The sequence below is a fragment of the Diprion similis genome, chromosome 5 (assembly GCF_021155765.1).
Source record: "Diprion similis isolate iyDipSimi1 chromosome 5, iyDipSimi1.1, whole genome shotgun sequence".
In the NCBI taxonomy this organism is placed as follows: Eukaryota; Metazoa; Arthropoda; class Insecta; order Hymenoptera; family Diprionidae; genus Diprion; species Diprion similis.
The window spans coordinates 6436789-6508877 of NC_060109.1; the positions used below are offsets into that span (position 1 = coordinate 6436789).

Here is a 72089-nt window from a genome sequence, read left to right on the forward strand (position 1 = left end):
GCTAGCCAGGGGAGAAGAGGGATGGCCTGAACTACCACTACCGAATGCTAATCAAGTAAATTTGCCAGAAATACGACAGGCTACCTGCCTCACAGTAAGGGCTCCCAACGACGATATCTTGCTACGATACTAGGTTCTAAAAACAATACTAGAACAATTTATCTTAAATTGAATACCCTCACTTCACTAAAGTGTCGTGGGGGACACAACAGCATCTTTGATCATAGTTGGTGAAAATAAAAATATTTTTTTAGCTACCAAGGAAGGATAAGATATGAGCAGGTAAATTGTACTTATTAAAGCTTGTGACACGTAATGTATTTGAGCTAATTGTTTCCATACAGCATTGAGACGCATCGAGTTTTTATTCCACGTGATTGAATGAATATTATCCCACGCTGTGAGAACATGTACAATTTATATTCTCACCTTACTATTTCGCGAACTTATGCGATCAATTGAATTCTATGATTACTCTGTCGCTATAGCATTCGTAATTGATTTTCAACAAAAATGTGCCCGCCAAGTACGTAACGCTTGGAATGATGTTTCGATATCACTACACAAAACAGCGAGGTCCGACTTCACGACGTATACCTACTTACTGAGAGATCGTAGGGTATAGGGTTTTTTCCTGATTTCACGACAGAGACTGGCCATATCCTTTGACGTCCGCAGATCCCACGATTAGACAGATAAGATGTGTATACCTTTATATCCGCGATGGACGGCGACGGTCGTCTTTCCCCTGGGAACTGCAACTCAGCAGTTCCCAGCTACGTGGAAGGCTGCTGTCGCATGTCGGTCTGCTGAAAGGCAGTCACCTCGAGACCGTGACCAAGGAATGTTATTCATATAAACTGATTAAATAAATAGTGTAAAAGTGCGACCCAAGTGTTTAATACCCCAGACGTCACAATCTAAGTTGTTCTTGAATTTTTATTGTGATTTGGTTTCGATAACTTGGCAGATTTTTTTACAATTCAGATGTTTCTGCCTAGATTTCATGACTTTTTGTCAGCATGCGGCAATAACGTTGCTGTACCCTAGTCACCAATGAATTAATAACAAGCGAATCACAATTCTTATACCTGTTGTGATGTGTAGCCTTTGCAGTTGATAACCGTATGACATATCCATCATGGGAAACCAAAAGGGTAAAGCGGCCAATCCAATTAGCGCACGATTACGTAAATAATGATAATAATCACTACCGATAGCCACATGACCCGGTAGGATATGTCCCCAAAAAGTCTTCCGGAGACTTATACGAGGCACGCGAGCGGATGGATTAGTGACTATCATTATGCGTCTGCAGTCCGTTTTAAGATGTTACATAAAAAACCCGTATTCACCGTAGAAAAAAGGGAAATCACAGGAATCCTTGCCTGACTGTCGGAGCCGGATTGAGTCCAAACCGCAACTCACCGACCCAGCACCCGAACGACATGATCCGTGACAATATACAATATTGATTTTTTTACAAATAATGAATACATTGCGAGGTTAAAACTATGAATGACAATTATTTCTTTGTCTACAATTTTATTTTTTCAACCACCCAACGCTACAAATATAGCTGAAATTTATTAGTCTTAGTATATGATTTCATTTTATACAGTTTTAAATTCTTAATACTAATTTACCAATTAACAATACATGTCACTGCAGCATAGGCTTTTTCATAAGTTTACATTCAGAAATTAATCTATTGCTATGATAAAACAACATCAAATCGCAGTAAAGATTATCATCTTTCTGTTGTAACACTACGGTGAATCGTCATGATAGTGTATGCGTAAAGTACTAACAACACCACAAGTGTTGAAAGAACTTCACAAGTAACACAGTACCTAATACATATTTCATCAGACACTACGGTTAACCGTGAATTTAATGTATATGTAACGTACTATGATAATGAGTACTGTCCATATTACACATATAATCTATTGGGTACGTTACTTCACAAGTAATGCAGGACCTAATTCAACCGATTAGAGAATTCTCATAGATTTTAGAAGATTTCACACCATGCTTGATGATTTCAGCATTTTCAAATTGATTCTAGCTTTCATTATACTTATCTTGAACGATTTCACTGGTTTACAAATATCAGCCAGTTCAAATGCTTTCAACAACTTTAAGTGATTTGATGCGAAATGATTACACAAATAGCTGAACAACTATCAAGATTTCTTATTTATTAAAGATTTTGGAACGATTTTTCAAGTTTGTCGGTGATATAGAACATTTGGAACAATTTTTTTCCATAGACAAAAGCCACCGGTAGATTCTCAATATGACAAGGTTTTATATGTTTAAAACAATTTGAACAATTGTGTAAGGATCCTAATGATTCAAATATCTTAACAGTTTATTTTATATGTGTTCAGCTATGAGAAGAATCCTACTACTTGTATCTTTGATTTGCCAATGTATCAAGTATGAATATGAAGTTAGTGACGTTACTGTAACAATGAATGTTCAAGAAAATTCTCAGTTTGCAACATTAGAAGTGTCTGAGACTCAGGGAACCGTTATGAACAGAATAAACTTCAATTTTGAAAAACTTACTCCACAAAAGTCGTTTTACAATTGCCTGATAATAATGATTTTTTAGTCTGAGATTTTGCTGCACTATCGTTACTATCTTCAGCCTCCCTATCAAATTGGGTGTTGTACTTTGTAATGCAACACTAGTACTTTAAATGAAGCTGAGGGTAGCAGCTGAAGTTAGCAGTCAAACGTGGTCAACTTTTTGAAAAAAGAATAATGAAGTTCAGTTTCATCCTCATAATTCTATACTAGTGTTGGGGATTCAAGTTATTTCACAAAATTTTGATTTTTGGACTTTACATGTGCAAAGTCGAGATTTTTCTCAAACATGCATCGTTACAGCAATGTTATGAACTTCATCCTCATCTTATTATTGTATTTGTAGATATCATATGAGATGAGGTGATTCGGTCAATATGAAAATGTATAGCATACCGTTGATCCAAGTATTGACAGATGTATATTTGTCTTCTTGATGAGTACTTAGTGGTGCTGAACAACAGATAAGCGAAGTAAATGCTTAATAGTCTGATAACAATCGGTTTGTTCCAATAAGATATGTAGAGTATTGAGTTTCGCACAACTGTCGGTTATATTCTCGTTGGAATGTCGGCTTGCCAAAGTGTAACATTCAAAGATTCCAATGGATGCGTAAAAGAATAGGAATGGTCTAAATTACTGTGAAATAAACGAAACATCAAACAAGCAAGGAAAAGGTTTCATTTTATCACTGATAAGTACCATATTGTGCGACACTGAATTCAAGTAATGTAGTAAACAAATACGTACAAAACATGAAAATTAATGAAGAACCAGGTCGTGCATTTGGTAGATATGAAGAGGTTGAAGATAAACAATTCACTTCTTAAATGTTCTGTGTATAAATATAATCTAATGAGAATTAACGAAGTAACATACCGTCCGATATGAATGAAACATCGTAAGTATTCTTCCAATAGCTATGATTAGTATTGTTTCATCGCATCTATGATGAGCAAACAACCGTCTTCTTGGCATTTGCTTAATAGCCATGTATGTGTGTCACAAATGTGGCCGATTATATTTTGTTTGATGATTCAGGCTGTTTGTTGAATTTGTATCCGATATCAGACTATCTCATCTTTTCTTTGGTTCGATTCTGTATTTACACCTACCTTGGACGATCCGTTTTGTAAAATTACAAGAGCCCGTAAGCAGATTCCACTAATAATTAACCTTCAGAGGACTCGACTGGCTCTTTCAAGAGTCACTGGACACTGGACGTGTCGACTGTTTATATACACAATCCATACCTCCAAAAAATATTGAATTTCAAGTGAAAAATGCCAGCCCTCTGAAGGTTCAGAATAACAATCTGCTGGAAACTAATTGAAACCACAGTCGTCATTCGGTTTCTATCTGACGACACGCGATCACTGATTCACTCACTCACTTATTTCATAACACCATTGGCATAACCGATTTGCACGAATTTTGCAAATTGATTTCAAGATTCAATAACGTAAATAAATGAATAATAAGTTAACATAAATATTTCACGATTGACAGCATAACCGCGCCTTGAGGCGGCCATTTTGGTCAAACGTGGGCAGCGCCATCGCGCGGTTGCATTATTAATTGATAACTGCTTTCCCAGCGGCCATGTTGTTTTATTTATCTTTTATCTCATTATACCATTCGAATATGGATTAAAATTTATTCCCAAATCAATAGGGAGCGAGATTTCAATGCCAAAATTCTGTGTTTAAGATTGATTTATACACGCGTTTGAGCGGAATCGTGTTCACAAGGCACTCCGGCGTGGAGAAAACGAAGAGAAATGTTTTTTTCATCATCTTTGACAGCTCATTCTGCGCAAACCTCTTGACCGATTCCGATCAGGCCTTGAAACTGAGGTCATATGAACTGGGAGTACCAGCTACGTGAGTCTCATTCGAAAATATTCTCGCGTTCCTGAGATATAACACAATGCTTATACACGGTAAGATAGGGAAGTAGTTCAGCTGGGTGAATATCCACGGCTAGCTCTTGCCGACTTTCGTCACACGTATCAGAACGTTTTTTAAAAATATATCTAAATAGCTATGTATGTTCATTCAAAAATGTTGCGACTGTTGAAAAAGATTAAGGTAATTTGGCGGCGATTCGCTGCCGCAAATCTTGATTACGTTCTTATGAATGAAACAACAAACTGAGCTTGACAACTCTGTTCTTGGAGGCAGTTTCACCCTCTTGAACAGATTTCTGTGCGATTTATAAGAGAAAACAAAAAATACTTGTCACTCAATCCTTTGTACTCTTTAACATGTATACACTAGATAGATATCAGAGAGATCCACCTGGAACACCTTTCTTGTAAGACCATAAGCAATTTTTCTCTAATCATCCTTGTTCATTTTTCCGCATACCCTAATTCCCAACCGTACTTATTATTGTACTTGTTGCTGAAAGCTGAACACCATACTTCTGACAATGCATTCCCACGGCCTGTTTAATTCCTCAAGGAATTAAAATTTTGTCATCCTTAAGAATTGCAATTATTGTGTCTTTTTTGCCATTTATTTGTCAGCTAATCACTCTAATTACCTATTCCATTCAACTAATTATAAGTCTCAGGGATTATCTTCAGCAATCTGGAAAGAATTCTCTCCAACCTTTCGTATTCCTGAATTCGGCATTTTTCTACCATTATTGATTGCGATTAATGAGCTACCATCTAGCAAAAAACATGAAGAAAGATATTATAGTTTGTACACTGTCGTTGGGATATTAGACAATGTACTCTCGAGCCCCTATTTCATTTCACCTACGGGAACTCACATTGGCTTTCAAGGAACGCTAGATCAGTCGACCACTCGGATTATGATTCAGTCCATATACGTCGTACAGCACCGAGAACTCAGAAACACAAACATTTTCATTAGCTCACAAACGGTTCAGAGGGTTTTCATTCAATAATGGCAATATTTCAGCGTTGGATTCATCTAAACACATGAGCACGTCTATCGGAAACTGAAAACCATCCCGTCGGGTGCTGATCTTTGGGAGTCGCTTTCATCTCTTTGAACCGGTTATTAGTGAATAAGAATCGTGTTTCTTTGTTTTTGGTGTTCTAAAATACACATAAACTAGATGAGAATCAGAGGAGTTAACTGATCTAGGATTCCTTGTGAGTCACTCATGTGCCACACCTTTGACAATGAACAATTATGACGGATTCATCTGTGCTCATTCATGGATGGTGATAAAATCAGATGAATTTGCGAGGATTCAGTGAATAGTAAACTTCAGCTTCATTCATACTAAATAAACGAATCCTGCAAACTATTTTTCAACTTACCGTTAGGTTATTCAAGACATCCTGATTAGTCGCCGATGAAAATGTAGTAATAAGTTGCGGGACCTCCGTCGATTCAATCGGCTGGACTATTCGATGCCGTGTAGATCCATTATGAATCCTGGCATCACCAATTCGAATACCCGTTCGTACCCTACTCGAACCAAAGCTGCCACCTCTCGCGGATCCCTTCTCACTGGTCCCAATCTTGATGCCACTTCCAACCCGCATTATACTGTTGTCTCGTGTTGAAGCGAAGGCAACAATCCCGATTAAGAACAAAAAAACACCGGGTATAACTCCCATTTCTATTGTGGTCAGAATGACGGAACTTGAATGACTCGTTCAGATTATCAATTCAAGCTGTACCTTTCTTTGAACTGTGATTAAATACCCTTATAATGAGTGGTACAACTGGCATAATAAGATGTCCTCTTGTTCGGCGTGTTCATAAAATTTCTGTACTTAGTCCAATTGGCCTGGAAACATCTGAAACAAAAAAAGATAACTCGCTTTCGAAGAGCTGGCAGTATCAAGAGCAGGTGCATATATTAGAAGAGTAGCAACTGCCCTCTGCTGGATGTATTATAGTTGGTCTTCTTGACTGTAGTACGCTGACAATCACTACGTCTGAATTATGAAAGAAACACACGTCAAACTACGTTCGTGCTGACAAATACGGTTAACAGTGTGATTATTCAAGTTCTCATTTTTATAAAAGTTGGTTGCAAATACCTGAGTATATTAAAAAATAGAAATAAAATTGAGGTAAAGGATTAAATATGGGTGGCCACCGGTACATAGCTCAGAATTGGACATCGCTCTATGATTTCAACGCAGAACCGTGTTACTTTCTTGCTGTTCTGAAAAATTCGGTTTGGTTGTAGCAGAAATTGATTGTAAGGCTCAATTTTTTTTGTGAACATAGGACAAGTCGTGTGTGACGAACAATTTACCGAAGAAGAGGTTCTATGGAAGCGTGAACTCTTTGATGCAACTGGCAATACTGTTGGAGTGGCAAGTATTCGAAATCACTAATTATCGAATTTTGAAGAAATGGATCGATTGTAAATGAGCAAAGCGGTTGAATGACTGCAATTCATATTCTCGCATTGAATACATTATTCTAAGTGTCCGCCGCTTTTATAACAATTCTGAAGAATCTAAACTTTCATCCTAGAATGACTGTTTCTAATTTATTTTGTTCCTTTTTTCCCTCATTGTATTACGGGTTCATCGTACTTCAACCTAATTATGTCACGTCGCTTTCGTTTGAATTACCCTATCCGAAAAAAACGTGAGGACTGTCAATGCTACAACAGCGTTGCTGTTGCGAGCAGACAGTAGGGGTTGCGATATTTCCGGCATCCGGCCGTCCTCTAATATACGTCCGTGAACAGGAGCTCGCACATGACTCTTGCACGTAAAATTTGCGTATTGTGTTATGAAAAGTCAAAGTGAGCAAAGTTTTACAAAAGGGATAGAAATATGCAACAAACTCACGCATTGCTCAAGAAATAGAAATTCCCGATAAAAATTTCCCAAATCCCAGCAGAATATCCCACGCAGCATTCATTAGCTACTAGTACCCCAAATAACCCAAACAAGAGTGACCCAGAACCAGATTTGCGAATTTTCTAATTAAAAAATTTTTGATTAAAAATTAATAAGATATTTTTCAATTCAAAAATTGGAGTAACAAATAAAAAAATTATTTTTCAAATCAAAAGCTGGGATGAAAAGGGATAAAAGAAAGGAAAGATTTACATATTTCTAACAGAAACAATATGATTAAAAGTAATTAAGTGTAAATAAGACAAAAGGTGTTCAACTATGATGAAGTTTTATTAAAAATAAGCTTTCCTTTCACAAAGATAACAGGCATTTTAAGACATTCCATTTCAAATTTATTTAATTATTTTTTTTAAATTTGCTTTCGCTAGTATTCTTTGCTCAAAATGCTGATCATTTAATTTATTATATTTTGGCAAATTGAGCATTGTCGCATTACTAGAGAGTCTTTCGACGGAGGCAGAAGATGGTAAAGGCGTGTTGTATCTTAAGAATGTTTTTTTATTTCTGGAAAGCGTTCTAAGATGCTCAGTTGACAGTCCGAGTTTTTCAAATATCTAGTCACTTCTGCGGTTACCTCTCCCTGTGACAATGAAGGCCGAAACTGGTCAATGGTATCATCCGGAGATCCAAAGTCAAAGTCTTGATTTTCTTGAATACTAGCGCTTGACGACTCAGTTAAGGCTTCTTTTGAAACAGCTTCAATAAATCGAGTATGTATAATCTTTTGATTTTCTCTTGAAAAAGATGAAAGCCAGCGGCCTTTAAAAGCTGGATGTGAAATTGCAGCAATTGTTGCATCGATATTTTGTTCATGAACATCAAATAATGTGGCGAATCGTTTCTCGATACTATTTATAATCTGATTTAAAATTGGTTTACAGTAGACTATATCTTGACTGATGAAAAGGGTATTAATTCGCTTCACGACTGAAACTAACTTCGGCAGAAGAATACCGTAGTAGCATTTTTCTGCTTGTAAGCTATCTATCGCTTCTGCAAGAGGTGTAGAACATTCAATGAACTCTTGTAAATAAGTGAAATCAGAAGAACGAAATGGTCGCATAAGTGTTATTAAATCATCACTCATCAGGTTTTCTTTAAGCTTAATCAATTGCTTGAAGCAGTCGTCAGTCAAATTCCATCGAGTTATGACGGGCTTTTGAATGGAAACACCTAGAATAGATTTCAGAGTTTCTCTCTTTTTCGCAAAACGTAGTAACTTCCACAAAGTCTTACATTTTTTCAAAACATTTTCATGTTTTTTTTTTAGGTTCGAATCGGTATTGATAGCTTTAATGATGTCCGTTGACGCTATTAAATTTAATGTATGGCTCGCACATCTGTAATGAGTCGGTAAAAATTTCTCACATGCTTCACTAAATTCCTCACTTGTCTCAGCAACTTTACTGTCAGTGTCACTCCAATCGTAAAAAGGTTGATCTATAAAATAAAAATAATGCCATATGTAATAAACGTACAATATCATTAAACATTTTATTATTTTCAAAACTTTAATTTTAGTTGAAGAATATATTTTGACATCATTTTAATATAATTTTTATACCTGCAGTATGTTCAGAATCTTGGGGAATGAATGAACCTTAAATTCCTAATTCTTTAAACGCTTTTAGAAAATTACTACCATTGTCTGTCACTGTTGCTTGAATTGTATCGGGCCTTAGTTCAAATGACGAGTGGATACTCGATAAAAGAGATGCAATCGCATCAAACGAGTGTGTACCCGAAAAGCGTCGACAAGCTAATGCAGCGGATTTTCTCTCCAGTGTGTCTGAATCAAGCTATTTCAAGATAATAAATTTATAAAATTAAATTTTTTTTTTTTTTGTTTTAAAGGAAATTCCGATGATAATTCTGTTACGTCCGATGTCCCGCCTCACGTCTCTGCCACCTTCCTCGACGCTTGTCCTTACCTACCATTCCCACACTCCATATCTTGTCATCCTATTTCCATCTTGGCTTACACCACTCGCTATCGCCCTTACCTTGCTATTTCGATCCCCCTCTACCCTGTATCCTCGCTCATTTTCTCATGCAAAAGACTCACTCTCATTCCAACGCTCTTACCTCTTACCTTCAATTTCAACTCCCGTTACCCAAAACCATTGTCTCAACTACTCCTCATCGACTTCACTCAATTTCCAAATCAAAATAAAAGTTATAATCATTCTGTAATTACTGTTCTTTCCCTTCCGTTCCCTGAACGAAAACGGCGACGACTACGAACCTACAAAAATATCACCCGAACCAACACCATCGGGTGGGTACATGGACTGCCGTCCCCCTGTACCGTAACAATTCTTTTGAGGTAAAATTATAAATAATAGGTAATAATGGTTAAATAAATTATTACCGAATGAGCCGTAACACCCAAGAAACGACGTGAGCCTGGTGTCCAAACATCTGCCTTGGTACAAACATGGCCATTTTTTTGAGTTACAGAGAGTAAGTCCTCGCGAATGTTGTTGATGGTGTGATTATAAATTTCATTAACACGTTTTTCTAATATATGTCAAGTCATGTGATGGATGGTGCTACTCTGCTTCTTTATTTGGAGATCTAAAATATAATGGTATGATAAATATTCAACACAAAAAATGTAGTTATGTTGATTGTAAATATAAATTTGGAATTCGTCAGTATCAATTAGCATTCGAGATATCAACATATTGAATGTTATTAAATAACAAACAGATAATAATCAGTAAATTAGCAATAACGTTTTAACCAACACTTATTTTTGACATTTTCTTGATGATATATTTGGGTTCAAAAGTCGTTTATGTCATGAAGAGATACTGTTGAATACAATTGTTTAAGAATGGTGGTTGAGACGTTATTACCGATTTCTATTCTAATTAGGTTTTGATTCGATAAAAATTCAGAATTGTGGAAAGACACAAAATTATACTGTAAACACAATTATTCGAGTTTTACGTACCATCAAAAATTTTACGGAAATGTGGATCTTCAACCGAACCGAATGGTAATAGTGACTTCAAAACATAAGTCGTAACATTTTTCTCAAATGTTTCTTGGTCAAACACACATTACCAGCGGCTTCTGTCAATTGAGACTTTCTTTTTTGATTTGTCAAATTGCTTTTTGTGCTCCAAATAATTTTTATACTCTTCAGAATGTTTTCTCTAAATAAATGAATATAATAAATAATTAAAAAAATAAATAAATTCAAAATGATAGAACACGAAGTGCGCAAGCGCGAAATAATTTGAAATTCAAAAACACCATTTTTTTACATTTTTAATTATAAACTTGGAATTAACATTTTATTTTTATTTTTTAATCCCGTATTTAGTGTTACGTCCGACGTCCCGCCTCACGTTTCTCCCACCTTCCTCGACGCTTGTCTTTACCTACCATTCCCACACTCCATATCTTGTCATCCTATTTCCATCTTGGCTTACACCACTCGCTATCGCCCTTACCTTGCTATTTCGATCCCCCTCTACCCTGTATCCTCGCTCATTTTCTCATGCAAGAGACCCACTCTGATTCCAACGCTCTTACCGCTTGCATTCAACTTCAACTCCCGTTCCCCAAAACCATTGTCTCAACTACTCCTCATCGACTTCACTCAATTTCCAAACCAAAATAAAAGTTATAATGATTCTGTAATTACTGTTCTTTCCTTTCCGTTCCCTGAACGAAAACGGCGACGACTACGAACCTACAAAAATATCACCCGAACCAACATCATCGGGTGGGTACATGGACTGCCGTCCCCCTGTACCGTAACATTCTGGTGGCAGCGGTTTTGCCGTCGACCTACCCTTTGTTCAGTGCTTCGGAAAATCTACGCAAGAAAAGTATTAATACGCAAAACTTCCGATATCATATCAATAAGTGATAGCCACGTAGACAGTGTTCGCCGGCAAATCAAGTGCGTACCTGACAAATTCAGGACCCGCAACGAACTGTGCAACGAGTGGAAATATACGACGCAAGAAAAGTGTTAATACGCAAAACTCCCGATATCATATCAATAAGTGATAGCCACGTCAAGAGTGTTCGCCGGCAAATCAAGTGTGAACCTGACAAATTCAGAACCCGCAACGAACTAAATATACGGACGACAGCCGATCTATACCACACATCACCTTTTGGAACCCAAAATTGTGATTAGCCCCCACCCGTTTCTGGACGCCTGCGACGCTGGAACAAGAATTTGGACCCAAGATTGGCATCACTCAGATACCTGGAACACCAAACCGAGACTCTTCAACACGCAACGGACTTCCCCGCCTACACCCTCCTCTTGCCGACGGACGACGTGCATCACACCTTCAAGTCTCACCTGCCTCCAGCCGCCTACAACCATGCTGTACCTTGCGTTTGTGTTCATCTTTGCTCTGTAAGTTCGTTGTAATCCTTAGTAATAAGTTGATATTTCATCCCCGTACCCATTGCCCATCTACGAAAATCGATATGGCACCAACTAATGAGACCGGTTCATCTTTTTGGTCAGTAAAAGACGTCTTACCGACGATCCCTGCATTCGATGGCAACAACATGCCTTTTGACCAATTTGTGGAACAATTGCGCCACGTGGAAACCCTCATTAGAGCTTCAGACAAAATGACCCTTGCTAAATTTGCACAATCAAAAATTACCGGCCCCGCTTCCCAATATTTAGTAGGCATTAATTGCAACGACGTCGAAGACCTTATAACGGCCCTCAGCCGAGCATACCGTCCAGACATCCCCGTACGTCAATTATCAATTCAATTAGATAGAATTACCCAACAACCGCGTGAGCGTGTCATCGATTACTCATGCAGAATAAGAGTAATATCAAACGAAATAAGCAAAGCTATCGAAAAAAAATACCCGCCAGACATAGCAAGCGCTTTGCTAAACGACTTAAGAAAAGACACTGCTAGAACATTCATTAGAGGGCTTAGACCAGAATTAGAGTGGAGAATAGCTACCATCAGACCACTCCCTACCTTTGATATCGCCGTCAGCGTCGCCGAAAGCGAGGAGACAGAGTTAAATAACCGTCAAATGCAACGCTTTGCACAATATTGTACTCCTCCTACACCTATGTATCCCCCAATTTCCGTCTCTGCCTGCCAAAACGATACCCCTCCACCTCAGGTGTCCATAACCCCTCCCTCATCCCCCCTCTAATGTCATTGCCCACACCTGGTTACGCGCATCAGCAAGCGCTCGGTGCAAGCACCCTCGGGCCTCCCGCAGATCGAACGAGGACCTCGCCGACTATTTGCCAATTCTGCAACCACCGAGGTCACCTGATCACGGAATGCCATCGCCTGCAAAATACAAGATACTGTACCAAATGTCGCAGAATGGGCCACTTTTACAATGAGTGCAACCAACCCAGCAGAAGCGACAAACTGTACTGCGATAACTGTAAGCGCAGAGGCCACACATCAGACCAATGTAGATCTCCCCCGCGTGATACCCAAAACCATGTAAGTTCGAATCAAGATTTAAACGGCAACACTGCCCGCGGGGAGAACGCGCCCGCGAGCTATGCAAACAACTAGCGTTCCGATCCACAAGACACATCTTAATAACAGCTTCAGCTGATCCCCCTTTAATTTCAATCGATACCCCTGAATTGACAAAGATCTCTAAATTTATTATCGACACCGGTGCAGACGTAAACTTAATCAAAGAAAGTTGTGTTAAGCCCTTCGTACGACGCACCACAGACGAACGTTTGACATTGACTGGTATAACGGACGAAAAGACGGAAACCATCGCAAAAACGGAAATACGCTTTAATAACAACTCCCATACCTTTCACTTGGTCCCTGATTCATTCCCAGTCCCACATGACGGTATTTTAGGCCAACCCTTTTTACGAAAAGAGAAAGCAACTATCTCATTCAACTCAAACTCGGTAATGCTTGGATCCTCATTGCCAATCCACTTCAACAAAATCGAACAACCTCCTCCTGAAACCGCACGTGTTATCACAATACAGGCCCGCACCGCGAAGGTCATCCCGATAATAGTTGCAAACCCAGATATCAAAGTAGGCTACCTTAAACACATTAATTTAGGCAACAATGTTCTTTGTGGTGAAGCAATAGTTCGAAATCAGAACGGCATCGCTTATTCCTACGTGTTCAATTGCAACGAATCTGTCGTAGAGATAGCATCTCCAACGGCAACCCTGGAAGAATTCGACGAACCACTGAGCACAGCCATGCCCGAAATTAAGTCTACCCCGCCGAATAATTCTGACAAAAATAATGGACAAAAATCCCCCCTTCCTATCCAAACCACTTCTCATAATAATTCATTAATTCTTTCCACTAATAATCACATATCCCGTCCGCCCCATTACCCCCCCTCCAACCCCCGCCAGCTCACTGACCTCGCACATCAGCAACCTGAGCCCCGCATACCTGATAACAGTGCACCTCGTCGTGGCGCCGCAACAGTACTCTTAACTGACAGTAGGTCAGAGAGATTGGACACACTAAAGAATAGTGTGTGCCTCGATCATCTAAATGACACCGAAAAACAATCAACACTCGACCTGCTAACAGAATTTAACCATCTTTTCTATCTCCCGGGAGATAAATTAGGCCATACCAATCTAACCCATCACACTATCCCCACGACAGACGACACACCAATTCACACCAAACAATATCGTTTTCCAAAAATCCACAAAGATGAAATCGAATCCCAGGTCAATAAACTCCTTCGGCAAGACCTTATTAAACATTCCGCATCTCCTTATAATTCTCCGGTTTGGATCGTCCCCAAAAAACCCGATATTGACGGTAATAAACGATGGCGCATGGTGATCGACTACCGAAAGCTCAACGAAAAAACAATCGGCGACGCCTATCCAATGCCCGACATCACCGAAATTCTTGATCAACTTGGCTCAGCTAAATATTTCTCTACATTCGACCTTGCTTCCGGCTTTCATCAAATTCCCATGCACCCCGATCACAGTGCAAAAACTGCGTTTTCGACACCCCGGGGTCACTATGAATTCTCCCGAATGCCCTTCGGACTAAAAAACGCCCCTGCCACGTTCCAAAGGCTCATGGATCAAGTCCTGCTAGGCTTACAAGGCAACGAGATGTTCGTATATTTGGATGACATAGTTATTTACGCTCGAAATTTACAAGAACATGAAATTAAATTCAGAAAATTGATGAAAAGACTAACTGAAGCCGGCTTGACTCTGCAGCCAGACAAATGCCAATTCCTGCGCAAAGAAGTCGTTTACCTTGGTCACCTTATCACTGAGTCAGGAGTTAGACCTGACCTCGGGAAGTTAGTAGCCGTGAAAGAATATCCTGTCCCGAAAAATCCCAAAAATGTTAAACAGTTCCTCGGTCTTTTGGGTTATTATCGCAGGTTTGTCCCAAATTTCGGAAAAATTGCAAAATGCCTCACTAACCTAACCAAGAAGGATACCCCTTTCATTTGGACATCCGAACACCAATCTGCCTTCGAAACCTTACGTGATTGTTTATGCAAAGAACCAATTCTCCAATACCCGGACTTCAGCAAGCCGTTTACGCTCACTACCGACGCGTCAAAATTCGCCATCGGTGCGGTTCTGAGTCAAGATAAGAACGGTGCCGACTTACCAGTAGCGTACGCATCCCGAGCACTCAAATCCGCTGAATTAAATTACTCGGTGCCCGATAAAGAATTTTTAGCCGCCTACTGGAGCATCAACCACTTCCGCCCCTACATCTACGGTCAGAAATTTACTTTAGTTACAGACCACGAGCCCCTCAAGTGGGTAAAAAGCGTTAAGAAGCCTAATTCTCGTTTATTACGATGGAGTCTAGAACTAGCAGAATACGATTTTGATACCAAACATAAATCGGGAAAAGCGAATGTCAACGCCGATGCTCTATCAAGAAACACGCCGCCTGACGTCGCACAAATTCTTCCTATAGATGCAAAACGCCCTCGTCCCACGACCGAATCCTCTGACAGCAAACCGAAAAAACGCACCAAAGAGACCCATCAGTACCCCCGACGCCCTCGACAGACCACAGACGAATCTACGAACCCGGCCCCGCTAAAATGCCCAAAAATCTCACAACCCACCTATCAAATGATATACCCCTCTGATTCTTCTGATCTCTCAGATGACGAATCCAGTGACAAAGAAACCGCAGTGCCTTTTAAACCTCCCCCCTCCATCCCACCTCCGCACCCGGTTCATCCCTACCCGAAACGCCATCGAGAAACGAATTCCTCTACAAACCCTGGACCACGTAAGAGACCACACCTGAGCTACTTTTCGGACACTTCAACTAGCTCAGATGACCTACAAACCCCAGAGACGAACTCAGAAGTTGATGACATTAATTCGTCTACCGATTTACCTAGCTCCCCTCACATTCACAACCCCTCCTATAGCGATTTCCTTATAGAATGCGACACGTTCCCTCTTATGCGTAATAAATATATTAAAGAAATAAAAGCCGACCTACTACAGCAAAAAGATAATTTGGCTCACTGCATATCAGCTGATTGCCAAATGTCAAAAGGAATCGCGTCACAGCTAAGAGAACGTAAATTCATAAATCGCGAACAACTTAGAGAATTCAATCCGACTGTGACTGACGTTATTTCTACCACTCACGGACACCGAAAAATTTATAACCTAGTGACAAAGCCAAAGTACAATGACAAACCCTTACCACACGTTTTTTTTGATACCTTGGTCAACTTTAGGAAAACCTTGGAAGAAGATGGTGTAACATCTGTCTCAATCCCGTTAATAGGCTGCGGACTCGACAAACTAGAATGGAGCACGGTGCGCAAAATGATCCACTATATTTTCAAAGATTCAAAAATGAATATCAACGTTTGTCGCCTTGACCCTCCGCTTTCAACCCCCACACACCACGACGACACAACGGTGTCCGTTGATAACGCCTCACCTGACCCCATCCCTTCCACATCTGGTAACCCCGCTCCCTCTCTTCGTCCGCCGCGTAAGAAACCGCGACCTCCGACCAAATCAGTCGCACCTCTCGCGACCCCACCTCCCCTCCCAGCCACGAACGTCGTCATGCCCCCGCCTGTAGGACCCCCGCGTCGTGCTAAGAGACGCCCAACAGCTGTCCCCAGGCCAGCGAACTCTACTACTCACCCCCCTCCGCCTCCTCCCTCAGTACCCACACTGGCCTCTGATAACGACAACAGCTCCAACTCGCTCACGGATACCGAATACCATACATGCGCCCGACAATCCGAATCCGATATGGAAACCACACACCCTGACCATGACATTGATCCCAATGTCGACGACGATTTGACCGATACCTCCCACGATTTCACGAACTTTGTTGACAACTTGGACGACATACCGGTAGCTGACAATGTCAAAGACACCAATGATGGTCTTTTGATGCTCAAAACCAATTATGCACACTTTATATCAACAGACTGCTCTTGGACTAAAGGCATATCATCACAACTTGCCCACAATAATATCGTTGACCCAGATATAGTTATGACGCCCCGTCCACAGAAATTTGATATTATCGAATCCAAGCATAACAGCCGACAGATCTTTACTCTAGTACTAAAATCAAAAGAATCAGATAAAAGCAACCTATATGATATTTTTCAACTCTTGTCTAAACTGAAAACAGTCTTGACCGATTCAATTCCGAAATCCCTCGCTTTCCCAATAACGGACGATAGTTTAGGTGGACTCGATCCTCGTGTTATCCGAAAACTCTTATCTTACCTTTTCGCAGACTTACAAATTCAAATTACGCTTTGCCGCAACACGACTGTCACCCCAGACGAATGTTTACGTAAAGAAATAATTAAAGAATGCCACGAATCATTAATTGGCGGTCATCAAGGCGTCACAAAAATATACAACCGCATTAGACAAAAATATTTTTGGCCCCACATGAAAGAGCAAATCCAAGACTTTATAAGAACTTGTGAGAGTTGCCAAAAGAAAAAACTAGTAAGAGTAAAAACCAGGTTGCCGATGGTGATAACAGATACTCCTGCCGATGCATTCGACAAAGTAGCACTAGACATCGTTGGTCCTCTCCCCCTTACTAAATCAAACAACAAATACCTTTTGACGATACAATGCAACTTGACGAAATTTCTGGACGCCATCCCTTTACCTGACGCCACTGCCAAAACAATAGGTGCAGCATTCGCGAAAGAATACATTACACGTTACGGTGCCCCTCGAGCAATACTTACAGACCAAGGACAGAATTTCATGAGCACAGTCATTAAGCAACTTTGTAAACTCTTTAAAATAAAACAAATTCGAACTACAGCTTACCGCCCACAATCTAACGGATCGCTAGAACGCAGTCACCTTGTTCTCACCGAACACGTCAAGCATTACACGAATGCTGGTAAAGACTGGGATGAATACATCCGCTTTGCTGTTTTCTGTTATAACACCGCGAAGCACGAAGGCACTAACTTCACTCCCCATCAGCTAATTTTCGGTTCCCATGCCAGACTTCCGACAGACGCGAACCCTGCCAGCGCTTACACCCGTTCCTACGATTCGTTCCTTCTAGATTTAATTTCCAACCTATCCAGCATACGAAAAAACGCCGCGGCTAACCTCATCTTAGCAAAGCATCGTTCCAAGACGTACTACGACCGTCGTACCAACAACCAAAATTTCGAAGCAGGCCAAAAGGTCTATCTACTAAACGAAACCCGATCTAAATTTGACGACCACTATAAAGGAGCATATACGATCAAGCGCATAATTGACGATATCAATGCCGAAATTTTCATCACCCCCCATAAGACCAAAATTGTCCATCTGAATAAACTCAAATTAGCACAGGAAGAAAGTGATTCAAATTAAACCACCTTTAGAAGCCAACAGCCGTATATTATCAATCTACCCGTAACTGCATCATATTACGCCTCATGCCCTGAATGACGTGCTCAAACGCTCAGCCGATCTAAGCACACACTACCGTACTCAAAGTAACAAGCATCGCCTCACCACCAACCTCAGCTATGGCGGAATCGTCTTCGCGTCCCTCTCAGCAGTTTTCCTTTGCTACAAACTCTCATTATTTAGAAGAATCTCAAAAGTATACTCTTCCTGTAAATCCAGGCGAATACGCCACAACCTCGACTCACGTCATCCAAGACCCCAGATCCTTTCCCACCATGCCATTTCCCACCCTCACCTAGAAAATAGGTCATTCCGTAAGGACCTGTCTCCTCGCACTTCGTCGCTGCCCCGAGCTCATTCAGAAATTGAAATGATGGAAATGTCCAAGCTACGACAACACCCACGTAAACTGCCCCGCGATCAGAGCCTTGACGCTAGTTCCGACTCCCTCTTCATCTGAACAGACTAAGCCCTCTACTACATATTTATAAGAACATATCCATTGTTATGCCCAAATATCATTCAATAAAAATGTCTCAAATTACGCTATTATAATAACCGTATACACTATCTACAATTATACCCCTGACATTGTCATTTAACTTTGACTTGTATCTATAATATCTACAATCAAAACCCTAAAAATTATAATTTAACTATAATCGTATATATACTATCTACAATTATACCCCTGACATTGTCATTTAACTTTGATTGTATCTATATTATCTACAATCAAAACCTTAAAAATTATAATTTAACTATAATCGTATATATATTATCTACAATCAAAACCCTAAAAAATTATAATTTAATTATAATTGTACCTTTATAATATGTAACTACTACACGCTTAAATTATAAGAACATACCAATTGTTGCAAAAAAAAAAAAAAAAAAACATTTCTGCTAAAAATGTATACTAACCCGCTTAAACGCGCATTAACCCTAGGCGCTATACTCTTTAAGGCAAACTATATTGTAATCTTTCGTAAGTGAGTCGATACATTACCCAAAAAATTCGGTTTTCCTTCGAACATTCGGCTCTGTACCCTCACCGAATGTTCTTCCCGAAGGGGGGGCGTGTTACGTCCGACGTCCCGCCTCACGTTTCTCCCACCTTCCTCGACGCTTGTCTTTACCTACCATTCCCACACTCCATATCTTGTCATCCTATTTCCATCTTGGCTTACACCACTCGCTATCGCCCTTACCTTGCTATTTCGATCCCCCTCTACCCTGTATCCTCGCTCATTTTCTCATGCAAGAGACCCACTCTGATTCCAACGCTCTTACCGCTTGCATTCAACTTCAACTCCCGTTCCCCAAAACCATTGTCTCAACTACTCCTCATCGACTTCACTCAATTTCCAAACCAAAATAAAAGTTATAATGATTCTGTAATTACTGTTCTTTCCTTTCCGTTCCCTGAACGAAAACGGCGACGACTACGAACCTACAAAAATATCACCCGAACCAACATCATCGGGTGGGTACATGGACTGCCGTCCCCCTGTACCGTAACATTAGGATCAAAATTTTCACTTTTAACTTTTAATCCGATTTTTGGGATTGAAAATTTATTTTCAATTTTTCAATCCGGTATTTGGGATTAGAAATTAAAAAATTATTTTTAATTAAGATTTTCGGGATTACAAGATAAAAAAAAATTTCAATTTAATTGCTAATTCAATTATCTTTTTGATGCATTATTTGCAACCCTGCCCAGAACAAAAGTGATCCATCACGAACTCAGGACAAAAATCATCCAACCTCAACATAACCTGGACAAAATAAACCCCAAAACAAACCTGAACAAAAATAATCAATCTTGCATTTATAAATGAAATATCGTGAGCATTGAATAATAATGATAATTATTGTTATTAACGATTGTTGATGTCGTGAATATTTAATTTAATGTTTCGTCAATCATTTATCATAGGTTATGTTTGTCTGACATGGAGTTACTATTCTTTAGGTACTTTTTGCGATAGGTTGTCATTGTCACAAGTTATTATACTAATGGTTTTCTTCAATGATTTTTCTTTGTCTTTTTTTTGTGGATTATATTGACATTAGCCATTGTGGATATTTTGTATTTTCTGAAAAAAATATTCGAATACTGATGGAATATTGACTTTTATCTTTATCTTAGACGTGTAAGGAATATAACAATGTCACCCCAAAATACATAAAATGTCGTGCGTCCGACAAATCTCTTTGGGAACATTCGTAGACAGCCCCGGATCTTCAATTTTTTTTTGAGGCGGGGCAAAAACTGAAAAATGCCGCCCCCGCCCACTTATATTTATTTTTACCTATATCATCTTTATGATTTCAGCTATCAGATGTCCACTAATTAATTGACATTTGGACATAGGCTTTCCGGAAATAATGCATCCATCGCTGTTCTTTCTGTGTTGAGCCTATTTATTTACAGATATATAGACATGAACGTGTAGTATATATATTTTAACACAGCACAGGATAGGATTTAAAATAAAAATATGTACAATAAAAATAAAAATCAAATATATTATTGCATTTGTGAATTGAAATTACAATTTTACTCTTCGAGCTTTTTGTTCAGCAAATAAATCTATGGCCTTGTCATAATTTAACTCGTGTGCAATTCGATTTTCTATAGCTAAGATTGCAAGACTCGATAAGCGTTCCTGGCTCATAGAAGATCGCAAATAATTTTTAATTAGTTTTAGTTTGCTAAAACTTCGCTCACAGCTTGCGGATGTAGTAGGAAGCGTAGGGTAAATTCGCAGGGCAATACAAATATTAGGAAAAGCATCCTGCAAATCATGCGCATAGATCTGTTGCAAGAGATAGAAACCGTTAGCCTTTTCTATATCACCAAATGAAAGCGGAGCTTGCTCTTTAAAAACGTAGAGTTCCTGGCAGAATTCAACGGCGCTTAAATCTCGCTCGTATTTTCGAGCCAGATCTGCTCCATACTTTTGCAGTTCTTCAATTGACATTTTCAAAATATTAGTACTATTAAGAAAAGGAAAATTCAAATTCAGCATGATAGCACAATCAAACCTCTTTTTAATTTCTGATATGATTCGATCAAATACCATCATTATTTCTTTAGAAAATAGCTGAACAGGTTGGAGTGTTTGTAATTCGTCTTCACACATCTCATCGAAATGTTTTTTTTTACGTTTTGGAATTCGTTTGTTTTGCAAAATAGAGTCAACACCACTTTTTTCAGCAACTTCTCCAGCCTCTTTTATCCAATATTTCATTGGATTTTGTCTCATTTTATGCAAAGTTTTGAGCAGACCATCCATTAGTGCCACGGAACGGGCAAGGATAATATCTTCTTTCTGAATTTCTGTATTCACTCGATTGATTCCGCGGAGAATATTCGCCCAAATAGTTAAATTAAGAATAAATTAAAAATTCTTTATAGCAGTTAAGAGATGACCTGCCTCGTAGTTAACTTCTGGAGCATGAGAAGTTTGCTTAACTTCTTCTAAGGCTTCCGCTATTTCTGGCAAATTATTTAATAGGGCATTCACAGCAACATGTTTCGCCGACCATCTCGTCTGACTACTTCCTTTTAAATTTGTTTTGACGTATTTTTTCATAATGTCCCACTTAGTAGTGGAGCCAACAAAAAAGCAATATACTTTTTGAATCAGTCCAAATAGGTTAATAGCTTCCTGGCATGATGAGGCAGAATGAACACCTACAAGATTTAAGGAGTGAGCCAAGCACGGTACGAACTCGGCCAGCTCATTCCTTTCTGCAATCCTGGCTTGTACTCCTTTATGGATGCCGGCCATATTGGACCCATTATCATAAGATTGGCCACGACATTGTCCAATATCTAAATCATCAACTACCAATTTTTCTAAAATCTGTTGACAAATGTCCTCTCCTGTCTTTCCAGCAACTTCTATGAAATCAATGAAACTTTCTTTTATTTCACACACATCGCCAGTTCTTTTAACATATCGAATTACCTGGCTCATTTGTTCTGTATGGGATACATCTGGAGTCCAGTCGAACATTATTGTGTAGTATTTGGCTTCTTTGATGTCATTTAAAATGCTATTTTTAACTGTTTTTGCCATTATGTAAATTATTTCATTCTGTGTTGTCTTTGATAAATATGATACTTGTCCCTTTTTTAAGTGTTTTAATTGGGTGTGCGAAAAAAAAATTTTTATCACCTCTTTTATGCTAAAACAAAACATTGACCGTAAAGTACAATAAATTTGAATGAATTTTTCATTATTGACCTTTCTTCAATTAAATAACGGGAATTTTATAATCGCGAAAATTCGAACCGTGTCACGTGATTATGAAACGCATCACCATTGGCGGCCTGAGCCGATGACGTCATGATGTTACAGCCAAAAACGCGGCAGTCGACGATACACAGCTTTCGAAGTTCTGTTAACAAGTTTCAATTATTATAAGTACTCAAACTACCACGTGTATGAAAAAATGTGCGATACGGGTTTTGTCAAGGCAACGGCTAGTAATCTACCGACCATAGACATATTTATGGTCACAGAATTTTTAAAAGCAGATGATCGATTTAATGCTGCAGAAGTTCGGGGTGCCAAAGCATCAATGTAAGTCTCTAAGATGTATAATTGTTAAAACTTTACCAACAAAATATCGTATGTTAATTGTAAAAATTAGTTTTAATAAAGTTTTTATTCTATCACAGGGCATGTCGCGAAAGTTATGGAGATAAAGCTATAGGTTATGTACAGCTGAAGCGAGAAGGAAACATCTGCACCGTTAAATGTCGCGTATGTCCTGAACATAAAGTTCGAAGTAAGGCTTATGTGGCGACAATAACTATAAACGAAAAAGATAATGAAATTCAGAATGTCCAGTGTCATGATTGTGCTGCTGCGACAGGTAAGAATTTACTTGTATAGTAATAATTAAGGTGGGGTTAACTTAGATTTTAAAATCATAGATGCTTTTTGCTGGAGTATTGCGATTTTGGGATTCAGTTGCATTATAGTACTTCCACTTTCCACGAACATTTATAAATATTCATTAATTTTGAAGTTATGGATTTAAAAGCATTCCTTTTTTATGCATTGATATAAAAATCTTTTCACAATGAATTTTTCATCGAAGCTACCTAAAATTTTCTTTGTTACCTTTCAAATGTATGATAAACCAAACGCAGAATGAACTTCTTGAAATGTTGTTTTTAAACTCATTTTGAACGTATGAATTTTTAAATGAAAAATATGAATTAGATCTCAAAGCATTTATAATTTTGCCGTGATATCAAATTGAACTCTACTCATTTCTTGTTATATCATTTATTTCAATATGAAGGTGGATGTAAGCATGCCCTGGCATTCCTCATGTGGTTACATCGACGAAGCGAAGACCCTGCTCCTACAGAAGTGGAATGTTATTGGAAAAAATCTCGGTTATCCGGTGTAGGAACTGCTATCAAATATATCGAATCGAAGGATCTAGGAAACCAAGACTCAAGATCGGTGTTGAGTCATCCTCCAAATAATGAGACATTCTTGCAAAAAGTACTCGATATAGCCCAGGCGCAACAAATTGATGGCCAGATTTCAAGAATATCCTTTCAATTGATTGGTGAAAGAACCAGTAACTTATCAATGCACAGATTAGCTCTTCAGTTTTATTCACATGAATCTCCTCAATGTAAATCAGTAGGCGATTTTCTAACTCTTTGTACTAATGAAATGACGAAAGACTTGTGCGATGAAGCTCAAGTGATTACAAAAGAGCAAAGTAATTGCCCATTGTGGTACGATTTGAGATATGGAAGAATCACAGCGTCTAAACTACACGAATCAGCTCACTGCAAGACAGATAATGGGTCACTTGTAAATCAAATTATTGGAGTATCCAAGATACATGAAACAAATGCGATGCTACGTGGAAAGAAACTAGAAAATGATGTGTTAGAGCAAATTCAAAGTCTATTGCAGACAAATATTCAAAATGCAGGACTTTTTCTCTTACCCGAATTTCCCATTTTGGGAGCATCACCTGATGGATTAACGAAACAATATATTGTGGAGATAAAATGTCCTATGAATGAAAAATCTTTCAACAGATTTCTCTCCAATGGTGTAATCAATCCTCGCTGCATCGCACAAATGCAGCTACAAATGTTATTGACTGACAGAAAAAAAGGATTATTTTGTGTTGCTGATCCATCCTTCGAAACTACCAAACAAGTTCATATGCAGTGGCTTGAATTCGAGGCAGCAGCAACACAAGATTTGATTCAAAGAGCTACATTATTTTGGACCAATAATATATTTCCTAAGATAATGTCATCTGTACAGAAATAAACTTGACTTAACTAACTAATAAAATCTGTTCAAGTTTTATACTATTATAACTTAATATAATAAAAAAAGTCTTATCAAAATCTATTTTGCTTTTCCTTTATAATACAGTTACTGTATAAAATGTCAATTTAATAAACATACTTATAAGGTTATAAAATTATAAGATTTTTATTCAAGTACTGAAAAATACATTTTAATTATTGGAGATTGTAAATTAACTAATGCTGATGCGATGGTGATAACGTCATCAGTATAAGATAACATACTGTGATTAATGACAGCATGTGGTTTCAGGAAATCGAATTCTCTCAATCTGCCAATGACTCTTTCCACGTGGATGCGCAAGCTGGCAATACGCTTTGTCTCTAACACTTCAGATTTTTCAGGTTTAACTGAAGACGATACACTGGGTGGTTTTAATAATTCACAATTTTTCATTGATAATAAGCTCTGTATACTTTTAAAGCCCCGGTCTGCCATCACACCACTATTTGCAGGAAGCTTATCTAATATACCACATTTTTCGAATAACAGCACATCTGAAATTCTACCTCCGTATCCGGTAGAAATATAGTTGATAAAGCCATCAGGCGAACAAGAAATCAAATATTTTAATGTATTGCACTTCTTATATTCTGACCAAGTCAGTGCCTGATTGACAGGATCACTGGGCTTCTCAATTTGTATTTCAAGAGCGTCAACTATAGATCGAACATGACTATATGTACCTCTGAAAGCTATTGGTAAAATTTGTTTAACCGCGGTACGGTCCGGAAAAAAAATGAAAGTTTTCAACATATGTGCCAATATTGGAGTTGTTTTTCTGAAAATAAAGCTTGCATTAGAAGTGGTCATACCAAACTGTTCTCCCATTCTCTCAAACGTGTCTTGCGTTCTAATTTTCATCAAGCATAATTTGATATTATCACTTTTAATTTTAGTATGTGAGCTAAGAATGTCCAGTAAAAAGGACCACTCATTCGGAACACCTAGGTATGACTTCATATTTATACTGATAAAATAGTTTGTGAGTTTTACAGCATCTGGAAATTTTTTCTGGGGACTATCTGAATTACTTGAATGGGATCCCTCTGTAGGCTCAAAATAATCAGTAGAACTGATAAATTCACTGACTGGTCGTGAGACTGTACTTGATGACTTTAAATCAGTTTTTTGTGCTTTAATTTTTGGTATTAACTTGATAGGAGATGTTGCGCTATCCATAAGATTGGAAATTTTGATTGGCGAGGAACTCGTATGACAAATCGATGGCATTATCTTACACATGGTAGCAATACTACGGTATCGTTTTCGAATATTAACTTGTACGCCAATACTATGCTCAGTGGGGTTATACTCGGTTTGAGTTTGTGCATCCACTTTCACAGTCGCTGTGTCAAATATTCTGGAGTCGCTGACTAGATCACTATTAGAATTTATATCTTCCATAGATCTATCGAGGACTTCGTTCTCTCCTTGTAACTGTGCAAATGTGCTTGGTAGACTTTCAGAAGAGCAGGGTGGAATTTCAGCAGCTAACATTTCATTAATTTCATGCAATCTTCTTCTTTTCTCTGCGACAGGTCGTGGAGGTGCATTTGCTGAACGTTTGCGGTTAGGTTGACATTCAAATTTATGTGGAACTGCAGATAATTTCATTCTCGCTGGACCTCCCTGATATGTATAATACAAATAGTTGTCCATATCTTCATGCAGCTGCCCAAAAAATGAGTAACATTAGCTCCCACAAAAGTTTAAACTTATTGTTATTGAGGTTATAAGTCTAGGATTTGATTTTTTTTTTTGGCTAAATTTTTACATTCTTATATACTCGCGTTGTGAAATAAAACAGGCACGTGGGATGATTTACTTTATATTGTAAGAAACTATACTTACATTGAAATGGTCTTCGCAGCAAAAGTAATTTGAAGCAGACTTGGGGTAATCACGACGTGCTGCAGCAAACCATCGTTTCCGACGCTTTACTTCTTTTGGCACTGTTACGAATACTTTTTCAGGGGTGCGTTTCGTAGTATTTTTGCACAAGGGCACAAAACACACTCTATAAGTTTTTATTTTGCTCATTTCAACGGAAAATTAGTAAATTCGCCTTGGATTCTGCGCCAACGCACGTATTTAGAATATATTGCTGGAGCGCGTATAACATCGTGACGTCACTATCGATTCGACCAACATCGGGTATCTCCGGCACGTAGTCGGCTATCTCCACTTACGTTTAAATAAGTAAAATTTCAAAATTCGATATCTCGGCCAATTTTGAAAATTTTACAAAAATATAAATATTCTACAATGAAACTTATACCCAAAGAATCGAACGAAACAATAAAAAAAAATCATTTGCAGACCCAATTGAAACTTAAGAGTTGAATTATGTTTGGCGAGCGGGGAAATTAAGTTCAAGAAGTTACCTTGACTAGGCTGAGGACATTGTGTGATCAGATCGCTAAGAGTTTCGTGGGACCCGCGAAAAGAAAGGCAGTTTGTGGATAGATACAATACAGCATCCATAACAATACGCAGGATCTGTCTCCATTTTTCTTTCTCTGAGTGAATTACTCTCTCAATGTCTTGATCAATACCCTGGCATGATTTCACTTGTTGTACCCGTGTTTTCCACTTGATCATACACTCTTTGTGCATTTGAGTTGCCTCGTGTTCGGTTAATCTCTCTGAAACTTTTTTCCAATTAATAAACCCTGTAGAACACAATGCAGATGAGGCGGTAGAAGACGGTTTCTGGTAAATCTTGCAGCACGCACAAAAAATTACCTTTTTTATCTTAAAATATATAAGCCAAGATCTTTTAACCCTTTCGCAATTAGCCAACGTCCTGTACCACATAGAAGATGTTAAATGTCTGCCATTGCGTTCAGTAGATCTAAATACAATGTTTTCGGGGTGATTTTCTGCTAATAATACAGCCTGATTGCTAAAGAAAGACCGTTGTTGGTCAATCATTTTTTCCACCCCTGGCCAATTGCCTGGGTCCGTCAAATGAAATCCAGTTTTTTGCAGTTCATCCGAATCCGAGTGCGGCGATTTAGATCCTTCGTATTCTGGCTTTGTTTTTTCAAGTTGTTCTGGTTGCTCTTCGCACATCGATAAAGATGGTGAAGTTTGCACTGTGAAATCAGATTGTGCAAAATCTTGATCCGTTCGATCGGGCAAAGTGCGAGAAACATCCTCTAACTGAATATCAACTTCGGAAGTTGCAGCAGATACTGACCGGTCACCCCCTCTGCGAAGCCAATTTTTCATATTATCTGCACATTGTTTTCCCTGCAACTCCTTATATTTAGCCTTTTTCCTGTATTCCGCTCCCGATAGCTTTTTTCTTGGCGCGCTCATAATTACAACCTTTAAACAAAAATAATCAATTTCCTTGTTGAAAACATTTCAATCTAATAAATATTTTTAGTAAATAAATCGACCGGTAAACAAGATCATTGCATGGAACAGTAAAATTTTCAACTCAACGCAACGTAGGTACCACGATCTGACTACAATGTCACTAACACTACAATTTACGAGCGCAGTTATGATACCGATGAGTGCGCGCGAGCGCGTGGCAACCGCCCGAGTTACAGGTACCTACGCGCCGTCGACGGCGTATTAAAAACGGAAAAGAAACCTCTGTGCTCCATGTCACAGTACTGACCGCCAATAAAAACCTTTTAAAAAAGAATCGTCCGCCCACGTTCGATTTTCCTCGCGCGGCTTTTGTTTTTCGGTTTTTTGGGCGTGACTAGAAAAGGACTTAACCACGGACTCTCGCACGGCTCTATGATATCAAGAGATGAAACAAAAAACAAAAGCCGCGCGAGGAAAATCGAATGCGGGCGGACGATTCTTTTTCAAAAGGTTTTTATTGGAGGCCAGTACTGCGACATGGAACACAGAGGTTATGGTTTGTCATGCTACAAGATAAAGCGATGCGCAGTCAGCCTGGGAGCGAGCTGAACGGCAACCTACAGGTGCCATTTGCAGCACGGTTACGGCTGCTTATTCGTTTTAAACTGCTGCATTGCATTGTATTGAATTAATAGCTGGAATAAAAAGGCTGTTTTACTTCTCAGTCATCCGATGGCTACCATCGTGTAATAAACAAAACACGACACGCACGACGGCGTAAAAATTTTAAGTAATAGTTTAAATAACGACGAATTGACGACGTAAGTGATTGCACGTATTACATTGAATCTAAAAAATAAATATAGTAACTTAAAAAGCATGAGATAGTTATGATAAAATGCTTACCTAGAAAGACGATCGATGAACTGTGATAGATTTATTGATGCGACACTAATACAATCAGTATTTTAAAACAAAAAACCGTCGTGGAGAGAGATCGACGAGGGAGTTTTCGAATATAGCTTCATCCCTTTCGCACGCACGGTAAACAGACGCGTGCTGCCGCGATCGGCGATTCCTGCGGGCGCGTATTTTGAACTATGCCTACGCGCCTTGCGAATAATAATGTTCGTGCAGCGCGTCTCACTCTGCGCTCTCGCCGCGCCCGGTCACATGGTCCGTGTGCTGTACCCCTGGGTATCGGTCGAATTGATATGGCCATAGTAAAACAAGAGTGAAATTTCTGTACTTGTTCTATTGTCACATCCTCGATGCTCTCTGCCCCTACTCATTAGTTTTATTTCAGTTTTCGATTAAATTCATTTATATCTTATATTTTTGAGTCTCCGTATGCATTGTATGCATACGACTTTCTTTGTCACTTTTTACAGCTCTGGGAAATAACCACCCTCAGCTTATAATAATCTTACTCATTTAATAATGTTACGGGATAATCCTTACCTAAACAGACTAGAATATACAAACTCTCTAAGAGTAACCAGATGACCGGAAATCGCTTCTCGATATTTCCAGGTATGCAGAATCTGGCACGCACGTGCAACGGATTAAAATCCATATAGCCATCTTTGAAGTGCCTGTTTGGACAGGGTCATCCCGAACATACAGTAGAATATTTTTTATCATGTACCAAAACAAGCACGGCAATTCCCACCCGCACTCATGGAAGAGGCGGGATTAGTCAAGATAGTTTTGCACGCTACACCGTACCCAAAGGGCGGGGGTAGTTAATGGCGAATGGAAAACTCAAAATCTTATCAAGACTTCCTTATTGGGCAGCTTTCTCAAAGATGCTGGGAACCAATCGGGAAGTAGTTTCTCTGAATTCTCAATTCTCAATTCTCAGTTTTCTGAACAGTTAGTTGTTACACAGACGTCAAACAGTTGCTACACAGACGTCAAACAGTCGTGACATAGCCGTCAAGCAGTCGTTACCGTTTCGTTAAGCAGTCATTACATTTTCGTCAACCAGTCTTCAACAAGAAGAAGCAGCTCTCAGTTTTTTCAAGACATTCATTGCTCAATTCTCATTCGCAATTTTCATTGCTCAATTCTCATTTTCTCTAGTCTCATTCTCAGGCTTCATTTTCTAATATATCTTCTGAGTTATTAACAGTCTTCAACAAGAAATCGTTCTTTCAGTTTTAGGCAGATCAATCAGACCAGAGAATCTGTTAGAAATTCAAAAGGTCTTTTATTTTATTTAATTTAACAAACCAAAGTGCTAAAAGGGAATTCCGTGACTTTACATTTAAACCTTTCATCTTTTATACTTAAAATCATTATAAGAATTTTCTTTAAACTTAATTTGAATAAACAAATAATCGTGTGTTGAACCTTAATTGAATAAACAAATATTCGTGTGTTAAACTTACATCGCGAGTTAAACAATTAATTACCTTTAACGCCTAATATAAGTTAAACGATCAGTAACTTTATACTGATCTCACCACCGGCCGAACACGCAGAGCCGCCCACATAGCCCGAATCAATGGTGACCAGCAAAAGGTAAGTGACCATTTTATTATCAAAATCGGTTCAACCAAGAGGGAAAACGACATCAAAATTCAAATAATTCACCATCCGGGAGAACTAGTCCGAGCCAAGCGTTATATTTTTGGGAGTGGTTTGGTCATCAGCCAACCCAGCCCATAACACTATTATTTATTCTGTGGTCAAAGTTAAATAAATGATGAGTTGTCCATTCGTCTGTAAAGTGTGAATTTGGCCGCCCTCTGAACTTGCCGCCCGGGGCATAGGCCCCGGCTTGCCCCCCCCCCCCCCCCCCCAGATCCGGGGCTATTCGTAGACCACGCACCTACATATGGGTAAGTGCACCAATTATAAACAAATAAACGGGACGGCAAAAAACGGTTCGTCTACAATTTTTACGTTGTGTAGTGTGTAATAAGATTGGAAAGTGCACCAAGTTTGAACCCTTTTGCACTTACCGTTTGCGAGAAATGCCACATTAAAGTTTATTATACTTTGATCTTATTGAGGTTCAACAAATTGTTTTCAGATTGAGACAGAAGCAACTCACTCTCTTCTATTTGTTTCGTCTAATTGACGGATATTATTGATAGTTCTATTCAAAATCGTTTTTAGTTTGAATTGCTTCTACTGGACGCGGCCTGGGTCAAGTGCTGTCGAAGCTCAGGATGTATATTTTGTTGGGCGCCAGTTAATTGTCAAAACTAATGAAAACGAAGTAACGGCTACGTTCAATCGGCTAATAAATAATAACAAATGAATAATAATTAGACCCCATTCGCAGGGGGGTCCATTTGGGGACCCAAGGAAGGGAGAATCTAAATTTTCACGAGTATAGAAAGAAAGAATTGGACAGAATATACAAGTTTATTGTACTTACAAATTGTTGTCAAGATCTGACTCTTTGTATATTTCATCAACATACAATCATTTCATCAATATTTCATCAACATTTCACCCGACGTATGTCGACACTATAGCAGGGTATATGTGGAAATCAGAAAAAAAAATTCCCGGGTTTTTCCCGGATTTCCCGGTAAACAAAATTTTTTTTCCCGGGTACCTTGACATCGATTATCGGTTTTACTTTCCATATCAAAGAAATAACAAACCTGTGATATATTTTTATGATGCTGTGCCTTAGGCTTTTTAAATGTTGTTCATAGCTCGCAAAATACAGAATTCTGTTCACGAAGTCTGAGGTTCACACAGCAATGTGTGCGAGAGCTATTCATCGCCATATTAAGGAATTCAGGATACATTAATAATTCGAATATCTCAAATATATTAGAACCTTTATTTGCCATTACGTACATTTTATCAACAGATAAGAACCTGTAGTCTGTGGGACTGAAATATGACCAGATTTGATATTTAAAATCGTTGGAATAAAAATAAGGATAATAATTATGTTATTCATCAATTACGTGTAGCTTTACTTGACTAGGTTAACTATAAGATATTGCAACATACTATCCGAGATATCACAGCATACTAAGAAATTAGTCCGTAATACTACGTTTTAGAAAGAGCCATGGTCTGTCCCTCAATTATCTCTTTCTCTCTTTAGGCATCCTGAATTGCACTGTCCAATTTTACGTTTTTTGCCGTGAGTTCCCGTACTTGAGCTTTATCAATTTTTCGTTCGGTCCTAGCATCACTTTCTTGCAATTCAGTTGCCTTGCGTTCTTTAAGATCCTCATGGTAACGTTCACGAGCATTGCATACTGAGTGGATCAGCGATTTTGAAATGGAAAAAAGTTCTACTCCACCAAAAGTCTTAACGGTGTCATACACGATCCTCTTGCTTACTATTGTTTCCCCTCTCATGTTTTCAAAGAGACACTCGGCATTCATCGAAAATCCTCGTTCTACTGCAGACTGGCCATGAGACAAGGTAAGGGCGATTTCTAGTACCTTTTTTAAATCATCGCAACTGGAACTTTCAATTTCCAAACATTTTACCCAGAAATCGTCCAGGCGTTCTTCGTTCATCTTGAATTGAGGGAAATTATGTTTGGCTGAAAGGCTTGAGCAAACTCAATTAAATTGAACTTCTGCTCTATCGGCACACTCTCCAATAATCCAGTTATGTTCAACGAGGCTTTTTAATAAAAGAGTAAATCGCTCGGACCCCGTCATTAGACATGCGATTGTCGAATCAAAGCAGCTGATAGCTTTTGTCAACTTGTGTTTAAGAGCACATCTTTCCATCATCTTTAATACGAACTTGGTCAGAGCATTCTTGCAATTGTCACGGAAGAGTTGGATTTGGAGCTCTGTAGGTGACTTGCACTTTTTTAATTTACTCTTCGTGGCAAAGGCAATCTCAATATGACTCCTGTTCAGAAGATAGGAATCCTTCTTAAGATCGACGGATGACCACATGAGTTCGGGCTTGACGAAGCGTCTCATTACCGTTTGTACCACAGACGTCAAAGCTGAATAAAGAAAAGGTGCAAGTGGCCAATCCGATTGAAACTGTCTCAAAAATGGTTCCATGCGGAGTGCAGCAATGGTCTGGAAAAAAGCAATCTTTGCACCAAGCAAGTTATCCTTAAAGTGATCTTCAACAGTCTTGAAACCTGCATGTGGGCTTGGTTCTCGTCTCATCCATAGTTTTGAAATATGTCTTTTGGAAGGGAAGCATATCAAGAGCTTTATTTTCGAGCCACCGCACAGCACAAGACTTTAAGGGAAAGGGACTTTAAGGTTGGAGTTGGTAATAGACGTGTACAGTGCCCGACTGGCTGGAACTTCCTTGAAGTGATTATGTAAAGCACGCAAGAATGGAACTATCTCCCATGAAGTTTCAACCATGGCAGATTTGAATGCGCCGTGAACTACGTGAAGACCACAAGAGCCAATATCCAGCAGTTCAGAATCAGCTGCATTATCCTTTAGGAAGATCTTCAACTCTTTCAGTGATGAAAAATTTACATTTGGGCCATCCATTGACACCTGAAACAGCTTTTTCAAAACAACACTGGGAAGGCGATCCTTGAAAGCATTCAACAAATGAACAACTGTAGCTCTGCCCAAAAAAGCAGATGTGTAATATCGTTTGCATACTTGATCCGAATTTACGTCTCAGTACCAAACTTGAAAGTCCATTTGATTTTTTTACACACTTTATTTAATGATTCATCAAAACTGACAACAATACGCGAAGCCTTAGCGATATCATCATCTAACTCACGTTTGAAGTGAGGTGCTAGACCGTATTGCACAATGTAGGCAATTTTGTCTTTCTGCAACTGCATCCTGGCGGCTTTGCTACTGTCATTGAACATCACTGAAAAACGATTCACGTCACTGGCAGCAACACGCGCAGATTTTTGTGTAACAATGAATTGCAGGCACCACATTATTTCGGCCTTCGTCAAGTCATCGTGCAGCAACATCTTCTTCAGTTTTCTTGGACTGTCTTGTTTCGCCACTGATGCAGCGACACCCCCGTTTTCGCACGCAGGAATAATGGTGACATCGTGGTGCGGTGTACGTATTTCACTCCCGGGCATTGTAGGTGCTATATGATGCGAAGGGCCTGCCTGAGTAGTACTGGAGGGAAAAAAAAACTTGCAGATCTATTGTTCTTTTCATAGCAGCAGCTTTCTGAATATGCTTTTTGCATTTCGGCATATGACTAACAAGAGCCGATCTTCCCATTGAGCGTGTATTTATAAGAGTTCCAAGGCACAAAGAACATTTAGCATTATAACAGTCTTTCCTCGGGGCTCGTAATAACCAATCCTTGAATTCTGGTTCCGAAAGCCAGTTGTCTTGAAATGATATCGGCATGGTCCATCAGAAGACACAATATAACCTGCATTGTGAGAAAAAGTATGATAGCAGTATAATATGATGAGACGATACAGGTCTCCTCAATTCGATCAATCTTTTTTGCTTTTAAAGAAATTAAACTAAATCAATTTCTGAAGGACAAAGTTTTTCGTCGAGTCCAGGCCATTGTAGAAATTGTTTATTTAAAGCAATGAAAATATATTGCGACGTTTCGATCGAGTTGCAGTCGATCATCTTCAGGCTACTATATATAATCAAAAGAGAACAAAAATTGTTTGACAATGTTTCTTTCTTTACCTTAGTACTCAATAAATTCTAAATACTGAATCTTTATGGAAAAGACAACAACAAAACTATATGTTGTCTGCCATGTGTTTGTCTAGGTTATGTTTGGTTATTCTATACATTATGAAGAGATTCGGTCCGGATTTGCAAGGTTTTTTTTTTATACAGAGTAATAGGCTATTTTTACAGAAAAATGATTTATAGATACCGGTTGCATGACTAGACAGGAGATGCAAATCGATTACTTACAATTAGTGACTATCCTACCAGGCATGATGTTGACATTTCGCCGGTTGGGGAGGAAGTGAGGAAAATCGATTGATCACAAATAATCGATGCTGATTCGTCAGTCAATATACGGTTTTGAGAACACAAGATGGATGCATTTTATGCATTTTATGAAACAGTTATATGATATCAATGTATAGATGACTAAGGTTTTGGATGTCTGTCCTTTTGTTAACTGCATTGTTGTTGTTTCTACTGATGTGAAACATCTATTTTATACATCGTTTGTACCAGTTATTTTCAGTCGCAATTACTGTTGTGTTCTCAAAATCAAAATTATGTCCTGAATCTAGACTGTGTGAAGCTAAAGCGCAGCTGTCAAAATCATGGTTTTTAATTTTTGAGCGGTGGCCTGAAATTCTATTTTTTAAATTTTGTGATGATTGTCCTATGTATATCTTATGACAATCTTTACATTCCATGCGATAAACTGTATTGATTTTTTGTTATGTAGGAGTTTTTGTTTTTGAATTTGTAAAAAGGTTGTGTGTGTTGTTAATGATTTTAAAAGCGACATCAAGATTTTCTTCTTTTAGTATGTTTTTGATTTTCATTGATAAACCCTGAATATATGGAATGGAAACTGTTTTTTTATCTGTTGTTTTTTCTATGCTCTTATTCCAGTCAATAGTGTTAAAGTGTCTGTGAATTCTTTCTTGTTTAATCTTGTTTATAAGTGTTGGTGGAAAGTTATTTTGGATTAAGGTGTTTTCTGTTAGTTTTAAATGTTTTTTGTAAAACTTTGGATTTGAAATGTGTAGGCGACGATCAAACAGTCCTATTGCTGTTGATATTTTGTGTTGTATGGGGTGTTTAGAATGAAAATTAATATATCTGCCTGACCATGTATCTTTATGAAACCAATCGAGTATGATTCCATTGTTCGTGTTTATTAACGTCGTGTCTAGGAAATTGATCTTATTATTCTTTTCTTCTTCATATGTGAATTGAATTTTTGGGTGAAAACTGTTGAATTTGTTAAGTAGTGTGGTAATCTGGTCCTGTCGTACAGCTGTTATTATGTCGTCTACATATCTGTAGTAAAATGGTAATTTAAAAGGAAAGTTGTTTATAATTTTGTTTTCCAGATGTTCTAAGACTAAATTAGCAACCACGGGATTCATGGGTGAGCCCATGGCTACCCCAAAAATTTGTTTGAAGAATTGATTGTTGTGTATAAAGTAGCATGAATCCAAGATCAATTTGGTAGCTTCGATAAACTCCTTTTTGTTAATGTTAGTGTATTTCTTAATCTCAGGCCATTTTTTAGTTATTATAGACATTACCAGTTTAGTCGGGACGTTTGTAAACAATGATATTATATCTAATGAAATAAGCACGTGATCTGTTGGCACAATTTTTCCCTTAATGCTATTGACAAAAGACCAGGTGTCTTTTACATGATATTGAGAGTTGCGAATAATGTTGTAAAGTATTGAACCACAAAATTTGGATAGTTTGTACGTTGGAGCATTTATGTTTGATACGATCGGTCTTAAAGGTACGTCTGTCTTGTGAATCTTTGGCTGGAAATATATCTTAGGTGGTAATGAATTGTGTATCTTCAAGTTTTTAGCTGTTTGTGAGTCAATGAACTTTTTTTGTTGCCATAGATTGATTGTGTCATTGATTTGTTTTTCAATTTTTTTTGTAGGATCTTTGTTTAGAGTTTGATACGTGTCCTTATCATACAATACATTATTACTTTTGTCAGTATAATCATTTTGATTCATTATAACCGTTACATTGCCCTTGTCAGCTTTGGTGACGATCAAATCATTGTGTTGTTTTAGATATTCGTTAGCTTTTTTAAATTCTTTGATTTCTAGATCATCTTTCTTGTTGTTTTTAGATGCCATTTTGTTATTAATGAGACACGCGACATTGGATCGTATTTTGTCCTTAACCATTGTGTTTTTTCCCAGAATTGCCGTTTCAATACTTGCTATGATTTCATCGACTGATAAATCATGCTTTTTACATGGAAGGCCATGTTTTGGACCAAAAGCTAAGGATTGTTTGACATCATGAGGGATTTGTGTGCCTGTAAGATTAACAACCCAGTTTTCAGGAATCTTTGGTTGTGGTAATTGCTGTTTTTTCAGAATATTCAATTTTGCCATGTTCTGTGCTTTTATGATGTCAAATAATCTTTTGGCCTTTGCGTCATCAAGTGTGTATTTTTTTTATTCAAACTCTGTGTGTTTATTTGGTAAAAAAGAAACTATTTTTTGATTTAATAGAGATTCAAGTTTTCTGACAGTGCGGTAGCAGTTGCTGATTTCACACGATAAGGCTGTCCGTTGTAGGTTGTGTAATGCATTAGTGAAGCTCTTATTACTAGATAAGTGATTTACTGACTTTATGTTAATTTTCAGAAATTTAGGGATGATTAGCAATTGCCTACATTTTAAAAGAAATTGTTTTCTGTTTTTTGCCTTAGCCAGTTTTTCTCTGTCACGCCAAATCCTCTTCGTCGATGTGTGTGTGTGTATGTGTGTTGATGTGTGCGGGTTGCGATTCCCCCGGTGTAGCGCTGGCATTGTGGAGAGAGAACGTCCACGGAATACATTAGGCTGCATAGGCTGCATCGGGCTCAACTACACTAGCCTCGCACTTGACTCACGCGCTCGGTCCCATCCGCGCTGTGATTGGTGGACTTCAAACGGCTCTAACTCAAAAACCGTTGCTTTGAAAAAAAATTGTCAAGAGTAATTTAAATCTTATTTCTTTGCAAAGAATCCGTCAGTGCCCGGTGGTCCCCGGGTACTGGGTCACCCTGTATATAGAAAAAAAAAGAAAAACGCGACCCTTCTTGGACCAGATATCATTGAGTTAACACAGCTAAATATTTTTTGACCTATTAACTTTTCAATCAGATCATCTGTAGTGTTTAAATAACTTATTTAGTTGACTTTACCAGAAAGAATTTATTATGTTATCTACAGTAGCATCATTTTCACAAAATAACGATCGAAAAAAAATTTGTCATCCAGCTAAATGGATTCGGTTGTAGTTGTTTAACAACTTTTTTTTCTCCGAGTATAAAAGCCGGAAAACATATGCTTGAGCATGCTCGAACACGCGCGGGTTTCGCAAACTGCAACGAGCAACAATGTATATTTTAGGATTTGAGGATTTAAATAAATTAAGTTAGTTTTTCGATAATTAAAGGTTCAAATGACTGAGGTTCGGATAATCGAGGTTCTATTGTAAATAAAGGGCACTTGATCTGATATTTAACAAAGAATATTGATATTCTTAGAATATAAAATTTGAACTGCTATTCCTACATTTTTTTTTTTTTTTTTATTAGAATTAAGATATTATAGTAGGACATGATTTTTCGCATCCATCAGTGAATGCTTCATTGCAAGAGGGGGTTGAATACCTACCTGAGAAGAATATCCCCCTACCAAAGAGTGAAGACAAAAAAAAAAGAAAGACAGAACTTTCTTCCCTGCAATAGCGTATTATGATCGGAACCACAGTAGCTCACGACAGCTGAAACGGTATAAACAAACAAGACTAGACGGGACGATCCCCACTCTGCTCTCGCCACACAATGACAGTTTCACACCTACGTGAAGTTGGCCCTCCACTTTCGAAAAATCATTGTTTCGAATATTGTTCCAAATTGTTCTAGGTTTGTTCTACATTTTTCCATAACTTTATATTGTGTGACGTGGCGGGTCTACCAGCCCGTCACCGACCCGCACCTCCACTCCCAGGCGGCCGCGTCGAGCGCTCTTAAAGAGCAAGGGAGAGTCCTGCCGTGCCGCCAATGAACAACCAGAGTTAGCTTTAAGATTTATGTATTGTTGCTAATGCTTTTTGTTACTCCCCCAGCCCATTCTCTGAGGTGACCGCCACTGCCGCCGCCAATGCCGACGCCATCCAACGACCACCCTGCGCTGCCGTCGCGGGAAACTCGGAGGGACCACAGGACGACCGGCGTGGAGTTCGAAGCCCCGGACCCAGTAGTCGCGCTGTTGCTTGCTCGGACCTCGATGCCGCCAAGGACATACTGCTGCTGCCGCCCAGGGGTCGAGTTGCCTCCACCTGAGCCTCCGATAAGACCGGCCTTGCCACCCGGCACCCACAAACAACCGGACTCAGTCTCCCCCTGGGCTCGCCGATGCCGAGAGGACATTTCCGCCTTCGCCAGACCACCCTCGCAACCTGCAACACAGCGCGGCGAACAGACCAGCTGCCTAGGCTCCCGCCGGTCTCTCGCTGAACTACCTATCATCCCCTCCCGTAGCGCCACCGCGGGATCGCGATCGCCGAGGGCCGGCGGCCACCTCACTCTCCCTTGCGCCTCATTGTGATTAACATTGAATGTAACGTAGAGAAACCGAGTGTTCGTTTGTCCCAAGTATTCTCGCCGAGAAATTGAGTAGACATGTTTGTGCCAATTTTGCATCGTACCGCTGTGCCGAGTAACTGCCGCCCGACTGTTGTTTTGGAAAGACGCTGTGTGCTGTAGAAAGGTAGGCTGCCGTTGCCCCGAGTCTCGCTGGCTGTAGATTCGCAACGGCCTCAGGCCATCTTTCGCTAGTAACAGGTTGCCGGCCGGCTTTGGTCGGCCATTTTGTATGAAAGCCCGCGAGTCTCGTGGTAGCTAAGCTTTTCTATTCGAATATATTGTTGATCTTGTTTGCTATTCTTATTTTATATTTACTATTAAATGCTCTGGTTGTTCATTCGGTAATTTTATGCCGTCTTATTGTATCGCATAATTTGTAATAGATCGTGTACCGTACCGCTTCCCGGCCGCGTACCAAGTACGTGAGTGTGTGAGAGAGAGAGAATCTGTGAGTGAGTGTGTGCGCCCGTGCCGTCGTTGCCGAGCGTAACTACCACCGTCAAGCAGCGACAGGCGACCGTGCCGATATTATAGAAAAAGCGAAGAAGGATTATCTTGTATTTGTGCAACTGTTAGATTGTTAGCAAGTTTCTTTTTGGAATTGTTCTGCCTTGTTTTGAGTTTTGAAATTGTTAACGAATTCGCTCCACAACGATTCTGTACTTGCATGAGTTATCGAACTGTTACTGATTTTACGTCGCTTATTATTCGCCTAGTCGGTCGCTTGCCGCTCGTCGCTTCTAGCTATTACTGCTTGATTTTTGCCGTGTTATATTGAATTGTTCGATTTTTGTTGCTGTGTTATATTTCATTTTGTTTTATTTTTATTTATTTTTGAATTGTATCGAAGTGCCTTGCCGTAACGGCGTTGTTTGTTAATAAATGCTGGTAATTACATCTATAATCATTCGATTATCAACTATACTATTTCACCTTCGCGCCCACGTTCCCCTCACCACTAGCTAGTCGGCTGTTTTTTTTTGCTTGCCCCTGCTATAGCTTTGCTTTGAGATTTGGTTGTGTGAGTTTGGTTCGCCGTTCGAGTCGGCGAACGAATGCTACAGGACGGTAAATTTCGAATCTGGTAAGAGTATAGTCTCTTACGGCTCTCTCGAGCCTGGCGCCCAACACCTGCTCTGCAGTGCCGTCAATTTTTATTTTTCCATCTTTCTATTGCCGTGTTGGTCAACGCCATTTTTGTAAACGAGCCTCTGTGCCGACCCTGCTTTCCCCCGGGTGAAGTAAAAAGCCCGTTACAATTGATATCTCACAGAACACAACTAGAAAATGCAAAAAACCGTTTTTTGACCGAGCCCCCCACTTTTAAAAAATCAAACTTTTTTTTGTTTTTCCAGTTTGTTCTAGTTGTTCTAAACATTGTTCCAAAATGGTAAAGTCGTAAGTCCAACAGTGGGCCCGCCATAGGGAAAAAAGGATTTTTGACTGGCCCTTCACTTTTTGAAAATCCGACTTTTTTTGATTGTTCTATATTGTTCTAGCCGTATCAAACATTGTTCCAAAAGCACGATGTAGTAAGTCGAAACATGGGCTTGTGAAATTCAAAAAACGAGGTTTTCGGTTGCCTACATTTTCGAAAGTCAACTTTTCAACGTGTTACAAGCTGTTCTGATCGTATCAAATATTGTTCTAAAAGTACGACGTGGTGAGTCGTTGTTTAGGACTGCAATGGTTACTTAAATTATAAGGATTAGACGAACGAACGTTTCGGTATGAAGGGCAGTGACTTATGAGTTATTCTAAACAGAACTCTTATTTAACAATTAACAGAAAGGGACGGATGCCCCAAAGACGAGAGACTAGCATCTTAGCATTTGTAAGAACTGTATCTTCAAATGTTTTGCGGGGTCTGCACCTTATGTGCCAGTCACTTGGGCAAAGACAGTTGAACAAAGTACAGCCCAGAGAGAATTTCCAGAAATTTGGGAAATTGCTTTCCCTTTCTTGCAAGAGGCGTCCTTACTTCAGGTGATGCTTCAGTTGAACACGAATGGCCAAACAACTAGAGTACACTCATTAAAAAGGTCATCAACTCAGAACTTCCATTCAGAACTTAATCATTATATATTTCAAACGAACATTTACTGAACTGTATCACCATATTCAATTTCAGAATTTATGCAAAAAATAATTACTTTAAACAAGAGTGGAATGGCAACCCTAGGAATTTCGAAGTATAAATTCTTAAGACCTCAGCGACCACGAACTTTAAACAGCGACAGTTGTAACATTGGCTCGTAAAATATAAAATACGGGATTTCCGGTCACATACGTTTTCGAAAATCAACTTTTTAACGTGTTCCAAGTTGTTCCAGGCAGTCAACAATATCGCTGTATGATCTTAGAAACAGCTTGATAACATTTTTTTGAATGAGACGGTCTTACATACGAATAATAAGCGTGAAATATTTTGCCATCCCATTTGATTCCAACGCTTGCTTCAGCCAGAAAAAATTTGGCTTTTCATTTTTGAGTCGCTATATCTTTATTTCTCTTTATCAAAAATAACCCCAAATCGGAACAGTAGTCTTAGTCAACGCAGTAGTGTCAGATTGGTTTCGGCGTCTTTTATTTTTTTTCCTTATTTCGTTGCGTTCAATACAATGCAGTACGGAGCACCACAATGGTAACCGCTCTTTGCGTTATCCAGAGCAGACGACGTGGACGTAGCGGATTTCCTGCTCCTTTCCTTTTTATTTTCATTTTTCTATGTAATTTCTGCATTTTCCTAATGCATTTAATTTCCGTACTTTATTGGAATTTTCGGTAAGTTTTTGAATCTAATTTTATTCCTTAATTATTCTATCATATTCTAAAAATTTTCGGATTTTGAGAATTGTGTGAATTTTTGAAATTTTTTCATTACGTATATGCACGGAGTGCTTGGGCTCTGTTACGACTTCAGCCCAGAACCTCTTGGCTGCTAGTACCCGCTGTCAGTTTCAGCTACATGAGCCTTACACACTTGGTGTGGAAGACGTCACTTATAACGGGAGTAGTTTTCATCAGGTCATCTCCCTCGCGTGACCAATTTAATAAAAGATAAAGGAAAAACAGGAGTAGTTTTCGTCAGGTTATCCCTGTGACAGGAAAATAAAACCCTTCCTCGGCGTCAAAACTCGAATTGACTCCTCGAGAACTCGATCAACCCCGAACCTCTATAATCGACACTAACCCTATTAGACTAAATATGACGCTCTACGAGGAAAGACTCACATTGTACATAACATAAGCACTTCTGTCGTACACGTTGTCGCAGATCGGCAACTAAGCGAAGACGCTAGATCGACGCAAGCCGGCTGCGCATAATTTACACCTTTACCTGTGAGTAGTCCTCGAGGAGTCTTTGCCTCGCTCAGTTGATTTCGACATACTATATACATAATTGTTCTGTGGAATCGTTTTGACCGTCTGTCGTCGATCAATTGGGATATTTCATCCGGTTTTGTCAAGTAGTGAGTAAATAAATTTATATACCTCCGCCTATACGCTTTTCTATGGTCTTGCAATTGCTTTTGATCCTCCACGTATCCTCCCTATGTTGTCTCTTCCATTTCAATAATCGAGCTAGTCGAGTTCTTTGTTTAATTATTTATTCATAAATGTCCGTATTTTGAAAGGAAATCTAGGTATTAGTTCCTCAAACTAATTGGCGCCCAACAAATTTATATATCCAATTAATTGATTAGCCTAGAGCCCTGTCAGCCGACGGATCACGGCCGCGGCAGGTGGTGTGTATTTTGTTTAATATTCATCAAATTGTCTTTGTCAAAAAAATACACCGTCTCATCCCCCTCGCGTGACCAATTTGATAAAAGATGAAGGAAAACGGGAGTAGTCTTCGTCAGGTCATCCCTCTCGCGTGACCAAAATTTCACCTTACACTTTACACATCGTTTGCGTATCACATCACTGTGCATCACAATTCCTGACAGAATGTATCGTCTTCCTTGTAGCTCTATCGTTCCGGGAAACTCATCCACCGAAAGCTCGTTATTTAACATGTATTCACGCTCTATAAATAATTGTGATCCATAGGTAACTGCTGCTTCGCATATTCGTCCACAACATGAATTTGACTCCGTGCCTTGCAATAATGCTTTTGCTAATTTCGCAAAACCATCCTCCTCCAACCCGTTGAAATCTAGAGGCGCTATTATTTTTTTCCCCATATCGCGAGAAGATTTGCACGTTTTACATTCTACCACTTTCGTTTAACTGCAATCAGAATCAGACAAAAACACATATTCACAGATATTAGCAATGTTCGAGAGTGCATCTACTTTGATCACACGAGGTGTTCTTTGGGGTTGAACAAAGCATTCTATCTGCCTTAAAATGTGAGCTCTCATTTTATACACCTCAGTAGGTCCGCTTGTCAAAAAAGGCCTTAACAAAATTCGAAGCATCGCTTTTAGCAGCATTGATAACCTCACGAAATCGATCATTTCTGCATGCTGATGCCATAAATTTTCATTATACTATCGAATCCACATGTATTCAGCACGATTATTTTTAAATTCTTGTCCGGTATCATGGGACACGAATTTCCATCCCGCAACAAGCCGATGCTCAGCCGTTTTTTATTTAATCCAGATACACCCCAATCCGGGCGTGGATCAAGGTAAGTTCTTTTTATTTTTTTCGGCTCGTTTCTATTTCACCAATTTTGCTCCACAGCCAATTCACAAATCTTCGAATCTTCAGTTGCATCCATACTTGACCTTGAAATTATTGAGTCCGAGATTGTATCCACTAAGTCAGCTGTAGTCGCTGCAAGATCTCTATTTGCATTTGGCTCATTAGTGTAATCAATAAAAATCTTACTGCCAGTTTGAATTTCGGATTGATGAGTTTTTAAACTGGACTGACTGTCAGCTTCCTCATTCGTGTCGGGGTATTTGTTGTCGTCATTGCTTACGGTAGTACGTGAACTGTCTACATAAAATAAATGAGTGTTAACATTTTCTGGTCTTCGTACATTATCCGCAGCAACGGCCAGTTTTGCCCTTCCAGAAAATGATCATATATGTGCGTCAAAAATTTGTCAATACGCATAGGGCGATTGTTATTTCTGAGCAGGCGATGCTTCAAATCGTTAAATTCTACCTCTACTGCCGATGAGCTGGCGTTTATTTCTCCATAATGAAATTTGGAAATCATTACTCCCATATAAACCGGGAAATATGGGAGCATATATTTAATTTTCTGTGCCAGTGCTGGACAATAGTACGGGTTTATATCAACCCCGACTGGCGCTGTGCGCGTAGTATCCATGCAGTCTTGGAAAAATTGATGAGCCCATGTATCAATGGCAAAAGCGTTCGTTGGCCAGTTCTCAGTTTTATCATTGTTTTGCTCTTGACCATTTTTTGATTTGACCGTTTCGTCAGTGTAAAGTTCGCTCAAATCTGGCATTGATTTAATCAGCTTAGTCAAAGAAACCCGAGCTTTCTCAGCCAGACTGACAGAGCCATCTTCAGTTTGTCCAGTTCCTCGGCTGGAGCATAGGACAATCGTTAACTCGATAGTGCTTTTGAAATGATCAAACTCTACTTCTTTGGTTCACGAAACACATTACCATGATGTAAAAAGTTTTAACACCGTGCAACGGTGAAGCAAATAATTTCCAGCGAGTCACGAAAGCAACATAATGCGAAATGTCTAATCTTACAAAGCAAGCAGGTAGACTTTCTGCAGCTGCATCATTAAGAACCCCCAAGCATTTGGACAAATAATCACGTTGATCCTTGCAATCGCCAAAAGCTCTTACTATTGAACCCATCAGGGCTTTATCGAAATCGCAAACGACTTCACGCGGACGTGAAAAGTTGGCTTTGTGCGTACTACCAATTCTTAAAATCTCGAAAAGCCAATACTGTATCGCATTGGTATTCTGCGCAGCACTTAACATTTGAAAGACTGGCATTTTTGAAGTCCCAGTGTCGCAAACAATTTGGTAGAGGTAAATGTAGGCAAACAACTCAGAGTTTGGTTGTTTAAGTTTTTTAATGAGTGAACCAGTAGCATCTACGAAAACAAGATGAGAATGCGTTAAATCTATCGCTATTTGTTCCCGCGTCCAATAGTGTACAAACAATGGGTCAAGTCCAATTCCGTGAATGGTTCCCGCGTGTTGTTCGTATTTCATTTTATAAATACTGTCCAATGGATTTAGGCCTTGGGTTATCCCGAGCATCTTATCTTTTCTCTCTTGTTTTGCTTTACGCAAAGTATTTATATGAGGTAAGTGAGGTGGTTTATCATCGCCAAACTCCATAACTCGATCGGCTTCATTTCACCGCCAAATACACGGCAACTGATTGCCCTCCGCTAGAATTTTGAACACTTCTATCCTCCGTTGGCCTTTAAGTTGCCTCTTTTTCTTATGCTCCATAATTGGATCGAAGTTTTGCACAGAACATTCCATGACCACGGCAGAATTCGGCATTGGTTTGTTTATTACACACCTGAAAACTGACAGCCACATTCCTTGCATAACCCTATCACAGTTATATACATGCCAGTCCCAGACTGTTTGCATCGCTTAAAAGAAATCGCACAAGGCAGTTTCGTTTCATCATGAAACGCTTTATTCAGTTGATCCGTCCTGATTTTACGCTTCAACGTACCGTACTTCCTTGAACGACGCAAACTATTCGAATAAATAACCTCCTCTGGATCCATAGTCACCCATGTCTTATGGGAAAACTCAATTTTAAATTCTAATAATTTTTCGAGGCTAGTATTGCTATAATCCAAAGAAATATCTTGTTTCGAATCTACAAAGAAGCCGCTGGTCGAAATGCCATGAAATTGCAAAATCTTAGACAGTACATTGTATCGGTTGTTTTGGATCATGACATGTATGTATTTGGGTTTAATTGCATTATTGAGTAGATCGCTGACGGTTTGATAAATATTTGAACTTGGTGGAGCAGGCTTTCCATATTCATCGACTACGTCTTTGAAATCTAGAGACAGAATCACATTCAAAAGATTTTCGACATAGTTCGCCATCTTGTAATTAATTCGTATGCATATATACGCAAGGTTATACAATACAAAAAATTTAAATATAGATACACAATAACGCAGTTGGCAGGATTATTGATGAATTACGAATACTACATGTGAGGACTCAATCACTCAAGCGTCGTAAGGAGCAGAATACAAAAGATGTTGCTTGGATGCGTTTGTCAGTGGTCGAGATGGTGAGCTTGGCGCTGCTAGCATATAATTGAACGTGAAGTAAGCCCACTACTCTGCAATCTCTCCCCACTACCCGACCGCAGAACCCAGCACAAGCGCCAGACAAGAATTCGCCCCCACTACCGCACCTCTTCCACTACACGAAAACAGAATCCAGCGCCACGCTTCATCGAGCAGGCAGTTGATTGCAACTTTGTTCGTCGCTGTTTAACGCGCTCACTGCGATTTGATATGAATGCAAGAAAGTAATATTTTGAGAGGGTATTTGCTTTTTCTAAGCTGAATATAATGCCTCATTTTTTAATTTTGCTGACAAAACTATCCGATTGATTAAATTCGAGCTTTACACATACCGGGACTATCTCTAGAAACTAAACAGGAACTGCGCATGCGCGAATTTAAATCCGCCGTCCGTGCAGTCTGGCCACTCCGAGACCCTGCTGTCAAACTCTGTTTCTGTCGGCGATGTAGTTCACATGCATTTTTGAGGTTAGAATATCAAGTCACTGAGATAGTCACTCGGAAAGGCTTGGGAAGCATTTGTTATTGAGAATTGATTGTTCAAAGAACGGTGGGAATTTAATGCTGATGCTCTTTGAAAATTCGTCCTATTCGATTGAAACAAGAAATCTGTTCAAATGTTGGGTGCTTGGAAGAAACGAAGCAGGTAGGTGGGGACAATTTATTCAATCATTTTCATTACTTCATACATTAAGAATAACAATGAAATTTTTTTCTTTCAACAGAAAATACAGCCAAAATAATAGCATCTCTGCTGTTCGCTGATGTCTTCTCTTCCCATCATTCAATTCATGACACATGCAGAGATCATCGGCCACTTTTGTTGGTTGGAAAAGGAAGTTGTAGATCTTACGGTTTCTTTTAATTTCAAATCTAATCTAAAAAAATCTAATCCGAAGAGTAAAACTCAGAAAAATTCTGTGACACAAGTTAAAAATCAACATTTTCAAAATGTGCCTCAGTGTCACAATTAACTTTAAGGATAATCATGTTTTAGAGTAATGTTCAGAACATTCATATGAAAATATTGACTTATCGGGTTCAACATTGTACCCCTTGTTCCTTTGAAACAAATGAATATCTAATTTTCACTGAAGTTCATGAAAATATTTACTTAAACCTAAATCCAATACAATATCTTGTTCATAGTGCTCCGAACATCATGCAGTAACATGAATATCCGGAAGGAATCCCTCTGTCGCAGAAACCGTTATAAGGTTCTTTGTTTTTAACTTGTGCCACTAGATAACTTTTGCATTGCAGATTCCATTTCCAATCTTAGGATGAGATTTTTTGTTTCGAACAGTGTTAACATGGGATGCAGAATTAATTGTAATAAATGGAGATTCACAAACTCTCAGTTTCAATGAAGGACCATTGTAAGAGTATAAAATTGAATCTGGTTTCAAGCTTTCAATAAGTTACCGGATGACTCCCTGATGAAGATTCATCATCAAAAAGTCAGCCAGCAAGTAAGTCCTATTGTAGACAAAGTGATCATTTGTAACGTGTACTAGTAAGTGAATGCATTCCTTAGACCTTACCGGGGTTGAACGAGGCTCAAGCACGGATGATAGCTGCAACTAGCTAGTCAGATGATACTGTCGATTAATATTGACTTTAGAGACATTTTCAACTGAAGTTATCCAACATTTTTAGATTGAGATTGGTTCAGTTTACACATCAAAATTCATCCTTGGAATCTGATTTAACACTTGAAACACTATTCATTTGAATTGAATACCAAGAGAGTGAAAAATAAAATATCAAAACTGCCGAAAATAAAATTTGAAAAATAATGCGGGCCAATAATACTGCTTGGATTACAATGGTGCACGGAATGATTGCTCTGTAAAATTAGTTAGCAGCAATTGTTGAATAACCAACTTATTACTATTGGCTCGATAGATCTAAAATAATGGAATATTCAAACACCATGATCTGTAGCGTGTCGTGCTCTTCAATTTTGCCACGACTGATGTTCAGAAGGTGGCGATGACCAGAAGAAATTCCTTCGGATACCTGTTGTCTAATGGAACAACGGAACAACCAGGTTCGATGGTTGGAACGATGGCACCAATCGAGAAACTAGGGTCCTAGCCACCAAAACGTTTTGACCATCAGGTAAGGTATGATTTTCATCATATTATCCAAACTTGAAACTTTAAGTATGTCAGAACAAACGAATTTTATCATTGATTACATGTGAAAATATTGTAATATGCAAATATCATAGTATTAGAAATTTACTCACACGCTTCGACGCCTGACAACTTTAGTCTCGCTTCGATGATGTTTGTTTCCCACCTGAAAATATTAAAAGATATTATTATCAGACAAGAGCTTCTAATTTTTTGGATACCACTAATTTTCAATAAATTGCGACAGAAAAACGAATTGCTACTTTTTGTACTCCTAAGCTTTGTGTTTCAAGATACACTATTTCTTTTATTCCTTGTTACTGATTTTATTTAAATATTTCATGTTCATCGGCACTGATTACTGGCTTCCGGAGCACTGCACTGTAACAACTCTACTCTGGAGCAATCTTCTACTGGGTTTCAACAATCCATTCATTTTTAATTTCATGTAAATAAAGAATCTGTTTAAAATAAACAATATTTTTACTTACCTGCCTCAGTTTGCCTAGACTCCCACTCGTTGATAACGTTCCACATTTAATTTCAGATTTCTTCTTTCAATAAATAACTGATCCAATTTCTGTAGCTTTTGATATTTGTTTCTCCATTGACGCCTTTATTGTGTCGATTAAATATCTTCTAATATCAACTACGGTATTGCTGAATGACACTTTTCTTAGAAAATTCACGATCAGTAGGAATAAATATTAACATAACCTCAATACGCTACTTTACGCGCGAGAAATTCAGAGCCTTGTCACATTTCGTGTACGTTGGTCGCCTTGGTTAGCTGACGAAAATTACTCCGCGGGGCAATTTCGCTGACCAATGAAATTGAATCATTTGGCGCATGCGCAGTTTCTGTTGAGTTTCTAGAGATGGTCCCGGTATATTATTTGTGTATTTAGACAATTACACAATTTTTTCAATAATTTTCTTGCAACAGGACGCCTGCTACCCGAAATATGTACATTGAAATGTCATCGACCAGATAGTTACCTTAGTAAAAACTCTCAAATAAGACATTATTTTCAGCTCAAAAAGAAAATCCCCCCTTAATGTAAGACAAATCATGAAGTTATGTATTCCGTACATGTATACGTATTTAACTGTATAACAGAACTGCATTATTAAACCTTCTGTACTTAGCAAACATATAAAATTGCAGAGATCACAAAATGGCAGATTATATTGGAGGAGGTGTAATGACGGTGATTGCTCTTCAAAATATGACTATTGCATTAAAACATATCAGATTCTCAGAAGACAATATTTTCAAAGAATCGCCTAAGTTCGGAGTTACCTCGATTTGAGGTAATGAATTATCGTATGAGGTGTGGTGAATTATATTCGATTTGCAGGAAATACGAAAAACGAATTTGAATGGTCAGATCTGGAATTACACTTAAAATAATAATGAACGACACACATGTGTAAGAGGTGAATTTTTATGAGTTGAAGGAAAATTAAGTTGAATTAAGAAGAATACTTCGTATGAAACGAGATAAATCGGAATAATAAAATACTGACTGGGATTAGAGTGAATTAAATTAAAAAATTAACTTCAATTTAAAAAATTACTTCGAATGCAGATCATAAAGTTACAATAACCGGAAATATTAAAATTAAATAGAAGTAATCGGATATGAACTTAAATTGGAATAAATTATTATACCATTACAGAAATTTGCAATAAGTGAATTTGAAGAAATTATATTGAATTAAAAAACTTATTTTGAATGAGAGAATACTAATTCGGATTACAGGCATTAATTCACATGCATCCAACCCAAAAAATTATTGTTCAAAAAAATCTTGAGTTGTTTCCCCCTTGATTCCGCTGAATAAACGAGGGTGATTAGCCCTAAGATGTCATTTTGGCCAGGAATATCTGTGAAACATGGAAAAGCAGCCTTCAAAAATGATGACAATTTTTTATTCGACTGTCGCACGGAATACGGGTGACTATGTGGATCCATAAATACATAATTGATTCTGATAATTTTAGTCATCCCAAAAGGTACGTTAAAGCATAAAATGTGGAGGCATCAGCTATGTAATTCTGTCGTCATAATAGGTTTAATCAGTTAAAACTGCAAAAGAGTTTTCAGTAGATATTAAATACCCTTTGAGAACAACGCTTATTACAACTAAAAAAACTAAAACACGTTGAAAAGTGACATTTCAAAAACGTAGACAACTGCAAACGCTAAATTTCGAATTTTATATTGTAACGTGGCATTTTTTTTTTGTGATGCTCGTTACCAGTAGCTCCCCGAACCTTAGGTGGGACTCTAACAAGGGATTTCGCGACAAGAATGATTATCTAAAGAGCGCCAGGACAAGGGTCACGCATCCGAAACTCTGAGAGAGGACACTTTACAGGCTAGCGAGTTAAGTATTACAGGTTCTTTTGTTTATTTTTTTTTTTCGAGCATATACGACACCAAACAGGGAAATGGACGACGAATCCGACCACCTCGAGACCGTCACGACGGAGGACCTCGACGGAGGGTGCATCACGAGCGGAGGGTCTCACACGAGGCTACGGAGGGAGCGCCAACGTAGAGCTCTGCCCCGAGGGAAACCGAGACGGACGAGATTCCCGCTGTTGGCCAGCGAACCGTAGCCTACCTTCCTTGCGACACACCATCCCGTCGACAACCGCACAATCCACACGTCATTGGCGACGGCGGAGAACCTGGGAGACGGACGGCCAATCAGCGACCCGCGACAGCGGAAACCTACGTTAGCGATAAGCTAGATTTAAGAATTGCGTAACCGACCACCCAATGGAATGCGAGGAATTTCGAAAACGAGGAGGCTAAGCTGGAATTCCGGCTCCGCGTGGCGGAAGCCCGACACTTACGTCCTGGTGCTGAATCTAGCGAAGGCTGCGAAAATTTTGTGAAGATAGTTTTTTTGGGTTATTGAGAGAGTTGAGCGATTGGTGTTAAAATTTTGGGATTCGCGGAAGACGGGACCATTGTCCAATTATCGTGACGGAGATTTTTCTGGTCTGGATTCATTGCGGTAAGCGCTATCGCTTCTTTGCGGACAAATTTCGACAACGGTTTAGGTCGGCGCACCGGGTAACGGTTGGCCATGTTTAATTGCGTCAAACAATACTCGAAATTCGTTTGCCGATTTCCTTGGTTGGTGGCCGGAGCTTGATTTTGTTTTTTTGCGATAACGTATCGAGTCAATTTTGGCTATTGTACATGTTGAGTAGAGTCATTCGTTTCGTTATTTGCGAGCAGCCCAAATTCCGCTGCACAGGGTCAAGTCGCGTTCGCGTGTTCAGAAAGTGTCACCTCTCGTGTAGGTCGCGTATCGCTAAGTGTGAGCGCTCTGTTTGGCTGGGTTATTATTTCTAGTTTCCTTGTTTGATTTGTTTCGGAAGATAGTGAAGTTTCGGATGCGTCGCGATTAATCGCTTCTATTTAAGTTGTTAAGGTAGTTCTATCGGTACACGTATGAGCCAAAAGTTTAGCCCGCTCCGTGTAGTTACATCCTATTTCTAGATTTCGCGGTAGGGCAAAAACTTTGAACAGAGACTGTACGCCTCTACACGGAACTGTTATATATGAACGAGCTCTCACACGTAAACACATAGCGGCACTGAACGTGGCAACAGCGCGATTCCCAACTTTTGTCAACATTTAAACAGTTCCATAAAATTGATAAAAAATGTCAGATAGAGCACGACTAAAGGGTCGTTTTATCAAGAAAAAAGTGCGTGATAAACAAGTGAAAGCCGTGGCGGCTATGCGTGAAGCGCATCTTTCGAAAAACGTGCCAAGATCCCCGCCTAACCTCAAATTTTCGTTCGACGGTAGACGTATTGTCGACATGCAATACCTTTCGGAACATTTGAAATGCATCAAATGCAAAAAAGATATTTTTTTGAGGAATACGGTAGAGGAATCGCGAATGGGTTTGAACTGTATTCTAAATATTTCCTGCGAAGAGTGTTCAACGTTGACACGAGTGCACACCGGAAAAATGCATGGCACAGGAGAAAATAAAAATCGAGCCGACGTCAATACGAAAGCTGTGTTGGGTAAGTAAATTATTCTTATAAATTATAGAATGGTTTTTGATAATTAAAAATGAGTTAACTAGAGCCTAAATATCTTTAATATTTTTTCAGGTGCTGTCCACTCCGGCATTGGGGAAACAGCTTTGAACAAGCTATTGGCCTGTTTGAATGTTCCTCCGATATCAGCAAACCTGTACAAGAGATATGAACGGGAAATCGGGCCAGCTATAGAAGCTGCTGCAAAAGACTCATGTCGAGAAGCTGCGAAGGAAGAAAAACAATTAGTCATAGCTAATGTCAACAAGTTATGTCAGGAGATGTAAGTTTCATATTTTCTCCTTAGCGTAGTAAAGCTTTGTAACAAAAGCATTTGCTACGGTGAGTACAAAATATTGAGAAGACATTCTTCGCAGAATGAGTGATGATCATGAAACTAGGTACTGCGGAGAAGAGAAATTACAAAATTTCCTGCTGCGGTTGAGAACATGATCCACTGTGGTACAGTTTACTCTGTATTTACAACAGTTTTTTTAAAAAATGTCTGAAATAGACAATTTTATGTACTTTAAAAAAAACTCAACGGTGGATCAAAGTTAATTATTTCCCTTGATGCTATAGATAGTTTTTTAATTTCCCTCGCAGTGCACAATTTCATTGTCGTTGCTCTTGTTTTTGTTTTCTTTCAGATTGTTGAACGATACAGTGCCTTGACACCAATTATTGGAAAGCAAAAGCTGGAACAATAAGATTAATCGTGTAAATTAATAATTAGATTTTCATAGCATTTTACAGCTATTTTTATAGGAATTTTGTATATAAATAATTGTAACATACGATTTATTTTAAGACGTTTTTCACCTAGTACTCGTATTTTTATGAATTCTAATTTTTCAAGTTTTATTACTTGTATTTTTATCAATTACAGTTGATGTCAAGAAATAAACTGGAACATTCGGCAAATTTTGTGTTTTATAGTCTTTCATGCATCCTACAGATTTTCTCTTTCTCTATTTTCTCTACCGTAATTAGGCCAAAAGATGTAGTCCAAGACATCTTCCCTTTCATGGAGTCTCTGAGAGTTTCAACGAATGTCGACGTTCAGCACCCTGAAGGTACAGAGGATGCCTTGGACCAAAGAAAAATATTCGATGCAGCCGTTGGAAATATCGTCAACATCATCGTATCATATGATATGGGTTGGAGCAAACGAGGCAACGGACGGAGCTATAATAGCTTAAATGGTTATGGTACCATAATCGGATTCCTAAGTGGGAAAGTTTTAGATTTTGCAGCGCGTAATAGGAAATGCAAACGTTGCAGCACTGGTCATGATAAATCCGACCATGATTGCCGACAAAACTTTTCTGGTAGTGCTAAGGCGATGGAGCCTGATGTAGGAGCAACTCTAGTCAATGACAGTACGATTCTCAAAGAAATTGGATTAAACGTCAAAGTGCTCATCGGTGACGAGGATAGTTCAACAATCGCTGCAGTACGACAAGGCAATCCTGAGTCGGTTCACAAATTGACAGATGCAAATCATCTGAGAAAAAACTTTATGAGCGCATTATACGATTTGAGGAAAAATTTCAAAGAAATGAGGGATAAGAAAGTTATTCCCCATTTGAAGAAATGTTTCTCTTACGCTTTGGCTCAAAATAAAGGGGACAGCGCCAACCTAGCCAAAAGTCTTCGCAATATTCCGGAGCATTTCTTCGGTCGCCATGAAAACTGTGGAACGTGGTGCAAACAGCCGCACAAAATAGTGCTACAAAACGTACAACTGCACGCAAAATTGTCGGAAATATTCGAGAAATATGCGGGCAACGCTGCTAAATTTTCGATTGTCGCATCCAGTCAGCCTAACGAAAGTTTTAACAACATGATGGCTCACAAAACACCGAAAAACGGTTGTTATAGTCAAAGCGAAGCAGCGGATTATAGATTAGCCAGCACCGTGTGCACGAAAAACGAAGGAGAAATGTTTGTTTTGAACGTCAATTCAAAATATTTGAATCTTTCTCCTGGAAAATATACCGAATCTTTTACTAAGAAGTTGGACCAAAAGAGAAAAAAGAGAGCGATAAAGGCGAAATTGCCTTCAAGTAAAGCACGTCGAAATTTACTCACTCAAACGAAAGAAACTTGTAGAAAATCAATGAAGAAGTCTGAAGGAACACAATACGAGAGAAATTGTGGTATGGATATCGACGTGCAAAATTCTACAAGTATTAATGTACCACTGAGAAATACTGCTGAAGATTTACCCGATGTTTTTTTATCTTCGGACGACTGCAACATCATTTATTTCGATCTCGAAACGTCTGGATTGTCGAAAACATCAGAAATCTTACAAATTGCAGCAAAATTTGAAGATCGAAAATTCAGTGTATACGTCAATCCATCGAAAGCTATCGATTCTACTGCGTCCAGAATTACAGGATTAAAGTTCGTTAAAGGAAATCTGTATTTCAACGGCAAAAAAGTCCCGTCGATGTCACCACGGGACGCCCTAGAATCATTTCAAGAATTTATCGACTTCTCGTCTAAACCTTGCATTCTTGTAGCTCATAATGTTTCGTTTGATTCTGCTCACTTGCTTCGGTATATCATTCAAAATGGAATGATTCTAAATTTCCAAAAGATCGCAGGATTTTCAGACAGCTTGGCGATTTTGCGAAAAGTTTTACCCGAAAGAAAAAAAGAAAATGGAATGTTTAAACTGGAGACGCTGGCACGTGATTTTTTAAAATTGACAATGACTGACGAATTTCACGAAGCATTATTTGATGTTGATATATTAGAGAAATTGTGCCATCTGCTTGTCGAGAAAGAAGATTTTTGTTTGCACTGTAAACCATATAAAAACTCGGTGTTAATGAAAATTTGTACACCGTCTTTGAAAAATTTGAAAGGCGTAGTTTCGGACGCAATTATCAAAAGAATAGCAAGCGCTGGGTTCGATTTCGAAATTCTGACAACAGTTTACGCGACAGGAGGAGAAGCTGCAATTAGGGAATTATTGACCAAAGAAACGACGGAAAAAAAACCACGCGTTACCAAAATGAAGAAAATTATCGACAATATAATATCGCACCTGCAAAGTAGGTCTTAACTTCAAACTCTCAAGCATATCGAAATATATTGAGTTTTCGTTATTTCATGTTGTTTTTATGTATTATCTTCATTAATACTTTGTTTTTCTATAATAAAAGTTTATATTTCATTATTACATTATAATGTAAATTAAAATAATTAAATATGAATAAATATTTTCCAATCATTCAGACAAAAAAAAACATTCCTTCCTTCACCTTGCTAGAAACAGAAAATTTGGGCTCTATCGATTCAAATTTCGCGCGCATCTTGGCCAGCTGTCGCCTCGCATCGTTGCCGCGTCAACACAATCACTCCCCTGCACGTTCAGTGTCGAGCGCAAATTCTTACTTTCGAAAGACTATAAATCGGAAACTAGATGGTCAAAAATTTTCATTTTTTTTTAAAGCATCTATATATAGTCAAGAATAATATGTTATTTTTTCAAAAAATCGGTAAGATCCGTTCTCTTGTTATAATTACTTATGTAACTGTAGTTGGAGTCTCTCACGTGTTAAGTATAGGAAACGTGCCCCAGAAACATGATTTTTGATAGCGTTTATCTAACAAACTAGATGGTGAATCACTTCAAAAATTTGACCATTTCTTTATGACTGTATCTTCTACGTCATATTAAAATTTCAAGTGATTCGTAAGATTTTGGAAAAACGATAGAACTTCCTTAAGTAAGAATTACTGTCGAGTACTTGTAGGGTATGTTTTGCGATTAGCGCGATAATTCTGTTAGGGTTTGGCGAATAGCGCCGATATTCATAATTAAGGGAAGGACGATCACGAGTAGCGTGTTCGTATCGTTGTCAATTTTCTGTATTTTAATTTTTGTTTTGTTGATCCCGTTGAGACGAGGAACGCGACTAGCGCACGTAGATTTAAGGTTTAGTTAAGATTTGATTTTCTTTCTATTTTGTTTGTGGAATCGCGGGAGGCGAATTGAGTATCTGTTTCTTTTTCCTTTTGTTTTGTATCGCTTCGAATTTTTTTTTGAATATATTATTGTTAACGATTTGCGCGATGCGAACTGTGTATGTATGTATGTATGCGAAATGTGTATGTGACTATGTATGTGCGAAGGTACGGATATAGGTAATAGGCCCGAACAGAGCGAAGTCCGAAACACAATAGACAGCTTAGGAAAAGGCGAGCGAGCAAAAGGAAGATTAGTGCGTGTAAGATCGCGAATGTGAGGAGTCGAAAAGTAGAGCGCGCGCGATAAATAATAGATAATTAATTTAAGCTTTAAATTCGTTAATTGTAATTTGTAATTGGTTTTTCGTGCCGAGGTGAACCTCGACACGCCGTTTGCGATTTCTGTTGTGCTGTTCTGTATGTCAATTAAATAGTTCAATAATTAAATCAATTGCCGGCATAATTCGAAATCCTGATAACTTTCTCGCTTATTTGAACCTCTCCGATTCCGCATTATACCGTTTAATTTAACAATCAGAAGTGGGATGATCAACGCGCTTACCGGAGAAAAGAGAATAGCTCATTCGAAAACGAGAACCGATAACGTAAAAGACGGTTAAATTTCAAAACGTGGCCTAACGGCCGGTGCGCGAAAAATGGCCGACAAATATGGCAGGACAATTGAGTGCGTGGATGAACAGTATGTGGTGTGATTCAAATTATGCCAAGCGATCGACTAACGATTACCGAAGATCAATTCGAACAATTCGTTAGGAACATCTCCTTCAGCTCGATGCAGACCGACCCTACAAAAATGAGCAATCAAAACCAAGCTAACGCTGCTCGAAATAGTGGCGATAATGAAAGGGGCCGAGGACGAGGCGCCATAAGAAGAACCGGACCAGCGCAAGGAACCCGTGCGCAACAAAGTAGCGCACCCTCACATCAAGCTGGATCCCTCAGCAACCAATCCATCAATACGAGCGGGAGTATCGATATCGATCCGGAGGAGGCGATAGGCCTAGAGGATCGAGCAACGGAAGCAACACGTGATCACGGCGGATTGGAGAACGCTATGTGGGCTATGGTCGAGGAAGGGAGAAGAAGAGACTTAGTATTACAAGCTCTCTTCCAACGACTTACAGCAAACGAACAGCCGCTACAACCCCCCCTCGCCAGACCACAACAAACAGTACCTACGTATCATGTCATGCCCGACCTCAGCGCTAACATCGTTGACTTTACAGGTGATACTGGGAGTATTAGAGCCACAGATTGGCTGGAAACAATAGAAAGCATGCGTCAACTACACGCATGGCCAGATAATTTCGCCCTAGAAGCCGCACGAATGCACCTAAAATCAGGCGCACGCGAATGGTTCACGATCAACGCGCGCGAGATAAGATCGTGGGACCAATTTCGAACGGCATTTCGGGTAACGTTTGTAACTTCCGAAAGCACGACGGTGTTATGGAGAAGAATGACCGACCGAGTACAGCTAAAGGACGAATCACTATGCACATATTTTCATTCGAAGGCAAAATTGTGCAACGATATCAAACTAAACCTTGACGACACGAAAGAACAGATTCTAATTGGACTCTGGTCCCGCGAATTGTGTAACGCTATGGCCGCACGAATACATGCAACTCGCGACGAACTACTGCACGACGTTCTACAATACGACCGGATGATCAATCAGCGGATCGATCGAATGCGAACACAAAAGGAAGCAAATGCTAATAGAATAAAACCCACCAATAACCCGACGGCAACGTCAAACTCAAATACGACCAGGGTGATTGGTAATAATACGAGTAATCGAAACACGGATAAACGACCACCGTTGGTAAACGAAGTTGGACAACCAAAATGTTACAACTGTAACAAATACGGACATTTATCGAGGGATTGCCCGGAACCGCGAAAAGAATTGAAGTGCTTGAAGTGCAACGGAAAAGGACATACCCAACGACATTGTACTGTGCTACAAAACGCGCCGCAAAAACCGGTGAATTTAATAACGGGCAACGATCCCTGTGCGGTCAATAAATATTTGAAAATTGTTCGTGTCAACGAAAGTAACTTGAAAGCGCTTATCGACCCCGGAAGTTCGGAGTGCACCATCAAGGCCACCGTCGCATTATTAGAACAATTCGACGTCATACGAACGGTAACGGAACTGAAAAGCTTCGGACCGGAACAATTTAAAGTAAATTCCCCCGGAGTGGTGTGCGCGTCAATGACAGTCGATGGTGTGACAGTAGACAATGTGACACTAAGAGTCGTCCCCGACGACGCTCAATCCATAGATGTGTTAGTGGGTCGTACGTTCACAGAGGCTCCGATGGTGGAATACCACAAAGTCGGTGATCAGCTGACATTCAAAAGGAGCGAGGAAGATCAACAGCACGGTGAGATAACAACAAGCCAAGGCGCGCGACACGAACTACCGCCATACTCTGTCAATTTCATTGAAATAAAAGTAGATGATAAGATCTACGATCTCCCCGTACTTAACCTGAGTACCACCGTAAAATCGATAACTCCAAAAAACATAAACCTACGCGGCGATGTATCGAGACTACCGACAATACAGCCAGACGCAGTACGACGACCGATCGAACGAGGCGACATCAACGTGGGAGCACAGCAGCCAGAAGAAACAGTAGAGGACTTATTAAGTGTGATAAATAAATATCGCGATTGCGTTGCAACAAATTTGCAAGAATTAGGATGCGCGAACAACGTAAAAATGGATATACACGAAATTCCCGGAGCGAGACCCGTAAGTAGTAAAGCATACCGAGCGAGCGACGCGGAACGCGAAGTTATAAAATCTATAGTCTCAGAATGGAAAAGCGAAGGTATTGTTACAGAAACGGACTCACCATACGCTAGTCCAGGATTGTTAGTCAAAAAAAAAAACGGTGAAGCTAGACTCGTTGTAGATTACCGAAAACTAAACAGACAAACTGAGAGAGTTCACTTTCCATTACCGGATCTTGATGATCATTTAACAAAGATAGGCGATAGCTCCTTGTATATTACGCTAGATTTAGCTCACGGGTATTTGCAGGTGCCACTGAGCGAAGAGGCCCGCGCAAAAACAGCGTTCATTACGCCCGACGAAACCGGGGAATTCACTAGAATGATGTTTGGCGTAATGAATAGCCCATTTTATTTTTCGAAGGCTATGCATAAAGCGTTAGGGCCGTTGAGGAACCAAGTAGTATTGTTCTACCTTGACGATATTTTCATTCCAGGGAAAGACTGGAGTGACCTAAAGGAGAGACTTATCGCCGTTTTCGAAGCATTACGTGGCGCAGGATTAACGGTTAAGTTGTCTAAGTGCGAATTTTTGAAGGAAAAGGTAACTTATCTTGGATTTGAAATTTCAAGACACGGTATCGAACCTGGCAAGGAAAAAGTTAAAGCGATCGCAGACTACCCAACGCCGACAGATATTCACGCGATACGACGATTTCTCGGCATGACTAGTTGTTTTCGACGCTTCGTGCCAAAATTCGCTGAAATCGCCGGACCGTTGTACGAATTACTCAAAAAGGATCGACCCTTTACGTGGAAACTTCAGAAATATGCTCTTTCGAAGAGTTAAAGAAAGCGCTGACGAACAAACCTATCTTACAAGCCTTTAACCCCAAGAACGCGACCGAATTGCATACAGATGCCAGCGCGAAGGGATTAGCAGCGATGCTAGTACAACGTGGGGCGGACAATCTTTGGCACCTTGTTTACGCAATTAGTCGTAGAACTAACGAACCGGAACGGAATTATCACTCAAGTAAGCTCGAGCTACTAGCTATAGTGTGGGCGATAGGACGGTTAAGAAATCTATTGATCAATATACATTTTAGAATAGTCACGGACTGCGAAGCATTATTATACTTAAACACACAAAAAACCAAAAACGCGCAAATAGTACGGTGGGCGAACGAATTAAGTGAATTCGATTTCGAAGTAACCCATCGCCCGGGTACTAAATTAGCCCACGTAGATGCGCTAAGTAGAGCTCCTGTAGGTTCGGAAGAGCACGAAAGCGAAATGACAGAGCGGTTGGGTAGAATATTTGCGATATTGAGTGAACAGGACGAAATAACAATGTACCAGTATGCGGATGATGAGTTGCGTAAAAAGGAAGAAATTTTAATGAAACCAGTGAGTGCGCGAACAAATCGAGAGAAAAGTGAAGTGACCGGATATGAGTGTAGAGAAGGAATTCTTTATAAGAAAGAAGGACAAAAACTACTATACGTGGTACCAAAATCGATGCGGAAAGGTCTTATAATCCGATTGCACGACTTGCAAGGACACCCCGGATTGGATCGAACGATCGCGAAAATTGCTAACTATTATTATCTCCCTGGAGCACGGCGCTATGGAAAGTACCATATACGTGCGTGCCTGCAGTGTATTATCTCAAAAGGGAAACCAGGTGCTCAAGCCGGATTACTGCATCCGATCCCGCCGGGTCATCGACCGTTTGCCGTGGTTCACGTGGATCATCTCGGACCTCTGGTTACAACCCCGCGGAAGAATAAATACGTGTTCGCCTTAATCGATAATTTAACAAAATTTGTAATTTTAAAGGCTGTACGGAATACCAAGGTCACGAACGTAGTAAAAGCCATGGAAGATTTCGTGCTCAACTATGGAGCACCTATCCGAATCATCTCAGATCGAGGGACATACTTCACTGCCAAACGGTTTGCAGAGTTCTGCCAACGTCACGGGATCCGACATACCGTGAATTCGCCGCGACACCCGCAAGCGAATGGACAAATCAAGAGAATGAACAGCACGCTTATCCCGGTACTCCGCGCGAGCATCAAGGACGACGAAGGACGAGACTGAGATGCAAAACTAAAAATCGCGCAACGCGATTTGAACAACTCGTGCAATGCGACCACCGGAAAATCACCCTTCGAGTTGCTACATGGGTACAACGCACGCCATGACGAAGGCAGGCTGAGAGAGCTCACCATTGAAAACGAAGCTAACTATCACCCCCCTGAAGAATTACAACGGGAAGCTCGTCAACGTATCACCGCTGGACAAGAACGTTTCAAGGAACGCTACGATGAGAACCGGTCGGAAAATGCCAAGTTCAATATCGGGGACGTCGTGTTTATGAAAACGGCACGGGTAACGACTGGCGAATCAACAAAATTTCAAAACAAATATCGCGGGCCGTTGGTTATCACAAAGATCTTGCCGAGCGCCACTTACGCTATTGCAGACCTCCAACAAGACAAACAAGGTCGTAGATACGCCGTCACCGCGCACGCTAGCCAGCTAAAAATTTGGCTCCCGCACTATGACCCCGACGAAGAGCCCGAAGATCCCGATACTTACGACAACGACCATGAGAATCCTGAGAGGCCGCGAAGGTCAAGAAGAATCTCGCTACGGCGCGCGAAGTTCGATTGTGATAATGTGCACGAGGACGTGCACCAGTGAGGATGGCCGAGTGTTAACGATTTGCGCGATGCGAACTGTGTATGTATGCATGTATGCGAAATGTGTATGTGACTATGTATGTGCGAAGGTACGGATATAGGTAATAGGCCCGAACAGAGCGAAGTCCGAAACACAATAGACAGCTTAGGAAAAGGCGAGCGAGCAAAAGGAAGATTAGTGCGTGTAAGATCGCGAACGTGAGGAGTCGAAAAGTAGAGCGCGCGCGATAAATAATAGATAATTAATTTAAGCTTCAAATTCGTTAATTGTAATTTGTAATTGGTTTTTCGTGCCGAGGTGAACCTCGACACGCCGTTTGCGATTTCTGTTGTGCTGTTCTTTGTGTCAATTAAATAGTTCAATAATTAAATCGATTGCCGGCATAATTCGAAATCCTGATAACTTTCTCGCTTATTTGAACCTCTTCGATTCCGCATTATACCGTTTAATTTAACATTATTTTATTCTATTCTGTTAAATTCTGTATCGTGTCGAGTGTCCGTTCTTTCTCTCCGCAAAACTACCCACCCCCCTCTCCGCGGTACTGAGCTACCTGGCATAGAGAAGGATAGCCGAGGAATTGCGAAGGTAAAGATTCGAGGCGTGTTTATCACGCCAGGCGCCCAACAAAATTTCGCGATAGCTTTGGTAAGCTGCAGAGTGCATCGCGGGTTGCCGAATCATTGTGCACCAGGTTAACTCTTGGGAACTTCTCCGGGTGAACAAGAGCGGCGAAAAACCTCGTCACAATACACATCACAAGTATAGCAAAATAAATCAGGCTGATGTCGGCACTTTCTTCGCGATGAACTCATTTCTGTAGACAAAAATAGTAAATTAATGAATAAAATTAGAAAAATGAATTTTATAATATCGTATCAGTAACTTACCAGATTACACGCTGCATTTATATCAATATTGCCAAAGAAAATAAATCAGTAGGTTATACATGGAAGAAAATTCGTATATGAAAACCCAAGATCACACGACAGCTGTAAAATACATAAATGCGCGAGCTGAATGCGCATAAAACGCGTTTTAACGTATGAGCCGAATGGAAGAACTAAATATTATCATATACTACTATAGCATATAAACTAGAGCCAATCTAATATAATAATATTTTTGTTTCGTGAATTTTACGTTCTCAAACATCAAAATTCACAGAAAAAATCAGGGCAACAACATTTTTTTTTTTTTTTATGTTGAGCTGTGTTATCAATGTATAACCATATTTATAAATATTGGTTCCGCGCTATTACTTGAGGCACGAAGACTGGAAATTCCTGGGCGTTCCAATTTATTCAAAATGGCAAGATTACTGCCTTCTCTCTAGGAAACTATGTTAACATTTCTTTCTAAACTCTGTACATCACTTCGTGTACTTTCATTCTCAATCACACAATTACTTAACCGAAAATGAAAAGAATCTCCTTGTTGTGATTTGAAGAACTTAAGGTTGTTTAGAAGAAGGGTGGGGATGGATCAGAGTGGGGAAAATATTCCTATGCTTATACATTTGGCGCTGTAGCTAGTATTTTTCGTGCCCTATCGGCTATCCATTAATTATTATTTACTTTTTACTTGATAATTATGATTGAAATTAGTTTGACACGTATCCCTCATCAAAGTTATAATGATATCTTGCTTTCGTTTATTTTTGAATGGCTAAGCATTTGAATAATTAATAATGTTTAAATCACGAATTACCACGGCAACGTTGGGGACCTTTTGGCGCCTGTGTCCAGTAACGTAGGTCGCGTAGAGCCCGTTACCGGCTGATTTATTATAGTCGTGTTGTAGTGACATAAAATGAAAATTTTATTCAGCTGTCAATCGTCAAACGTGTTGATTACATCTTGATTACGGTTACACAATTATACAGCGGTATGGATGGTGGGGAAAAGAAGAAACGTTTTATGTGGAAAAACAAGTGTGTGACGCAAGCGGTGTACAACCAGCGAGTAAAACAACAACAAAATACTCGGAAACGGAATGAATCACCATGTGATAAAACGTCTGAATCTGAAGCTCCTTCTAAAAAATGCAAAATCACACTTGGACGTAGAATTGTTGATTTAGATTTATTGGCTAAGAATCAGCTATGCACAGGGTGTGAACAGGTTCTATCGTTTTCGAACATCATCGACGAAAAACGTAGCAGGTTAGCCTCAATCTTGATCATTTGTTGTCAAAAATGTTTCATTGAAAATTCAATTGCAACGGACAATGAATTTACGGCACCAGATGGCAAAACCATGTACGAGACCAATGCATGAATCGTAATGAGTAAGCTTAAGAAAAACTTTTTACTGTCAAAAATAATGTAGTACCTACTAATCAATTTTTACAAATAACAATGTTCATGTTATTTGAGGACTTCTCAATGCTGGCATGGGTTGGACACATCTGAATAAGTTGTTGGGTGCCTTGTATATGCCATCCTTCAATAATTACTTGCTGAAGACATATGAAACCGTGGTTGGAAAAGCTGCCCGAGAAGTTGCAACAAGAAGCTGCAAAAAAGCTGCCCCGCTAGAACGCAGTTTAACTCTTAAAAAACTATCGTCTATCAAAAGATCCTTGTAGGCTTTTTTCTTTTTTTAGTTGTTTTAATTTTTCCTCATCCCTACTGAGAATCATTCGATATTCGGATGTATTTTAACATTTAATGTAACATATGAATTCGACTCAAGGGGGGATTTTGCTGAAATTTTGGCAATATAGAGTCTTTTGTTATCGAAATGACTAAAAAAGATGTGATTATAAATTCCTTCCAAAAAAATTTAGATCATGGTAGCATGTGTGTATAGAAAACAAATTTTAAGCTCCTGCGATGAAAGTGTATGCGCAAGGAACTTTTGGGAGCGGTATGCTGAAAATTTTCTGCCAAAAGGTAATTGCGCATACACTTTCATCGCAGGAGCTAGAAATTTTTTTTCAGGACACGTACTATCATAATCTAAATTTTGTTGGGAGGACATTTTGATCACATCTTTTTAAGTCGTTTCAAAAATGAAAAACTCAATATGATCGAAATTTCATTGTAGCTCCCAGTAGTAGAACAAGGAGAGTTCTGCGTATAGATTCCTGTTACCGACACTTACCGACATTATCCTCAGACTCAAACCCTTTCCCCGCGATGACGTCACAGTCCGCTGTACCGACCGAAAATCAAAATGGCGCTACCTTTTTATCGATCGAAGGTTTGACCTTACCGACAGTGTTATCAACCGAAGGTCAAAATCTTGCTGCTTTACCGACCGTTTTATCGACCGAAGGTCAAAATCACGCGGTTTTACCATTAGTCTCGCTGTCATCCCCCCTACCGACGGTCGAGGTATAGCGGAGACGCTAACCCTTCTGTTCCCAACGTACCCATCTCAGGAATGTTTCGGTTAACCTTGAGCGGCTTGCAGTCTGATATTCAACACCCTACATTCCGCAATTAACAGTTCCGAAAATTGTTTTCGGTAACCCCATATCAACCACCTAACATTCGACAATTAATAGTTCTGAGAATGGCTGGGGTGAACCACGTGACATTCCGTTCCCACGATATCGAACCACGTGACGTTCTGTTCGGGTCCAAGGTTCGGGGTGTTATCAACCGCGTGACATTCTTATCAAAATCCCAAATCCGAAGTGATATCAACCACGTGACGTTCTTTCTCCCCACCAAATACCTCTCCAGGACTCTAATGTAACGAACCTTGTGTTTATGTTTTGCAAACGGAGAAATGTGATATCGTATGCCAGCCCCCATGTTCACCGAATGACACGACACCACACGCAATAGACACACGTATAGCTCGCTCTATAAAAAGGATTACCATTACAGCAAACGATCATTCATGTTTAAACTTGTCAAGAGCACGTGAGAAGTAAGAAAGATGGAATCCGCGAAATGTTTGAAATTGATCAACATTATGGAATCTGCGTACAAAATGTTGAAAAAGTCATCGCCAACGGAGATCCAGAAATGGATTAAATTTGGGACGCAAAATATCCAGCTTCTAAACAAAATTCTGCGAAAGGCTTCAACGATGGGTGAGAAAACGAAAATTATCACAACCATCGGACTCTTGAAATCGCTGGCGGAAAAATTCGAACGTCTTCGGAGAACGGGTGACGGTACGCGGAAACAAAGACGAAGCGATCGCGTACACTGGGAAGAATTGGAGTCTGCTTTCGAAGGAAGAATACGAACCGGATCCATCACCAATTTGAAACATAAAGACGTCCGTGACATTGCAATGATCGAAATGACTTGCGTTTTTGCCGATCTTGGTCTTTCGACTTGTTTGGAAGGCCAAAATTACATATCGAGGTTTTTCAAGCTGAGTGGAAGTTTTCACAGTCCAAACGTGTTTGGATGTAGTGGGAAGTAAAGGATATTCGTACAATTCCCAACTGCGGAAGCTCATCGAAATAGGCGGGTCTTTCTCAACGAAATTCAGCAGATCAACTTTTTTCTGATCCGCAAGTTTCAAATACGGTACGAGCCATTCCACTGTATTGATCACAATTTTGTATTCCTCCTCTTGACTCTGCACAATCGCGTTCACATCAGTTTCGGATCTCGTTAAAATCAACTCGTGTTTGGCATTGACAACGATCTTGCGGTAGTCTTCAGCGAAACCCAGTATCGTGCTGAGCGGTATCAATACGTCAAAATTACCCTCGGCATTGGTTAATTTTTTCTTCTCTTCCACGTCAAGCCATCCTGCGTTCTCCATTAGCCAACTCTGACCAGGGTTCAGAGAAGCGTAACCCTTCATTAGACTTGTCAAGCCAACATTCTTGCTTCTGTCGATCTCAACAGCATTAATTTCGTAGCGAATTTCTTCAAATAAATGACAGATGGCGTTGTTTACGAACTGCGTGTTCACAGTCGCTGTTCCATCAGCTTTTAAGAGTCGTCCGTGGATATGGACCGAACTTTTGCCGGGTCATATGCATAAATCCTGATGCTGAACGGTGATTCGAATTTCATCGCTGTTGTTGAATGTTGACGAGGCGTAAGGTTTGTGAGCGTGAATTTCGTAATGCACAATGGATTCGTTGAAAATGACCGGTGTTTGAATGTTTAAGATTTCTTCTTCCATGGTACGTAGCAGACGACGAAACAGCAAAATCAGATTCTTATTTGCCGGAATTTCCTCTTCCAAAAGGTGTCAGTTTCAAGCGCAGAGCTATCAGGAACTCTACGTTCCGAGGTGTTAACGGTTCGTGAATCGATCGATGACTGACTTGATCGGGACATGTCGACTTACTGATATACCTATTCTTTGGATGTCTGTTATAAACGATACCCATCGTTTATTGCGATTTGATGTGTAGTCTCACAGTTATAACTTCACCACGAAAACTAACCAAGTCTCCGTCTTGATCCACTAACCGAAGCTGAACGTGATCTATGGTCCTGACGGTGATCGGAAGGTAAATGACGTGCGACGGTACTTCCACGATCTTATATCCTGGTGGGACGGTTGGAAAAAATTCGTGAATAGTGTGTACTTTATGTCCATTGACATAGGCACCCGTTGTAATGCTGCACTCCACTCGCAACGCGTTGACCTTGAGTATAGTTACAGGCACGTCTGATTCGTGAGTTCTATCAGCCTCCAATACACGTGGTGTGAATCCCAATAGTTGAGCAATGGAATCGTTCGGTTCAAAGTTTAGACTGCGGTTGCATGTGATTTCGCTGCGTAATGTGTTATTGTTGGGCTTAATGTCGAGCCTGATGTTTGTATTTCTTAGCACGTTTTGAAGATACTTCTCTATGTCTTTGATCTCGTAGCTGCCGGTAGGTATAGTGATCACTCTATCAGCCACGTAAATTTTATTGTGACCAACATCAACGTTGGGGATTGAATTAAAGGTCAACAATTCTACCAAACCAAGAGCATAACTTTTATCACAAGCAAGTTCAATCGGAGGAAAATATTGCGCTTCGAGAATCGAAGAGGTTCGCGAAATTGTTAACGTTAGTGAATCATCCATGGTTGCGAGTGATAGACTGGCTGTGTTGAATTATGCACCATACTTATATAGCTCACCGCTCAAAAATTTCAAGCACAAATGTCCGCATTCAAATGTATCATAATCCTGGTACCTTTCATGATTGTATTTAACGCTACCAATACGGAGATATTTGATGAGGTCCGAGCGTGGTTAAAGGTTACCGAAACTGTCAAAGTAATCGATGTTACTGTCACGTTTCTTGTACGCAACCCAGTGTGTTCCCGGACCCTCTTTGTCATCAAGGTTGACTATAGCTGACTCGTTTTTTAGTGGACCGTTTTTGGGCATTTCGTTCCGCATAAAAACACCGCGGGAATACGGTATCTTGAAGATTTTTGCATATTTCAACAAGTCCCAATCGGTCAACGCTCGACGTGGTAGCTTCGCATCTAGTTTTTTGGAAGATGGAGACCGAGACCCGTTTTATACGGTTTCAAATGAAGTCCTTTACCCAAAGCGATAGTTTCCATAGTTTTGTTGTGCCGTTTGCTCTCTTCCAGTTCTCGTTTAGCAGCGCTCGCATCGTTCACAGCTTTTGCTATACCTGCCGCACCACCAGCTATCGCGCCTGTGGCACTAAGTCCAGCGAAAATAGGAATCAAGAATGGTAGAAATCCACCAACTTTTGAAGGTAGCGGTAGAACGCGCGGTGTTCGCACTTTACATTTACCACCTGCTTTTTGAACAGCGATTTCAGCCCCCTTGAGCGCAGACTCGATAGCTACTTTTGCATCGTTGCTCGGAATCATAGATCGTTTCGCAGCATTTATAATTTTTCTTAAGGTCACGTTTTTCGGTTTTCGAATTCCCATTCCTAGTTTCCATTTTACTTTCATTGTATTAGCTACCGCCCAAGCCGCTGCTTTCTCGCTCAAATTGGCGTCCGGTGCGAAGACCCGTTTCCACGCTTTTTCAGCCAATACCCTATCAGCCGCGTTCCTGACTTCAAGATTTTCACGATTCTGCGAGCAAGCAATGTCATGGTTCTTGCAAGCTGCGTCGAGAGGATTGATTCCCGGATCACCTCGCGCGAGTCTCTTTGTCAACTTTGTACCAGGTCCACAGTATTGATAACCAGGTACGTGCAATTCGACTGGAAGACTGTTGATGATTTTTTTCACCAGACCTTTGCCGCGATGTTGCCGTTTGCTGCTTCGTTTACCTCTGTGCACGATCATGTTCAGGCTTTGACTGACGGGAAAGGTTTAAAACCGGGGTATTTATAGGAAATATGGTCAGTCATATCTAAGATGCGGTTTGAGGCACAACCTACTAAGCTTCCCGTGATAAATTTCGACAAACTTTCAGAGCAAAATGTGAAAAGACAAAAACGGCATGGGGAATTACTTCCGAACAGTGTGCGTGCAATATTCTGCGGACCGTCTAACTGTGGTAAAACTAATGCGTTGCTCACACTTATAACCCATCCCAATGGACTTAGATTTGAAAATATCTATATCTACTCAAAATCCCTTAACCAACCGAAGTACCAATTGTTGAAGCAATTGTTGGACAACGTTGAGAATATGGAGTATTTTCCTTATACCGAGCGTAAGCAAGAGATTACACCGGCGAAGCACGACCCAACTCGATAATCGTTTTTGATGATGTAGCGTGCGAGAAGCAGGACAATATTAGAGCCTACTTCTGCATGGGCAGGCATCACGATGTTGATTGTTTCTATCCCTGTCAGACGTACGCGCGTATTCCCAAACATCTCGTGCGCGACAACGTAAACTTACTCGTGTTATTCAAACAAGACGATATGAACCTGCGACACGTATACAACGACCATGTGAACACCGATATGTCTTACATACAGTTTAAAGATGTGTGCTCCGCATGCTGGAACGGTGATAAGTACGGGTTTCTTGTGATCGACAAAGACAGCGAACCCAACCAAGGACGTTATAGGAAGGGATTCGATTCTTTCATTAGCCTGGAAAAGTAATAAAAATCTTGCGTTTCCAAACGAGAGACACAGTAGCGTTGCAGACTCAGTTGCGTCAACATGCAGAACTCCAAAATTCCCGAGCAAAAAGAAGTCCTACATCAGATCGCTCAAGCGAGTGCTGCGATCCGTCGAAAACACAGAATGCTCAAGTCGGGCAAGGAATCCACGGCTCGGAAATTGAGCGACGTTTTCAAACCGGTAGTGACTCCGTTGCGAGAACTGGTGAATGTTACAAAAGAGACGAAACCCGTGAAACAAGAAATGGCAGAAATTAAACAAGAAATAAAGCAGATGAAAAATGAAACGAACAATAAAACAGTCTCGGAAATGGATGATTCCTTTGCTTCGGCAGGAGATGAAACAATCGTAGAAACACCTGTTGATGAAACCGAGAATGAGTATTTTGAAATAATGAGAGATGAGACGAGAAAAAGTGAATTGGATAACGTATACGGTGTACGCAACCTCTCAACCGGACTAATGATTGGTGATTCGTTGATGAGTTTTGAGAGTGACCAGATCCGTATTAGGGATACGCTTTACCCAAAAACGAAGGGGTTGCTGGAACTTTTGTTAAAAAAAAAGCCCGACAGGTCCTATGTGAGCGACGAAGATCGGGAAAATTATAGAAACATAATCCTCAAAACGAACGCACATAAAAAGTATTACTCATCTGATGGAGCTATTCGAAGCGATAACAGTTACAAATTAAGAAATGTCATTGCCGAATTGTTAGATTATTCACTATCGCCTCAGCGAAAGGGTAAAGGTCTATTTCCGCAAGCTATGATTACACGACAAGGCGTTCAAACGGAATACGTTTTCTGGGATGATCCAAACGAGTTAGTGGAGCGTCTTCGTCTACTCCTAGCATCCCAGGCGGCGGGAAATCCGAGTCACAACAACGAAATACTGTCCATTATCGAAGAACTACGCGAAGCAGAAATCATTTATTAAGCAGCTCTTATCGCTTTTGCATTAATTTTCGAGATGAGCGTCGATGTGTTCGGACGGCATCTCGATAAAAACACAGCTGTGGGTAATCGCGGCCCTCCCGGTGTCGGATTTCAAATCACTGCGGACGGACATTACGATCTACAGAATAAAAGACTGTGCAATGTCGCAGAACCTGTTGAGCAAAACAATGCGGTAACTTTGAAAATCTTACGACGAAAATTCAACGTGCTGCAAAAACAAATTGACAATCTCGATCAAATGATCAAAGCTTTGGAGATCACGACGGGGAAAGCTTTGGATACCTTCTACGCAGATTTTAAAACAGGCAGAGACCTGTCGATTCGAAACGCTGAAATCATTTCCAAATTGGACACCAGACTAAGAGCATTGGAATATGAACGAGAAAAAGCTAACGCTGGTGACGGAACTGCATAAGCCTGCACGCCGGAATTACCCGCGTCGCCGTGTAGACGTGCGCGGCATCGACGAGACCTGGCAGGCGGATCTTGTTGATATGATGTCATACGCAGGACAAAACAAAGGCTACAAGTATATGCTCACAGTCATTGATATCTTTTCAAAGTATGCGTGGGCTGTACCGATGAGAAGCAAGTCCGTGGATGATGTTACAAAGGCCATGGAATCTGTGCTAACTCAAGGACGTGAACCGAAAAAATTACACGTGGATAGAGGAACGGAATTCTACAACTCAAAATTTGAATCTCTTATGTCACGCTATGGAATCAAACTCTACTCCACGTACAGCAATTTGAAGGCTTCGATCTGTGAACGGTTTAATCGTACGTTGAAAAGTAAAATGTGGAAACGGTTCAGTATGCAAGGAAGCTACAAGTGGCTCGACA

At 39.7% G+C, this 72089-nt stretch overlaps 6 protein-coding genes across 6 annotated transcripts in view; 4 read left to right on the forward strand and 2 right to left on the reverse strand.

Moving 5' to 3' along the window:
- Window positions 1-20701: 20701 nt before the first annotated feature.
- LOC124406245 lies at window positions 20702-21658 on the reverse strand. The gene is made up of 3 exons (XM_046881598.1): window positions 21438-21658; window positions 20954-21389; window positions 20702-20809 (listed from the first exon to the last, which is right to left on the reverse strand). Exons 1-3 carry the CDS (start codon window positions 21656-21658, stop codon window positions 20702-20704), a joined length of 765 nt encoding a protein of 254 aa, XP_046737554.1.
- A 1195-nt stretch (window positions 21659-22853) lies between these two features.
- On the forward strand, window positions 22854-24718 carry LOC124406246. Its single transcript, XM_046881599.1, has 4 exons — window positions 22854-22984; window positions 23083-23279; window positions 23715-24244; window positions 24350-24718. The coding sequence occupies exons 1-4, from the start codon at window positions 22854-22856 to the stop codon at window positions 24716-24718; spliced, it is 1227 nt and encodes a 408-aa protein (XP_046737555.1).
- A 10294-nt stretch (window positions 24719-35012) lies between these two features.
- On the reverse strand, window positions 35013-37101 carry LOC124406248. The gene is made up of 3 exons (XM_046881600.1): window positions 35817-37101; window positions 35210-35408; window positions 35013-35028 (listed from the first exon to the last, which is right to left on the reverse strand). Exons 1-3 carry the CDS (start codon window positions 37099-37101, stop codon window positions 35013-35015), a joined length of 1500 nt encoding a protein of 499 aa, XP_046737556.1.
- A 15328-nt stretch (window positions 37102-52429) lies between these two features.
- Window positions 52430-53104, forward strand: LOC124406399. Its single transcript, XM_046881808.1, has 2 exons — window positions 52430-52802; window positions 52893-53104. The coding sequence occupies exons 1-2, from the start codon at window positions 52430-52432 to the stop codon at window positions 53102-53104; spliced, it is 585 nt and encodes a 194-aa protein (XP_046737764.1).
- A 605-nt stretch (window positions 53105-53709) lies between these two features.
- Window positions 53710-57082, forward strand: LOC124406249. Its single transcript, XM_046881601.1, has 2 exons — window positions 53710-55885; window positions 56982-57082. Exons 1-2 carry the CDS (start codon window positions 53710-53712, stop codon window positions 57080-57082), a joined length of 2277 nt encoding a protein of 758 aa, XP_046737557.1.
- Window positions 57083-72043: 14961 nt separating this feature from the next.
- LOC124406250 overlaps window positions 72044-72089 on the forward strand; it is a 504-nt gene continuing 458 nt past the window's right edge. The window contains exon 1 of the mRNA XM_046881603.1: window positions 72044-72089. This exon is cut by the window's right edge and continues 99 nt beyond it. Coding sequence (XP_046737559.1) covers window positions 72044-72089 — 46 coding nt within the window.

What these genes read in the sequence shown, in the direction of transcription:
- LOC124406245 (XM_046881598.1), bottom strand. Translation starts at nt 21,658, where the DNA reads ATGAGACAAAATCCAATGAAATATTGGATAAAAGAGGCTGGAGAAGTT. An exon ending in ATATCAGAAATTAAAAAGAG is followed by an intron (nt 21,390 to 21,437) that starts GTTTGATTGTGC and finishes TTTTCTTAATAG; the next exon opens with TACTAATATTTTGAAAATGT. An exon ending in CTGAACAAAAAGCTCGAAGA is followed by an intron (nt 20,810 to 20,953) that starts GTAAAATTGTAA and finishes GTAAATAAATAG; the next exon opens with GCTCAACACAGAAAGAACAG.
- LOC124406246 (XM_046881599.1), top strand. Translation starts at nt 22,854, where the DNA reads ATGTGCGATACGGGTTTTGTCAAGGCAACGGCTAGTAATCTACCGACC. An exon ending in CGGGGTGCCAAAGCATCAAT is followed by an intron (nt 22,985 to 23,082) that starts GTAAGTCTCTAA and finishes ATTCTATCACAG; the next exon opens with GGCATGTCGCGAAAGTTATG. An exon ending in TGATTGTGCTGCTGCGACAG is followed by an intron (nt 23,280 to 23,714) that starts GTAAGAATTTAC and finishes TTCAATATGAAG; the next exon opens with GTGGATGTAAGCATGCCCTG.
- LOC124406248 (XM_046881600.1), bottom strand. Translation starts at nt 37,101, where the DNA reads ATGGCAAAATTGAATATTCTGAAAAAACAGCAATTACCACAACCAAAG. An exon ending in TCATAAAGATACATGGTCAG is followed by an intron (nt 35,409 to 35,816) that starts GCAGATATATTA and finishes AAATCAATACAG; the next exon opens with TTTATCGCATGGAATGTAAA.
- LOC124406399 (XM_046881808.1), top strand. Translation starts at nt 52,430, where the DNA reads ATGTCAGATAGAGCACGACTAAAGGGTCGTTTTATCAAGAAAAAAGTG. An exon ending in CAATACGAAAGCTGTGTTGG is followed by an intron (nt 52,803 to 52,892) that starts GTAAGTAAATTA and finishes ATATTTTTTCAG; the next exon opens with GTGCTGTCCACTCCGGCATT.
- LOC124406249 (XM_046881601.1), top strand. Translation starts at nt 53,710, where the DNA reads ATGTCAAGAAATAAACTGGAACATTCGGCAAATTTTGTGTTTTATAGT. An exon ending in TATAATATCGCACCTGCAAA is followed by an intron (nt 55,886 to 56,981) that starts GTAGGTCTTAAC and finishes GTACGGATATAG; the next exon opens with GTAATAGGCCCGAACAGAGC.